General features: G+C 45.0%; 5 protein-coding genes across 13 annotated transcripts; 1 reads left to right on the top strand and 4 right to left on the bottom strand.

Moving 5' to 3' along the window:
* Nucleotides 1-5,296: 5,296 nt before the first annotated feature.
* LOC115129928 (beta-crystallin B1-like) lies at nt 5,297-7,282 on the bottom strand. The gene is made up of 6 exons (XM_029660727.2): nt 7,247-7,282; nt 6,879-6,973; nt 6,624-6,742; nt 6,326-6,458; nt 5,976-6,118; nt 5,297-5,819 (listed from the first exon to the last, which is right to left on the bottom strand). Exons 2-6 carry the CDS (start codon nt 6,966-6,968, stop codon nt 5,648-5,650), a joined length of 657 nt encoding a protein of 218 aa, XP_029516587.1. The 5' UTR covers nt 6,969-6,973; nt 7,247-7,282; the 3' UTR covers nt 5,297-5,647.
* A 1,255-nt stretch (nt 7,283-8,537) lies between these two features.
* LOC115129481 (beta-crystallin A1-2-like) lies at nt 8,538-12,065 on the top strand. Its single transcript, XM_029659871.2, has 6 exons — nt 8,538-8,638; nt 9,283-9,365; nt 9,498-9,616; nt 10,610-10,751; nt 10,923-11,065; nt 11,441-12,065. Exons 2-6 carry the CDS (start codon nt 9,291-9,293, stop codon nt 11,586-11,588), a joined length of 627 nt encoding a protein of 208 aa, XP_029515731.1. The 5' UTR covers nt 8,538-8,638; nt 9,283-9,290; the 3' UTR covers nt 11,589-12,065.
* A 13,695-nt stretch (nt 12,066-25,760) lies between these two features.
* LOC115129479 (catenin delta-1-like) lies at nt 25,761-57,894 on the bottom strand. 7 transcript variants are annotated; one of them, XM_065018646.1, is made up of 23 exons: nt 57,768-57,894; nt 53,839-53,917; nt 36,903-37,054; nt 36,393-36,544; nt 34,926-34,994; nt 34,709-34,831; nt 34,322-34,587; nt 33,900-34,196; nt 33,040-33,280; nt 32,677-32,899; nt 31,192-31,384; nt 30,949-31,066; nt 30,662-30,818; nt 30,303-30,320; nt 29,955-30,023; nt 29,749-29,876; nt 29,420-29,570; nt 29,067-29,259; nt 28,734-28,933; nt 28,548-28,589; nt 28,361-28,437; nt 28,100-28,194; nt 25,761-27,716 (listed from the first exon to the last, which is right to left on the bottom strand). In XM_065018646.1, the coding sequence occupies exons 4-22, from the start codon at nt 36,537-36,539 to the stop codon at nt 28,135-28,137; spliced, it is 2,772 nt and encodes a 923-aa protein (XP_064874718.1). In that variant the 5' UTR covers nt 36,540-36,544; nt 36,903-37,054; nt 53,839-53,917; nt 57,768-57,894; the 3' UTR covers nt 25,761-27,716; nt 28,100-28,134. The 7 variants fall into 7 exon arrangements, with proteins under 7 accessions (XP_064874718.1, XP_064874719.1, XP_029515728.1 ...); XM_065018647.1 differs by having other exon boundaries at nt 36,393-37,054; nt 53,839-53,938; XM_029659868.2 differs by having other exon boundaries at nt 36,393-37,054.
* Nucleotides 57,895-58,848: 954 nt separating this feature from the next.
* LOC115129927 (zinc finger protein 316-like) lies at nt 58,849-61,170 on the bottom strand. The gene is made up of 4 exons (XM_029660726.2): nt 60,784-61,170; nt 60,589-60,683; nt 60,411-60,498; nt 58,849-60,315 (listed from the first exon to the last, which is right to left on the bottom strand). The coding sequence occupies exons 1-4, from the start codon at nt 61,070-61,072 to the stop codon at nt 59,477-59,479; spliced, it is 1,311 nt and encodes a 436-aa protein (XP_029516586.1). The 5' UTR covers nt 61,073-61,170; the 3' UTR covers nt 58,849-59,476.
* A 2,064-nt stretch (nt 61,171-63,234) lies between these two features.
* On the bottom strand, nt 63,235-67,815 carry LOC115129926 (smoothelin-like protein 1). Of its 3 annotated transcripts, none has more exons than XM_065018644.1 (6): nt 67,722-67,815; nt 66,590-66,709; nt 64,727-65,766; nt 64,516-64,630; nt 64,276-64,427; nt 63,235-64,087 (listed from the first exon to the last, which is right to left on the bottom strand). In XM_065018644.1, exons 2-6 carry the CDS (start codon nt 66,668-66,670, stop codon nt 63,724-63,726), a joined length of 1,752 nt encoding a protein of 583 aa, XP_064874716.1. In that variant the 5' UTR covers nt 66,671-66,709; nt 67,722-67,815; the 3' UTR covers nt 63,235-63,723. The 3 variants fall into 3 exon arrangements, with proteins under 3 accessions (XP_064874716.1, XP_064874717.1, XP_029516585.2); XM_065018645.1 differs by lacking the exon at nt 67,722-67,815 and adding an exon at nt 66,868-66,974; XM_029660725.2 differs by lacking the exon at nt 67,722-67,815 and having other exon boundaries at nt 66,590-66,944.
* Between the last annotated feature and the right edge of the window lie 2,154 nt (nt 67,816-69,969).

Raw genomic sequence — 69,969 nt, 5'->3', positions numbered from 1 at the left:
TAATGCTATGTCTGATTTATTATGAGTGGTCTTTTTAATTAGCCTTTATTGGGTTTTTCACATGTTTGAGGATATGTATTTTAAAGGGGCACACACGTGGAATTTTCTGACGTTTTTCTTTTCTGAGTTTTAATTGAACACGTGAATTATTTTGATAAGAAATGTACTGAAGAAGCTTACTGTAACCTTTGGATATGGAATGTATGAAATGTTTCACTGTTTTTAAATACTTCGTCAAATAGAGAAAGAAACTGTCACACCCTGATCTGTTTCACCTGTCCTTGTGCTTGTCTCCACCCCCCTCCAGGTGTTGCCCATCTTCCCCACTTATCCCCTGGGTATTTATACCTGGGGTTTCTGTCTGTGCCAGTTTGTCTTGTTTGCCAAGTCAACCAGCGTTTTTCTCTCAGCTCCTGTTTTCCCCAGTCTCTCTTTTTCTCGTCCTCCTGGTTGAAACCCTTGCCTGTCCTGACTCTGAGCCCGCCTGCCTGACCACTCTGCTCACCCCTGACCTCGAGCCTGCCTGCCTGACCCCTCTGCCTGCCCCTGACCTCAAGCCTGCCTACCGCTCTGTACCGTTTTGGACAATGCCCTGGCTATGAACTCTTGCCTGTCCCCGACCTGCCTTTTGTCTATCCCTTTGACTATAATAAATATCAGAGCTCAAACCATCTGCCTCGTGTCTGCATCTGAGTCTCGCCATAAGTCGTGATAGAAACACTTATTTCAAAGGGTTGAATCGCCTTGTCCTGACTTTCTAGTGTGGTTTGATCGCCCTCACTAGAAAGCTGTGTGGTAATTGGATGATTTTAAAGGTGATATTTAATACTGATTTTAAGGTAATTTGTAATACTCATAATTACAGAGAAGTTTATAATTAATAGTCATATGTGTGATTCACACCACGAGAAGGATAGACTCGTCTCTAGTCTATTTTTACTAAGAAAGTTGTTTTTTCTTTAATGGCGTTATTAAGGGTAGTAATTCTAATTTGATTCAGTGTTTTTTTTTACACTACTCAGGTGGTGAGTCCTGTCAAAATGGGGGAATTACCAGTCCTCTGAGGCTTTTGGATTAAAGTTTACACACCTTGAGTGATGTGTATTGAATGGTGTATCGTTGGTTGTTTTGTTTCTATACAAATCTCACCAGATCGGGTCTGCTGGATCGTTGGGATTTCTCCCGGTGGGTTAGAGGTCTAACTTCCTGACCTTGTTAGTCTGCGATGAGGTTGACAGTATGATGTGCGAGTATTAACCAAGTTGGAAAATTGTTTCAACGGAATGTGTTATTCTCTTTGACATATGTGTTAGAGATTTGCATTGAGAATATTGGTAGTAGTAGTCATTTGTCATAGAGTAAATAATTTGTTTGGATTTCTTGAATTGCTTGTCTGGATTTCCTGAATCAGAAATGAACTGAACTATACTGTTGTTCTGATCTGTACTTTTTCGAGATTATGGCAAAGATGGTAGAGTATCTAGATGCACGAAAGGGACAATTTGACCAAACAGTGTGGACCTCAAAACCCCTCTAACCAGCTGAAGAAGAGCGGCAAAGGAGTTCGATACGGCCCTGTCCTGCACCACCTCTACCGAGAGACCTGAGTCCGAGCCAGCAACCTGTAGCACGTGGGGTGAGCATGAAGAGAGAGCCGTTCCAAAACATTTCTTATGTTGCCGGGAGTCACTACCTGGATTTGTCCAACAAGATATGCTCATTTTAGTTTCTACCATGCTGACCAATGGCAGTATGCTCAGTATCAACATGATGATTTGTTTCGTACTGATGGAAAATACACTCTGACTTAGATTGCTGAGAAATTCTGAGCGATAAACGTAATGTCTTTTTAAACCTTGTAATGGAGCAATGTGATAAAACAATTTACGTATTTACCTGATTTATTTGATAATAATGGTTAGCAATTAATATTTAACTAATGGTAAGACATTTCTGTTCTACTAATGCTGTGTCTTTATGGTCTCCACTCCCTGCAGCTAATCTGGGTTTATGGGTCACTAGAGATGGCTTGAGCTGACAAATTAATTGAAGACTGAATTCCATAGACAATATGTGGTGAGTGCAACACAGATAGAGATAGCCTGGAAGAGTTTAGAACAATCCTTCATTGTCTCTAAATCCACCTGGCATCTGGGAAGCTAAGCCAGGGTGGGGTTAAGACAACAACCCCCTTGCCCCGTGGTCTGCATGGGAGGGGAGGAACCAGCCATAAATAAGCATTCTTAGTGTCGGCTATATAAAAAACTCTGCATTTCTGTAAAGGTTAGGCTGCTCGGCCCAACAGTCAAGAGTGTTGGGTTGACTAGTCTCATTATTGCAATAATGAATCGATATTAAATAAAGATGTTGGTTTGAAGATGGTTGTCCAAGTCTCTCTGAATTTCCATGACACTAGACGGCCGACAATGTGCATGTATAGCAAACGCTGTGCATGTCGCCTCAAGGGTAAACTACCCTTAAAAGTAGCGTTATGCGCTATGATGTGCCTTGCATTGAATCCAGGCCTTAAGATGTATGGAACACAACCACACACTATTTTGACCCATGATTGTTTACTTTAACAGTGAAGTACAGATCCCCACATTCATAAAGCATTTCTCTCTGTCTCAACTCAGAAAGGCACTCACGGCGAAAGCTCTCTCTTCGGGAGGACAAACATTAACATACATTCAGTCCTTCACGTCCAGTTGTCATCAAGTAAAGTCTTGAGAAAATAAAATGCCTGAAAATATTTTTCAAAAGCATGAAAAAGTATTGATACGAGGTACTGTATAATAAAATATAGGCTGGATATAATCTCGTCATCTATCATATAGATTTTTTAAACAAATTTTCTCTGTTCACATGTACTGTTTTTCATAATCAATGTCATTATGTTCTCTCGATTCATGAAACTTCCCATCCCTCAATCCTCCCACCCCGTTATGCTGCAAGAAATACCTTGCCATAAGGAATCACCGAACTCTCCCAGCGAGCTCTCTAGTCACCGGCCGGCAGATAAGTTGCTGAATGTCTCCTCCCCCCCATTAGAAATGACTGATCTTCAATAGTTTGATCGCTAGAGGTAGTACCTGGTGAAACTTGGCCGTAATTGTAGACCCCTAGAATTACTGGGCCAGCCCAGAGCAGGCTATATAGGTCTTCCCACAGTCCTCACATTGGGACTTGGGCATAAGTCGCTCTGGATAAGAGCGTCTGTTAAATGACTTAAATGTAAATGTATACTACCATGGATGTGGGCCCTGTACCTGCTGAGATTCCCCCTCTCTGAGATCCCAGTGCCGCATTCTAACCAGAGGTGGTGGATCAGCATTGTGTTTAAGCATGTTCCTACTGTCGTTGAAGCGTCTGTCGCAGCAGGGGCAGGGGAACGGCTTCTCCATGCTATGAGTGTGAATGCCTTTCCCAGTCGTGCTGGGATTGAAGGCCTTCCCGCACTCCTGGCAGGCACAGTCTTTGGGTTTCTTTTTGGGTTCCAGAGACAAGGAGTAGGACACCACCACCACCTCTACCTCTTCCTCTTTAACCTCGACATTATGATGTTTTTTTCCTGTGCTGCAGCTGGGACATCCTCGAAGAGCAAGGATGTCGGCGTCTGGGTCATCCTGGAGGGTCTGGGGGTCGAAAGGCACCCAGGTGGGGTCCTCTTCCCTCTCCTTGTCATCTGACTCAGAGTCTGAGCCCAGCATGTCAGAACGGGAGCGGCTGGCGTACTCAAAGCCCTGTCGATGCTGGGACTCACCCAGGGCCTCGTCATCCTCAATGGGGGGGCTAGCCAGTCCTCAATGCCCTGGTTCCCCTATACCTCTGATTCGGTCTCAAACTCCTCCCTACTCACAGGATTGGAGCCTGGAGCCTGGAGCCTGGAGCCTGCAGCCTGTGAGGGCTGAGAAGAAGCCTGAGGCTTAGGGAGAGTGGAATACTTTGGATGTGGCACTCCTCCAGACTTCCTCCTCTGTCTTTGCATGATTGGCTGGATGTATGGGCATTATCACTTTTATACAACGGGTTACAAACATTTTCAAATAATGATTGACATTATTTTGATTAATTTATTCATACTATTTCATCCTTCCACAAGACATAGTCCCGACACAAATCTAAGGTTGCTCCCCAAACCGGCTGGTTGGGTTCAATTGCCAGAGACACAACCAGTCGTTCAGTCTTTTTGTTCTGTATCTATGGACGCGACCCAGTCGTTCGTTCTACATGTTCTATTGCCACACTGGCAGGCAGCGTTCTTATCCCTTGCTTGCAAGCTAGCCAACTACGGCTAACTTACAGTCACGTCAAACAGTGCAGCCAGAACAACAACAGTAGCTGCATTTACGTTTGTTTAAGCTGTTTTCTAGTGACATTTATTTGAATACATCCAGGACAATGAGCTAAAGAGGCGTGATTTCGCCTGGCATAGAAAATGTGCTCACTCGTCAAGACACTGTTGTTCAGAGGAGCTAGCCAACAACACAGCTAACCCAATCACTTCAAACTGAAGCTGGAAAGACTACAAACTAGCTGCACTTCGTTTCATTTGACATTTTTTTCAACTAATATTTCTTTGTATATACTGTATCCATAACAATTATGCCAGGTGATTCATGATTTCGACTGGCTGAGAAACGCTGCCTGCCTGCCTGTCTTGTCCTAATTCCCAACACGTTCATTACTATGGGACAGCTGGAGATCGAATTTGAATATTGAAACAATTTCTCAAACGTCAGAGACAGACAGCAAGGTTTATACAAATCTCCACTGTTGGAAACTAAATGTTAGTCTAAAAGAAATGTGAGATAATGTCTTGATGATTTTTATAGTGGAGACCAAGTTTATAAATTGCCTGGCTGGGCTGATGAGACAGTAGATTGCGCAGTCAGATGGAACAGAGTTTTAAACCGCATTCCAGACGGTGTCTATTCCACAAGTTTCCACCGGGAAAAATCTATGACATTAAAATGCCTATACTGTTTCGTTGGTGGACAGTTGATTTATGAGCACCACCTAATGCACAGGAGTGGAGAGGACTGAGGAGTTGAAAATGACCTGCAGTGCTCAGCTCTGACTTCATCTCAAATCGTCTCATTTGTATAGATTTTTAATGTTTTTTTGTTGTTGTTGTTGCATATTCTCTTATCGGTATGTGTATTTTGATTACCTTTGACCTCAACATTGATGAATCTGTACTGATATGATTTTCATGTTATGACCTGTTAGCACTTCTATTCACACGGTGTCACCTTGGTCACGAGAGTCATCGGTCACAATACAAAAGACAACGTTTTGAAATCAAGATTTTCCATTTTATTGAAAAGTTGGCCAGGATTCTGTACAACAGAGAGGGTGTGCGATGCACAGGGTCAGGAAGTGGGGGGAGGATATAGAAGATCCTTTTCCCATGGTACAAGGTCGGACCACAGGAGAGAAAGAGAGGAGTAGAGATAGAGAGTGATGAAGGGGTTGTCTGATTTTCAGGTGTTCTCTTGCCAGGCGGTCCCTCTTCCTTGCTGTTTCAGATGGTTGGCTTCAGCCAGGGGTTCGGCAAGGCCTCAGACATCTCTCCCCCTCTCTCTCTCTTCCTCCGCCCCTCTCCCTCTCTTCTGCTCTTTCTCTTTCTCTCCTTCCCTGAGCCTCACTTGCTGGCCATAGTGTAGCATCCCTGCTGGTGCCACTGCATGTCGCGGATACGCCTCACGGACTGGAACTGGGGGTGGCGGGCGCCGTACTCGTTGAAGTGTTTGAACTCGCCCTTCTCCAGCAGGTACTGGGAGCCACGGTATCCAGGGAACTGGTAGCCCACCCAGCTGGGGGTGTGGGTGGAGAAAAACCAATGATGTCACTACGTAGGTCACTGATATAACAGCCGTTCTCCCACAGTCTTTTCTTTCTAGTTCTATGTGTTCTTAATTGTGAAATTAAACTGATTGCTTTCGCTGAATTGTTGAACTGGCAACACTTACGTTCCGCAGCTGACCATGATGCTGCCGACCCTGTCGGTGAAGCCGTAGGAGAACAGAGAGGGAACGTCATCGTCCATGATTTCCATCTTACGACCCTTGAACTCTCCAACCTCGTACAGGCAGATCTTGTGCTTCTCTGGGTCCTGGGAGAGAGGGGAAAGGATAGAGGTGTGTGATTATGAGGGAGGTCTTCCAAAGGAGAGACATTTTACAGGAGAGAGACAAAAATGGAGAGAGAGTTATAGAGCAGAGAGAGAGAGAGAGAAAAGTCAGAGAGAAAAATTAGAGAACAGAATTGACAGATGACAAAGAGAGAGAGGAATGGTGGAAGGCGAGAGGAGTGTACCCACCATGCGGACGGGCCTGAAGGACAGCAGGTAGTCGTTCTTCTGGCAGTTGCTCCAAGAGTCCCAACGGGGGTACTCTCCCTTCTCTAGGATGTAGTGCTCACCACATAAGTTCATCTGCTCGAAGCCCACGAAGCTACACAGACGAGAAAGGCAGTGTCACATGACTGCACAGCCGCGTTGACATATCTAATTATGATGCCACTTCTACCATTATCCCACAAAGCTACAGAGATAGCAGGACAATATTTCATTACTAGCAACTAACATATAGTTAAAGCATTTGGAGCGGTTGACTTACGGTCCACACTCAACGCGGAGGGAGCGGACGCGGTCCATGCCCATCTCACACACGTTCATGCACTCGTTGCTGATCTCAACCATGCGACCCTGGAAGTTCTCCTGGTCGAACACAAACATCTGAGGGGGAGGGGGGGGGGGGAGACAGACAGATGAGTACAACGTAAACGCTGATGATGTCTGACTGTATCAGTGATCCACTGGTATTCCATTAGATTGGATCCAGGAGAAGTCCTGTCAGTTGGGGGCTACTTGCCTTGTAGGACATCATGCCCATCTCGGACTTCTTGCTCTGGGTAGCCTTCCCATCGGTCTGGGAGGCAGCCTTGGACTTATCACTGGACATGATGACTGGAGGGAGAGAGAGAGGGGATGAGCATGGAGTGAATGGAATGGATGGTATCATGGGAATAGAGGGATATTTGGGGAAAGGATGGGGTTGGGGACACAGTCTATGTGTTTTAATATAGTGATGTGTACTGTCAATGTGACATGTATTATTATAACTAGCTACTTGTAATTACTGATTTGAAAATGAAACACTTCTGTCTCCCACCCTCCTCCCTTTACCTGTGTATGCAGCGACCAGCATGTGTATGATGTATGTTTGTCTGCTGCTCTTACCTGTGTGTGTGTATGTGATCTGCCTCACTCGGAGAGTGTGTGTGGCTCGGAGCGTGCCCCGCCCTTTTATACGCTGGCGCCCAGAGGAGGGGGATTAGACACAGAGAAACAAACCTGCTGAGGTCAGAACCACGGGACAATAGAACCACCGCATCATCAGAGAGGGACAGCCAGAGGAGAGGGGGCCAGCCACAGGGACCAATGAGATCCATAGTTCATTGAGAAGGATTGGAGAGGGGTTGATAGTGGAACACTGGTGATAGGGTCAACCACAAACAGATCAAGTATCTGAGAGATAGAGACAGAACACAGTAAAAGTATATGTTATAAGCAAGCACACAAAATGAAGTTTTTATAACCAGTTACAAAGACCTGTATGTACATTGCTATTGTGTGGGATATTGGTTTAATTAATTGTGTCCATGATATTTACTGAATAGGCTCCCTATTTACACTAGGAGAGGACATGTGCATTGTGCTATATCATCTGATCATGATTGTAATCAGTCCCCAGTTTACGTTAGAAAAGGAACATTTCTGGTCGTCTAGTCTCATCTCATCGCAATTCGTTTTGAGACAGTTGAATCGGAGCTCAGGCCTGAAGCCGTCATTAATAAATACGGTTTAATTGATGCATTATTGGAACTCACATTATCAGACTACAGGGTTTTGATTAAGATAGTATAATGTCTATAAGGTGTCAGTATGATTTAGGTGAAGTATGAGGAGTGACGTTGAGTGGTGCGGTGTTTATGAATTATTTTATTTTTGCCTTGATAAGTTTCTGTGTTTGGAGAGCCCAGGATATTATGGACAGTATATAACTCAAGGATGGATGTGTGGCATGATTCAGGCATGTGTTTGTTTGTGTGTGTGTTTGGAGACTGAAGTAATACTATTGAAGATATGTCAAAAACGTTCTCATACTCAAACTTTTCCATCCTGTCCATTTTATATTTTATGCATATGTGTATACTGACCCTTTTTTCCGCCATTAATCCCCACTTCTATCCCGGTCTTTGTGACCGCCACACGCCAGACTGCTGACCAGCACGAATTGACCGGGTTACTATTGTTCTTTTCCTATTCTGGGCAAACTCCGATGGACGTGCACAGAAAGGACTGGCGTTCCATAACATGTGCTGAGCTGGCGTGTCGCGCGGTTTCGATGGAACGACCAACAAGAACAGGAGCACGCTGTGGTCCAGTGTTCCGTGCGGGGAAAAAGTTACTGTGCGCGCCCCAAAGCCCTGCACCATGGACGCGCTCCAAGAGGCGCGCTTCTCGTCAGTCCATATAAAACTGAAGCGCCAGGATCTCTCAAAAGCTCTTCGCGAGATAGCGTTAAGCGCGTGCCACTCCCGAGCTCATCACGAATAAGTGCCAAACTAGGTAAGGTGCCAACTCCGTTACGAATTTAATGAAAATTATAGGGACAGTAAGATATATTATAATGGGTTTATTCAAGACGCTTTTTCACATTCATTTAAAACTCACCAAAAAGCACTAACCATGTAACAACACGTTAACCTGCATTGCACATTGCATAGATTGGCTACATAATGTATGAACTCGTTTAACTGATCCTGGTTTCCATATTGCGCTGTTGTATGCGGGTGTAGCCTACTAACTTGAATGGACAATAAACGATGTGCTGTCTTATCGCTAGTCTTATACGACTGGCTATACTAGGGAGCAAGCTTGTTAGATAAAACAAAGTAATGTTGCTTAATCATAGATTCATTGATCGGGATTATTAGTATACAATTTAGTTTAGGGGACAGGTCGTTCATCCAAGACTGTTTAGTGACATTTGTGACGTGTTAAAGTGTTAAAGGAATAGGTTTTGGTGTGACATTTATACTTATTCGTGTACACTTGAATACCAGTGTGAAGCTTTGATTCTATGTTATTCCGTAATATAATAAAAAATATATATATGTTTACTCCATATGTGTGTACTGTTGGTGTTGAGGTGACCGAGTGTTAGAGAGTTGGGGAGATTGTGTATCTGAAAGTTTGCCCCTGTCTTTTAGGTGTAAAGATGCACAGAACAACTAGATCCCCAATGATGCAAACCCTGGTCAACTCGGGAATGGGCATAGCTCCTTTCTTCAAGGTAACACACCTTTAAATTGAAACACATGCAGGGGCACACACCTTTGCATACGTGGAATGGGCCCTGTCACCTTAAATGTCCCTTTCTCTACCTCATCTTCCATTTCTTCCCCCTCTCCCTCTCTCTCTGTAGGTGACTGTGTTCGAGCAGGAGCACTTCCAGGGCAAGTGCCAGGAGTTCACCTCTGAGTGCTGTAACATCCACGAGTGTGGTCTGGACATCATCCGCTCCATCAGAGTGGAGAGTGGAGCGTGAGTCTCACGCTGTTCCGTCTGTTTAGTGTGTATGATTGATTAGGGATAGAGGAATACAGGTGTGTACTCTGTGTGTGTGTGTGTGTGTGTGTGTGTGTGTGTGTGTGTGTGTGTGTGTGTGTGTGTGTGTGTGTGTGTGTGTGTGTGTGTGTGTAATAGACTTTACTGTGAATTGCTTACTTACGAGTCCTTTCCCAACAATGTTAAAAAGTAAGAACATTTGCAAATAAAAATGAAAAATAGTAACACTATAAATAACAATAACGGGGCTCTAGAATGTGAACGTGTGTGTATGTCATCAATATGCATGTGTGTGTTTTGTGTGTATGTGTGTGTTGGACTGTCAGTGTAAGCATGTGTGAGTGTGCGGAGTCATTGTAAGAGGGCCAGTGTAAAACAGGGACAATGCAGTAGCCATTTGATTCAATTGTTCAGCAGTCTTATGACCTGGGGGTAGAAGCTGTTAAGGAGTCTTTTGGTCCCAGACATGGCGCTCCAGTACCGCTTGCCGTGCGGAAGCAGAGAGAACAGTCTGTGGCTTGGGTGACTGGGGTCTTTGACAATTTCCCCGGGCCTTCCTCTGACACCGCCTGTTATAGAGGTCCTGGATGGCAGGGAGCTCGGCCGCAGTGATGTAGTAGGCCATCCGCACCACCCTCTGTAGCGCTTGCGATCGAGGGCGATGCAACCAGGCAAGATGATCTCAATGGTGCAGCTTTAGAAGTTTTGGAGGATCTGTGGGGCCATGACAAATCTTTTCAACCTCCTGAGTGGGAAGAGGCGCTGTCGCACCTTCTTTGCGACTGTGCTGGTGTGATAGGACCACATTAAGTCCTTGGTGATGTGGACACAGATGATCTTGAAGCTCTTGACCTGATGAATGAGTGAATGTGTAGACTGTGGGTGTTTTGGTTTATAGTATAGTGGCTGGTTCAATGTGTGTGTTTAAGATGCTAGTACAATGTGTTTAACTCTCTCTCTCCCCTCTAGCTGGGTGGGCTTTGAGCACCATGATTTCCAGGGCCAGCAGTTCATCCTGGAGAGAGGAGAGTACCCCCACTGGGACGCCTACAGCGGCTCCCTGTCCTACCATGTGGAGCGTCTCATGTCCCTGCGTCCCATCTATTGTGCTGTGAGTAAAGTGTGAGAGGAGAGAGAGAGAGAAAGAGAGAAAATGTGAATGTGTATCAATGCATTTTTTGGGCCAAACATATTCATTCTTCTCCTTGAGAAACTCCCCCAAAAATATTGGAATATGTTCATCTTTGTGTGTGTGTGTATGTAACAGTCCTCTCTCTCTCAGTCCCACATGAGCAGTCGTATGATGATTTTTGAGAGAGAGAACTTCATGGGCCGCAGTGTTGAGCTGTGTGACGACTACCCCTCCCTGCAGGCCATGGGCTGGTCCATGCCCGAGGTCGGCTCCATGCACGTGCAGTGTGGCGCGTATGTTAGCCTCTATTATTCACCACACACACACACACACACACACACACACACACACACGCGCGCACACGGCAGGGTAGCCTAGTGGTTAGAGCATTGGACTAGTAACCGAAAGGTTGCAAGTTCAAATCCCCAAGCTGACAAGGTACAAAATCTGTCGTTCTGCCCCTGAACAGGCAGTTAACCCTGTCTTAACTGACTTGCCTAGTTAAATAAAGGTAAAAAAATATATATATATATAAAAAAAAACACGCACGCAACGGGTGAGCAAACAGCTGTGGAAGCTGTGGTTTCATCCTTTGCGCACACCATTGATACACATGCCAGAGACACCAAAACACAGTGTTACTTAATATCCCCTATCTTTTCCCTCAGCTTTGTGTGCTACCAGTTCCCCGGCTACAGGGGCCAGCAGTACATCATGGAGTGTGAGAGACACAGTGGAGACTACCAGCACTGGAAGAACTGGGGCTCCCACTGTCAGACCCCCCAGATCCAGTCTATCCGCCGTATCCAGCATTAAGAGGGGCTAGAGGCTGAGAGGCCCACGGACAGCAACCCCATACCCCCCTGCCTTACCCTGACAGGAAGAGCAGTTGCCCCTAACTACTAATTCACCACGTACCACTGACACTCACAGCCGCGCGAGGTACGATAACAGACTATATCGCACTGTAAAAGCACAGGGACACGCACACACATACATACTGACACTCACAGACGTACCTATACTGATATAACACACACCGTGTCTTTTACCAGGTTAGAGCACCCGCACAGACACACCTGCGCTGTTCTACCTGAACCCCCCCCAACCCCTCTGTCCAGGTCACCTGGGCTGAGCGGGGAGCCAAGCCCTACACCGTGCTCGAACCAGAGGAGGGGTCAACGTATCCTCAGAAAACAGTTTCAAGATGGCTGCCTCTGTAGCGCAGCTCTGATGTGATGTGTGTAGAGGAGGTTGAACCACAGGTTACTTAATAAACTAATGTTCACTTCAGTCGTTCAGGCCTGTCCTATCATTGTGTATTGTGTGTGTGAGTGTAGGACAGGGGTCTCCAACCTTATCAAGCATGAGAGCTACTTTGAAAAAATTAAACGTGACAAGCTATTCCTTTTTTAAAAGCTTTTCAATAGGCATATTCTTCTCTTCCCCGGGTCCTTGGTGTACAAGAGAAAGTAGTGCACTGTTTTGTCAACATACCTGGTAACATAATGGTTCATAAACAACGTTGAGGGGGGCCCTATAAAATCTGTGATTTAAAAAACAAACAAATTCAGTTATATATTTTACCAAATTATGTTCTCTGTTGTATTTTTCCTGGTTTTAAAATTTTGTTCACGACAACAAAATTGGATGTTTAGAGTCCATGCTTAAATCACATCTGGAAGAAAACTAACAAATGTAGATGTTTTTGTGTAATTCCCCTTTAATTGTGTATCTGTCACTATAATTGCGAATTTAGCAAGTGAAGAATGTGCCATCTAATGTGCTGGTATATCGATGGTTCTGTACCGCTGCTGCTCATTTTATGGCAAAGTTTGCAAATAACAAATAATAGATACAAATGATATACTTACATATGAAATACTTTTGCCAGGTTAGCCTACTTTGCAGTTAACATTTAATTGAGAATATTTCGGGGAAAGTACTGAGTGATAGACAAACGCGCGCACCACACAGACAGGGGCAATATTGCTGGAAATTAATTGGCATATAGTGTGTTAGGTTTGGCGTTTTAACCCAATAGCGGCTAACCAGGGCTGGATTAATGTCAATGCTATGTTGATTAGATAGCAGCTGGGAGCTTGCGGTGTCTGATACTTGTTCGATTTGTTTATGACAGTTTGCGGTGGAACACATGAAAATTGCATGTAGTTTCAGGTGGGCTGCGAGCTACTGGTAACTCGCGATCGACCTGTTGGGGACCTCTGGTGTAGGAAATCTATAACACATGCCATAGGGGAGGCAACTTTGTAATGATCAGCATAATAAGCATCTTAAGATGTGATATTTGGTTATAACATAATAAGTCAAGGGCTTGCATACTGCATGTCAAACCCTCTAATAAAAATGGGAATAACTGAAAAACGACTCCACAAATGAACCTGTTGCGTTTCACAAAAAATGAATACCCTTGTGTCAGTCATAGAGATCACCGTCACCACCTGCTGACCACTTAAACACACTGCAACGCCGTGACAGACATTCAAGCTATTTAGGCTGCACTTAAAATAGATTCACACAAGGACACACAGGTATTAAGAACATCTTTAATCTCGTAATCTGGTTATAAAACTGAAAACAGTCAAACTGCTGGGGAGAACAGTAATAATGAGAAGCAACAGCAAGAACAATGATGACAACAAGACCCATGAGGCGAAGTGATTTCATTCTAGAACAGTCAGAAGCAGAATCGGATGATGGTAGGCCTGTGATGATTGACACTCAACCAACCAGAGCCCTCAATTCCTGCCAAACTAAACTAACAGCCGTGTAAAACCTGATTTGGTGGCAACTCACCAAAAAAAAAACATTTGCTATATGAACCCAAACTCCTCTCTACAAGAGGCTAGTAAAAGCTTGTGTTTTTCTACACGGGTCATTGAAAGCCTAAACACCAGGATGTGTTAAAAGGTCTGGGCAGTGAGATGTAGACAAAGAAACAGAACAACTGACACACACATTCAAAACGGACAATCTATGTGCTGAAAACTAGAACTCATGCACAGAGCTGGGTGAGGTAGAAATAGGTACAGCAACGTATCAAATACTTCCTCTTGTTTTTTTACCTCCATTCGTCCTCTTCTGTTTAACAATTGGTAACTTGGATGAACTCAATCACCCAACTTTCACAAACACCCAAATCCTCTTTTACGTAAACATTCCTGCTTCTCCATCAAGCAGAAACCTGTACATTCCTCGTTGGATGGCTGTCTATGTGGTAGCCCTCTGAGTTTGTACTTGGAGATTTGTCCATACCTCCTGTCACCCAATCAAATCAAATCAAATGTTATTTGTCACATACACATGGTTAGCAGATGTTAATGTGAGTGTAGCGAAATGCTTGTGCTTCTAGTTCCGACAATGCAGTAATAACCAACAAGTAATCTAACTAACAATTCCAAAACTACTGTCTTATACACAGTGTAAGGGGATAAAGAATATGTACATAAGGATATATGAATGAGTGATGGTACAGAGCAGCATAGGCAAGATACAGTAGATGGTATCGAGTACAGTATATACATATGAGATGAGTATGTAAACAAAGTGGCATAGTTAAAGTGGCTAGTGATACATGTATTACATAAGGATGCAGTCGATGATATAGGGTACAGTATATACGTATGCATATGAGATGAATAATGTAGGGTAAGTAACATTATATAAGGTAGCATTGTTTAAGGTGGCTAGTGATATATTTACATAATTTCCCATCAATTCCCATTATTAAAGTGGCTGGAGTTGAGTCAGTGTCAGTGTCAGTGTGTTGGCAGCAGCCACTCAATGTTAGTGGTGGCTGTTTAACAGTCTGATGGCCTTGAGATAGAAGCTGTTTTTCAGTCTCTCGGTACCAGCTTTGATGCACCTGTACTGACCTCGCCTTCTGGATGATAGCGGGGTGAACAGGCAGTGGCTCGGGTGGTTGATGTCCTTGATGATCTTTATGGCCTTCCTGTAACATCGGGTGGTGTAGGTGTCCTGGAGGGCAGGTAGTTTGCCCCCGGTGATGCGTTGTGCAGACCTCACTACCCTCTGGAGAGCCTTACGGTTGAGGGTGGAGCAGTTGCCGTACCAGGCGGTGATACAGCCCGCCAGGATGCTCTCGATTGTGCATCTGTAGAAGTTTGTGAGTGCTTTTGGTGACAAGCCGAATTTCTTCAGCCTCCTGAGGTTGAAGAGGCGCTGCTGCGCCTTCTTCACGATGCTGTCTGTGTGAGTGGACCAGTTCAGTTTGTCTGTGATGTGTATGCCGAGGAACTTAAAACTTGCTACCCTCTCCACTACTGTTCCATCGATGTGGATAGGGGGGTGTTCCCTCTGCTGTTTCCTGAAGTCCACAATCATCTCCTTAGTTTTGTTGACGTTGAGTGTGAGGTTATTTTCCTGACACCACACTCCGAGGGCCCTCACCTCCTCCCTGTAGGCCGTCTCGTCGTTGTTGGTAATCAAGCCTACCACTGTTGTGTCGTCCGCAAACTTGATGATTGAGTTGGAGGCGTGCGTGGCCACGCAGTCGTGGATGAACAGGGAGTACAGGAGAGGGCTCAGAACGCACCCTTGTGGGGCCCCAGTGTTGAGGATCAGCGGGGAGGAGATGTTGTTGCCTACCCTCATCACCTGGGGGCGGCCCGTCAGGAAGTCCAGTACCCAGTTGCACAGGGCGGGGTCGAGACCCAGGGTCTCGAGCTTGATGACGAGCTTGGAGGGTACTATGGTGTTGAATGCCGAGCTGTAGTCGAGTCAGTGGCACTGTATTGTCCTCAAAGCGGGCAAAAAAGTTATTTAGTCTGCCTGGGAGCAAGACATCCTGGTCCGTGACTGGGCTGGATTTCTTCTTGTAGTCCGTGATTGACTGTAGACCCTGCCACATGCCTCTTGTGTCTGAGCCGTTGAATTGAGATTCTACTTTGTCTCTGTACTGACGCTTAGCTTGTTTGATAGCCTTGCGGAGGGAATAGCTGCACTGTTTGTATTCGGTCATGTTACCAGACACCTTGCCCTGATTAAAAGCAGTGGTTCGCGCTTTCAGTTTCACGCGAATGCTGCCATCAATCCACGGTTTCTGGTTAGGGAATGTTTTAATCGTTGCTATGGGAACGACATCTTCAACGCACGTTCTAATGAACTCGCACACCGAATCAGCGTATTCGGCAATATTGTTATCTGACGCAATACGAAACATATCCCAGTCCACGTGATGGAAGCAGTCTTGGAGTGTGGAGTCAGCTTGGTCAGACCAGCGTTGGACAGACCTCAGCGTGGGAGCCTCTTGTTTTAGTTTCTGTCTGTAGGCAGGGATCAACAAAATGGAGCAGGGAGGAGGAAGCAGGTTGGTCACTCTGTAGGGAAGCAGGGATAGGACGGGCATGTTAATACTGTAGAAGTAAAAATAAAAAAAATAAAAACTCTGATTAGAGTTGAGTGTGATAATCTGACTGCTCAGTCTTGATCATGTAGGCTACCGTGTGTCTGCAGTCCCCTCAGTCAGAGCAGAGATGACAGATCCGATAGAAGGTGATATCTCCTCCAATGACATTGATATCTTCCTCTGAACCAAGCCCCGCTAAAGCCCCCAAACACATCCACTTCCTCTTGCTCCCAGCTTCCTGTTGACCCTTTGATGTCCACCTGTTGTGGACATCAAAGGTTGGGAGACTGGAGGCTTTTACTATCCCAGAATGCATCTGAACTGGGACCTTCCACTCTGCTATTTGGATTGCTGGGTTGTGGAGTTCTGTTGTCTGTCATCCATTCTTCTAGATGCTCTTCAATCACTCCGATGTCCTCCACATCCATTTCTTCTTCCCTTTTCTCCATCTCTTCATCCATACATACGTTTCTCCCTCTCTTCTGTATGATCGGTCCTTCGTGGTTTGAGCTCGGTCCATCCTGTTTCCTCTCCTTGTCCCTCTCGTTCCCCCTCTCCATCTCTCACTCAGCTCTGTGTCTGCAGGACCACCCTGTTTTTCTGGAAGGTTGAGGAGGTAGTTACCTGAGTGACATCGACATCCTCCTCCTCTGTGGTCACTTCCTTCCCAGACTCCTCTCTGTCCTTGGGGTGTACCTACTCAACAGGCTGGGGGTTCTGGACCTGTGAGCGTATGGGCTGGCGGGACTAGCTCTGCTTCTGGACTTGTCCTCGCTGGCTCTCTCTCTTCCCCTCCCTTCGTCATCTCCTCCTCCACTCTCCTCCTTGCTGGCTCCGTTTCTCGCTTGTCCTCGCTGGCTCTGTTTCTCGCTTGTCCTCGCTGGCTCTGTTTCTCGCTTGTCCTCGCCGGCTCTGTTTCTCGCTTGTCCTCGCCGGCTCTGTTTCTCGCTTGTCCTCGCCGGCTCTGTTTCTCGCTTGTTCTCGCTGGCTCTGTTTCTCGCTGGCTCTGTTTCTCGCTTGTCCTCGCTGGCTCTGTTTCTCGCTTGTCCTCGCTGGCTCTGTTTCTCGCTTGTCCTCGCTGGCTCTGTTTCTCGCTTGTCCTCGCTGGCTCTGTTTCTCGCTTGTCCTCGCTGGCTCTGTTTCTCGCTTGCCCTCGCTGGCTCTGTTTCTCGCTTGCCCTCGCTGGCTCTGTTTCTCGCTTGTCCTCGCTGGCTCTGTTTCTCGCTTGTCCTCGCTGGCTCTGTTTCTCGCTTGTCCTCGCTGGCTCTGTTTCTCGCTTGTCCTCGCTGGCTCTGTTTCTCGCTTGTCCTCGCTGGCTCTGTTTCTTGCTAGCTCTGTCTCTCTTGTCCTCCCTGGCTCCGGTCCTTTCTCCCACCCCAGCTGAGGCTTCTACTCTCCTCTTTTTCTTCCTCCTCCTTGTTTCTCCCTCTAGGCTGATCTGTTCTACAAGGAGGCTGGTCTGTTCAGGTAGAGCTGGAGGGCTAGTAACCTTCGGTCTACCTCTCCCTCTCTTCACGACAGCCACTGCCCCAGACAGTCCCCTCACATTCTTCTCGCTCTGTCTGATTGGCTGAGCACTCTCACGTCTGAGCTTCTCGGGGGTTCTGATTGGGGGATTGGGTAGGGGTGGGGATTTCTGGGTATTGTCAGACTCTGCTGCTGGCCGGGCTTTGGTCTAAGAGAGATGACTATAATTAGACCACTCAGCCATAACACATCTATACAAATTCTCCACTGCTAACAATTTACTGAAGAATACATGAAGTACCCCGAGTAAATAGTAATAGATGTTTCATAACAGAAAATGAGCTTTGATCTTTTCAGCCGACCTGATTGGGCCGTTGCCCTTCGAGACTCCACCCCTGGTAACACCTTAGTCTTTCTTCTCCAGTCTAAGGGTTAGAGGTGTGTTGCTGTGTTCTGGTTGACTCTGTGTGTTACTCTGCCCAGGGTTAGAGGTGTGTAGCTGTGTTCTGGTTGAGGCGTGTATACCTGGGCCAGGTGTGTGTTACTCTGCCCAGGGTTAGAGGTGTGTAGCTGTGTTCTGGTTGAGGCGTGTATACCTGGGCCAGGTGTGTTACTCTGCCCAGGGTTAGAGGTGTGTAGCTGTGTTCTGGTTGAGGCGTGTATACCTGGGCCAGGTGTGTGTTACTCTGCCCAGGGTTAGAGGTGTGTAGCTGTGTTCTGGTTGAGGCGTGTATACCTGGGCCAGGTGTGTGTTACTCTGCCCAGGGTTATAGGTGTGTTGCTGTGTTCTGGTTGAGGCGTGTATACCTGGGCCAGGTATGTGTTACTCTGCCCAGGGTTAGAGGTGTGTAGCTGTGTTCTGGTTGAGGTGTGTATACCTGGGCCAGGTGTGTGTTACTCTGCCCAGGGTTAGAGGTGTGTTGTTGTGTTCTGGTTGAGGCGTCACCACAGGGGAGGGGGCAGTGTGTAGGAAGGCCTGGGTGGGGGCCAGGAAAGGGGCCGTGACGGGAGGAAAGGGGGGTCGAGGTGGGGATGGAGGTGGGGGGTTGAATGGTGATGGTTTGTAGGTCAGAGCCTGGTAGAATTACATGGGTAGGACATGGAAGGGGATGGGGGTAGAATGGGGGTACATGGGTAGGACATGGAAGGAGATGGGGGTAGAATTACATGGGTAGGACATGGAAGGGGATGGGGGTAGAATTACATGGGTAGGACATGGAAGTGGATGGGGGTAGAATTACATGGGTGGGGGTAGGACATGGAAGGAAGGGGATGGGGGTAGAATTACATGGGTAGGACATGGAAGGGGATGGGGGTAGAATTACATGGGTAGGACATGGAAGGGGATGGGGGTAGAATTACATGGGTAGGACATGGAAGGGGATGGGGGGTAGAATTACATGGGTAGGACATGGAAGGGGATGGGGGTAGAATTACATGGGTAGGACATGGAAGGAGATGGGAGGTAGAATTACATGGGTAGGACATGGAAGGGGATGGGGGGTAGAATTACATGGGTAGGACATGGAAGGGGATGGGTTTGACCCGACCTCTCTGCCACTTTATCACTGGGAAACCATCCTGAGGCAGAGGACTTCACCAAACACATAATACACCTATTAGAATTTACAGCATTGGCAAGTGAAGAATGCACAAACACATAGTTCTAAAACCAAATAGATACAGTTGAAGTCAGAAGTTTACATACACACAAATTTCTTTTTAACAAACTATAGTTTTGGCAAACTATAGTTTTGGCAAATCTCCTTTGTGCATGAAACGTAATTTTTCCAACATGGAAAATTCCAGAAAATTATGTAATGGCTTTAGAAGCTTCTGATAGGGTAATTGACATCATTGGAGTCAATTGGAGGTGTACCTGTGGATGTATTTCAAGGTCTACCTTCGAACTCAGTGCCTCTTTGCTTGACATCATGGGAAAATCAAAAGAAATCAGCCAAACCCTCAGAAAACAATTATAGACCTCCACAAGTCTGGTTCATCCTTGGGAGCAGTTTCCAAATTCCTGAAGGTACCACGTTCATCTATACAAAAAATAGTACGCAAGTATAAACACCATGGGACCACGCAGCCGTCATACCGCTCAGGAAGGAGACGCGTTCTGTCTCCTAGAGATGAACGTACTTTGGTGCGAAAAGTGCAAATCAATCCCAGAAAAACAGCAAAGGACCTTGTGAAGATGCTAGAGGAAACAGGTACAAAGTATCTATATCCACAGTAAAACCGGTCCAATATCGACATAACCTGAAAGGCCACTCAGCAAGGAAGAAGCCACTGCTCCAAAACCACCATTAAAAAAAGCCAGACTACATTTTCAAACTGCACATGGGGACAAAGATCATACTATTTGGAGAAATGTCCTCTGGTCTGATGAAACAAAAATAGAACTGTTTGGCCATAATAACCATCGTTATGTTTGGAGGAAAAAGGGGGAGGCTTGCAAGCCAAAGAACACCATCCCAACTGTGAAGCTTGGGGGTGGCAGCATCATGTTGTGGGGGTGCTTTGCTGCAGGAGGGACTGGTGTACTTCACAAAATATATGGCATCATGAAGGAGGAAAATTATGTGAATATATTGAAGCAACATCTCAAGACATCAGTCAGGAAGTTAAAGCTTGGTCGCAAATGGGTCTTCCAAATTAACAATGACCCCAAGCATACTTTCAAAGTTGTGGCAAAATGGCTTAAGGACAACAAAGTCAAGGTATTGGAGTGGCCATCACAAAGCCCTGACCTCAATCCCATAGAAAATGTGTGGGTAGAACTAAAAAAGCGTGTGCGAGCAAGGAGGCCTACAAACCTGACTCAGTTCAACCAGCTCTGTCAGGAGGAATGGGCCAAAATTCACCCAACTTATTGTGGGAAGCTTGTGGAAGGCTATCCGGAATGTTTGACCCAAGTTAAACAATTTAGAAGGCAATGCTACCAAATACTAATTGAGTGTATGTAAACTTCTGACCCTCTGGGAATGTGATGAAAGAAATCAAAGCTGAAATAAATCACTCTACTATTATTCTGACATTTCACATTCTTAAAATAAAGTGGTGATCCTAACTGTCCTAAAACAGGGATTTTTTAATAGGATTAAATGTCAGGAATTGTGAAAAACTGAGTTTAAATGTACTTGGCTAAGGTGTATGTAAACTTCTGACTTCAACTGTATGTAATAACTGAGGTGTGTGTGACTGTGTGTCAGAGAGATGTCACTTACCGGGGTAAGCTGCTACCATGCATTCTGTTGGCCCCTCCCTCCTCTTCTGCCCTGCAGCGAGGCTTCACCCCTCTCCCCACACCAGTGATATCCTACCCCTCGCTCTGCCCTCGCTTCTTTCCACGGATCTTGATTGGCTGCATCAGCTCCCGGGGCTTCAGGTAGTTTCCTGCCGACCACGCCTGCGACCCTCCCCGTCCTGCAGGCTCAGACTCCCCACCTCCAGTCTTCCTCTCTGGGACACCTCCACCATCGCCTGCTCAACTTCAGACCCTTTCATCCTCGCTGCTTCCCTTCCCCCTCCCTTCACCACCACCTCCTCCTCCTCTCGGCTCTGTTCCTCCTCTCCTGCCCCCCCCTGCCCCCTCCCTCTCAGGTTCTCCTCCTGTGGTTGGGTGAGATCTGATGAATCCAGCGATGTTTCTCTCAATAGAACCATTCTGCCTCTCCCTCCCACTTGTCCATGTCCCCCTCCTGGTAGCCCCGTCCTCCCATGTCTGGGGGGGGGGGGGGGTTTGAGGTGAAGGGAGCCCCTCGTTGACATGCTCATGGCAGACAGGAACACAGGGGGGGTTGGATGGAGGGATGAGAGGAATGGGGGGAGGATGTAAACAGGTGCAGATTCACCAGAAGGCATGAGGATGGTAGAATTGGGATTGTTAGGGGTTTGATACTCAGCTAGAGGGTAGTTTAGCAGGTGAGACAGGGGGGTGTAAGGAATATTAGGAGGGAGGGAGCGGTACGGAGAGGGGAACAGGGACAATAGAACCAGAGGCCTCCATTCCCTGGATGTCCAGAACGGACAGATGGGCCCAGGGGAGAAGACACCATTGAAGTCCCCTGTATCGGTCACACTCCCCTTTAACTCACAGGTCTGAGTCCCGGAGTCTTTTTCATACCGAGTTGGTTTCACTTTCTCTCTGAGCTTCCTGGTGAGAGCTTCTGCTCTTCACTTCTCCCATCTTTCTCACGGCCTGAGCTTCACTGCTCTGCAGGGGGTCTGTCTGCACCCCCATGTCCCTCTGTGAAAGCCCCTCCCTCTGTCTATCCTCCTCCACCAAGCTTTGACCCACTCTTCCTTGACTGCTGGACCAAATCTCCCACCTCCCTTGTCATCTCTCGTTCCGACCTTCACCAGTCCTTGGATACCCAGCCTGGCAACAGCAGCAGCAGCGGTCACTTCCTGCCTCTCCACCTCCCCCACCATCTTCCCAGAGTACAGCAGGCCCACCAACCTCAGCAGGGTGCAGGCCACCAAAGCCTGGAGCTCCAGTAAGTGGTTCTGCCCAGAGGGAGATGGACAGAGCACAAGACAGCTGGGGGCTCTGGGCGGATAGGATTCAACTGTGGGCTTGAATTTGCTATTTTGGCTACATCAGATGACACATTGGCTAATCAGCCCATCTGTTAAAAGCATTTAGTTATGAGTTTAGACTAGAGGCAAGGCTAAATGACTTCATGAGAGTTTAAAATTTAGGGCATAATCACATCATCCTTTATGTCATCTAAATTGCAATCCGGGCATTGCAGACTTTGGTGACAGGGGCGGTAAATTGACAGACAGCTACATAATCACAGCCAAATTAGCACGTCAGCTAGCTAGCTGTGGTGATGTGCACCAGCTACAAACACTTGACTCAACCAATGAGTATACGGATAATATTTGAAGTGGCGGACGATGCAAATAGTTTGTTGAAGCACACTCTGTATTAGCATTCTAGAAATAACTCATTTGTTTAACCATGTAATTAGATAGCTAGCCAGTAAAAGTACATTCACAGACATCTTGCACCAACAGCTGCTAACGTTTGCTAGGCTAGCTAGTTGACAGAACAAAATCAAGGATCGCTTTACTCACCTTTATCCAAATCCCTTGATATGTCCCTTTCTCAAAATAAAAACCGAAACTCCAAAAGCATCGAAAATGCTAAGTGCATAAAAGTTGAAATCATTATTGTCATTTGTAAACAGACTGTGTTTTTCCGTATTATTATAACTCTGAATTGACTGAAAGCTAGCCTGCTTGTCACGCTCAATTTGGTGCGGTGATTGACTGGTCACGGAACACTAAATGGGTTGCCATGTGTGTGCGCACCTGTAATAAATCTGTCTATGTGAAAATCCTGCAACAACAAAAAAGCTGGCTATGTGTGTAGTATGGACTGTAAAATGTACAGACAAGTAAATTTGTTCAAACCCAAACTTTATTCACCATCAATTTGCATTTCTCTCCCAAAATAAAAACAATTATTCCCCTCTTTCATGAATTGTATTCATCTGAAACAGTTAAAAAGGCCTAACGGAATTTAAATCGTCACACAGACAGTTATACAGGGCTAATAAATCTAGTTTAAGACAGCATTGCAGTCTAATTATTGCTTAGTTATGGTCCAGACTCCTAATCTGCACGTTATACATAGCCCAAGGGGCTGTTGAACAGACGTAGGGACACAATTGAGGCAATCAAAGACAGAAAGAACCCTCAGGGAGTCGGCGTGCTGATCTAATCATGATCTGATTAGGAATTCCATCGTAAATTCCACAGGGAGATTCTAAAAACCTTTGATCCGCCTTCAAATAGAATCTAATGGCACGGGTAGAAGCATCCGAATTCCACGCCTCCAGTTCAACGGGTTCCATTTCCTGTGTGTTCAAAAGGATCAGGGTAAAGGACCGGATTTGAGGGTGCCGTATCCTTGTGCGGTTTGGGTCTTGGCCAACGTTCCTCGAATTTCTCAAAGAATAGTGGATCGGTGAATGGCCCGGAGTAGATTATGTGCTGGATCAGGTACATGATTGCCACGACCATTGCACTGATCAGAAAGAATGGTATGAGCGGTCGCAGGTAAGCCCACACGACCCCCACCTCATATGACAACGATCCAAAACCACCTTGGTTACCAGTGTGAGAAGTGTGGCGAGACGAGCCTGGGAACAGGGTGGGAGACCCATCCCGCGCACCCCGCGTGTTGGAAGGCGGGGGAGAGAGGTAATCCATACTGGAGTAGTAGAATGAACAGTATTGCAAAACTGTCTGAATAGTTCAGTTATTTTACAGCCGGATGTCTTCAATTAGGCTAATAATCCATGGGGGAAATATGCAAGGAACATTCTCTAATTCTGTAGTTCCAGTGTCTTGGCACTCTAATCGCGTGGTCCAGACAATTCCTGTGCGCAATAACCTGGGTACGATGTTGCTCTCGCTCACAGTCACACACAAACACTAGTTTACCCCCAGGGCTTGTGAATGGTCCATGGCTCTTAATGGTCAGAGTTTGACCTGAAGAGTTGAATCATCACGGGTCAACGTGATTAAATCCTCACTAAAATGCCATTGTCTCGGTCTCAATCGGTTCTTTAAAATTGTCCTTCTCCTGCCCGGCTGTGTTGATTCTGGAGGAACATGACACTGCGCATGATTGAGAGAGCAAATGAAGGAGAGTGGATTCTTTAAATAGATGTAGTACCAGTAACAAGGGAGCCAGGAGAAATAATCTGCTGGGGAGAGGGACACATGCATACCGTACACACGCTTGCATGCATTCTATTAAAACACCTTTTCTCTCTTACAGACACACACTATTCGCTCTCACACCCCCAAGAGTCGTAGTGATCCATCCAACAGCTGTAGTTTAATTGCATAGGCCAGTGTTTCCCCAACTCCAGTCCTCAAGTACCCCCAACACAGTGCATATTTTTGTTGTGGCCCCGGACCAGCACATTCGATGAGTCTCTAATCATCAAGCCCTTGACAAGTTGAATCACAACATTGAAAATGTGTGCTGTTGGGGGTACTGGAGGACTGGAGTTAGGAAACACTGACCGAGGCTATAAGATGAAGAGATGCCTCAAAGGGTTTTACAAGCAGACATCGAGGCACTTTAATAAGGTTCAATGCAGCAATTCTTTCCCCTCAAAATCAAAACAATTTCTGGTTAACAATTAAAGTACCTTAGTGATTTTGTTTCTAATTTTTAAAAATAGCTTCTTAGCAAAGAACAATTTCTCAAGCAAGAATTTTGCTAGGATTGTCTGGGAGTGGGCAGGGGGAAACTGAAAATTAGCTGTTATTGGCTGAGAGGTTTGGAAACCTTTCTTATTACCAGGCAGGCAAAAACTCCATCCTGCCAAAAGCTTTTCAAACAGCTTTTACACTAAAGGCATTATCATTCACAATATTTTTCCAACCTCACATTTTTGACTATAGTGGGCCTTTAAAGCCCTTATATTCATCCAAATCACCAACACACAATACTTTATGTACCCCACCCTGGTAATCTTCTCACAGCGTGAGACATGAGACAAAAGGCGACTGAGCACATCAACACTAAACATTAATCTGTGGTCAAATGTTCCCCAGGGTCATGTTAGCCTTTTAGAAAGCTTATCCTGGCTTTAGAGACAGCGCAATAGCAATGGCTTGGGTTCGGGCTATAATATTGGCCAAGGTATAGACTCAAAAGCAAATTCGGAGGACTAAAGAAACTATTTTAGGCATCTCAAATGTCATAGAAGCATACTTTGGGGAGGCACAAGACTGAGCAGACCACACAAAGCTTAAAAGCCTTCATGAATATTAAGGTGTGAATGTGTGTTTGAAGAGAGGGAGTCTGGTTACCCAGACAGACTAAGCTGTACCCCTTTAATTAGATGCGTTTATCCCCAAGAGCACATCTCCAGCTGTCACACGCACGCAAAACATGCTACTTGATACCGATAGACCTCGTCAGTGTGCTAACGCTAGTTAGCATTGGCTCACGAAACTACCTCAAAACTTCCTTCATACTGGACACAGATACATAAAAACGGTACCCACAAGTTCCTCCGACTCTGAGGAAGTAGATTAAGGGCCATATTGCCAAAACTCCAGAAGTAGCCCTTTAAAAACATCAAATCTGGTCTGAGAAAAGATCTTTATTTTATAAAAACAGCATTGCCAGTTACATACTCTTACTGAAGAAAATGAAACTTTTCAGAGCCAAGGTAAGTTCATCATATTTGTACATGAATAGGCAATGCTACAGAGAAACGACGCATGTGGCAACAATATAAAAAAATAAAATAAAAAGTTGAGTAGTCTCCTTTGCCATTAAAGAAAAGTTACAAAAGCAGAATAAAATAAAAAGTAGAATAGAGATTGCATAATGCTTCACCCACCACTCCCAACAACCATTCCCAAATCAGAAAACAATATTAAAAACACAAAACACGGACACAAAATGAAAAGTCAAAGTATATATAAAGAAATAATACAAAAAAATGCTCCCAAAATGTGCTTTTCACCCCCCCCCCCCCTAGTCTATGCTCAAGTCTGGTCCTACCGTCTGTTTATACTTGAGTTACCTCTGAGGAATCCAATTCTCCCGAAACATAAGTGTAATTTCTACAGAAAACCAACCCCTCTTTTTCAACCAATGCCTTTTGGGTACATACGTACAGCACATTGCTCTGGCTAGTGTAACAGCAAGTACTGACTGAACTAGTGTTATTGTTAGTGGTATAGGAGGTTCAGAGCATTGCTGATAGAACAGACGATTAATGTTTAACATGCGGAACCAAGAATCTGCCAGCTCTATGCAAAAGATTGATCACGGAAGTGTTCCAAAACAATCCACCCTAGGGAACAGGCCCCGGGTCTGTAGTGGGGAATGCGTCCCTAGTGTCATAGTTTAGTGTTGGAATGTTATCGAGCGTATGAGCAAATGTAGGACTAAGAGCTGTGGTGCTTGTTAACCGTGCGTGAACAGTAGTATTCCTGCTACCGGCACATCAGCAGCAAAACCCACACTCCAATAGGTGTATGAGATCGCACTCTCACAGCCATCGTTAACCACAGACTCAGGAGGGTTCCAAAAAAAATAGCAATGTAAAAATAATTAAATAAGGTATCACAACAAAAGAAATAGAGGCAGTTGGTACATCTGTAAAAGCCACAATTGAAAAGAACCAAGACAACAACAAAAATGATATTTGCAAAAGGAGTAAAAAAAACAAAAAAAAACATGAAAGCACACAATATGAAGTCCTTCAAAATAAAAACAGGCTCATATGGGTTGTTTGTTTGTTAAATAAAACCACTCATGCACACACACAGGTCTCCTGTATGGCCCTCACTTACACACCGGCCTCACACGCTCCTCCCAACTACCCCAAAACCAACCAGCATGTAATATACCTAGAAAAGGTGAAAATAACTCCTATACAAACATTCTGAACCTATGAGGACCGAGCCCCATTGGTCCAGCAGCCACGCATGACCTTTCCGCTCACCAATCCCAATCTGGGTACCACTTAAATTAAAATCAACCCTAAAAAAAGGTATAGACACCTTCCTCCCCAATCAAAACATTTCCTCTTTTTATATACAAACACATACCCTACAGATATTAAAAATAAATTCATCTCAGGATGCAGATGGCAGTAATCCGATTCACGACGATGAAAATAACAAAACACTTGGATGAGTATGAGGATTCTAACAAACGACAGAAAACACTCATTGAGCCAAATGTTGGATGTAAGTAACCAGAAAACAGAAATAAACAATGATTGTCAAACAAAGACGATTGCCTTGAGAAAAGGGAATATCAATATAATTTAAATAACAGGGAATATATTTCTGACGCTACTATGGTGTGTGTGTGTGTGTGTGTGTGTGGTGTTCAGTTTGAGTGTTTAATATCACTCTGATTGCAACACAACCACTTTCTTTGGATGCCAACCCCCATAGCCTTGCGATGGAAGGAGAGAAAGAGGGGGATGAGAGAGAGCATGTCCATGGGTCTCTCGTGTTCTCTGCTCAGCAGTGGCAGGGTTGGGGCAGCTCACCCTGGGTAATGCACACCATCAGTTCTTCTGGAGGAAGAAGATGATAAATACTATGTTATCAGTGCATGTGGTAATATTAAAAAAAAAAAAAAAGAGTAAAACAAACCGCACACAAGCCGATTTTGTGGTACGAGTATGTCAGTCTATACACAATATGACAAAATGCAAGTGCCTAGGGAATACTGTTAGTTTTAGGGTTTATGATACACCGCAGTGCACAAGTACAAGTCCACACAGCATACTATACCGGTGTGAAAGCCTTCAATCAGTTTTCACTGCGCATTATACTGGGTACAAAAGCAAGGTACTGGAATAATACAATACAGACAGAGTTACAAGAGAAAAGGTCATAAGTTATAAGAGAACGGATGGCGATTTAGAGTCCATGCAGGACAAGAGGTGAAACGTACCATGCTGTTACATGCAGGGAGGGAGAGGGGGGGGGCTAACCATCGTAGGAGTCCAACAGAGGCAGGGAACCCTTTCTGCCCCCGTACACCCCACGCTGAGACGGCATGAGAGAGAGAGAGAGAGAGAAGAGAGAAAGAGGTGGTGGAAGATATACCGTGAGTAGAGGTGACGGTCGTCAACCCGAAAAAGGTGTGAAGGAGAAGGTTAATAAAGGGAAGTGTGTTTAAGTTAAAGAAACCATGTGTACGGGGGGGTGTTACCTGTAAAGTGTCTGTGGTGTCGAGGGAGTTGTCCAGAGAGCGTCTCCTCTCCCGCTGGTCCAGTGTAGAGTAGGCTTCTAAAGTGGAAGAGCATGAAATCAACATTGATAGTTTTTTTTTTTTTATATTTTTTTACAAAAATCTAATCTTCGGGCTCAGCTTTGCCAGTGTTTCCATGGATACTCACCAGGGCCTAAGTCATTCAGTGGAATCATGTCTCTCTTCGCCCCTGTGGAAATAACAAAAGCCATTACATCCCGCTTGCTTCCCTACAACTCCTACATACTGTATATTTTATGTCTAACTTCAACTTTCTGTCAAAGAAGCAAGTCTGATGCAGAAAAAAATGAAATAAAACTATTCCCAGTCTCACCTTTGTCTAGCATTGGCATGGTCGTTTCCTCGTAGGTCCCGTTGGTGCGTGCGGAGGGGCCGTTGGCGGATGTGTTGAGGTTCACCGTGAAGTCAGTCTTCTTCCAGCCGTCCTTCTCCAGGGGGCGCCGCAGATCCTTATGCCCCCACACCAGCTGCAACACCTGGCCTGCCCCGCGCACCTCCCGCTCGGACCGCTTACTGCAGGACCAATAGACATGCGCTCGGTTAGACGCGCTGTATGGACACACTTTGACCTATCCGTCTCAAACAAACGTGCACACACACAGAACATGCTTGTTAATGAGCTTCAGTTCAACACACACACTCTTACCCGTCCTTATTGATGAGCACCAGTCTCTCGATGCCTTGGGAGGCCCTGAGGGTCTTGGCGGCCTCCAGGCTGTTGCCCAGCACCTCAGTGAGCGTGCTCAGCACAGACACCACCGTCTCCTCAGACAGAGGTCGTGCAGACTGGCTCTGGCCACCCGGCAGGTCTGCCACCAGGTGGGGCACGGCGTGCTTACCTGAGGGAGGACAGGACGGCTCAGATGAGCAACAACACAGACGAAAGAGTGGCTCTGAAGCAATCCGGGAAGGAAAGACCTTTCTATATGCTAATGAAGCAGTCTTTCCTCATGTGAAGTTGTGATAACTAACAGGCGACTGATGCACACGCCAACTTACCGAGCAGCTCGCGGTTGCGGTTGTCGATGGCCAGGTTCCTCAGGGCCCCGGACATGGCTCTGACCACACGGTCGTTCCCATGAGCCAGCAGCTCTGCCATCATAGGTAGGCCCTTCTCCAGACGTACCGTGGCCCGGATATACCGGCCATACTGATTGAGAGAGCGAGAGAGATATGGTTAGAACCATTACCATTCTGAACAGAGAAGTTATCCTGAGGAGAAAGCAGCAACCAACACCATTGGGGTAATGCTATGAAATCAGACAATGAGACGCGAGACGTGGTGGAGATCTCAGTGAAAGGTGAGAGATCAGAGGCTGTCCACTCACAGTCCAGCGTCCGGCACACAGGTTCTGTATGGCTCCGGCTGCTGCCTCGAGCACTGAGGGGTTCTTGCTCTCTCTCAGCAGGGAAGTATAGACACGCACCACCTCAGGCTGGAACAGCAGCTCATAGCCTGGTAGGAAGAGGGATTTTAGGAACGGATTGTGTGTGTCGCATGTACGCTGTGCTTTCATATGGCGTTTTGACTCACCTTTGGCAGGCGTCGTCCTCTTTGGGATATCGACCTGGTCCGCACTCCCGTCATCCGCATCTTTCTGACCTGGAGAGAAACCCAACCATCTAGAGATCATTCTGATTTTTAAAAAAAATACATTTGAATCGGTTCCACCTCAGCCATTTTTAATAAATGCAAATTCCCCTCAATGACATTATGGTATCATGCAAACGTGGCCCACTAGTTGAACAGCATGCACTCAGTATGACAAGTCCCACCTACAAAACCTACGGACTAAAGGAAAGGCAATGTTAAGGCCAGCCAGCATTAGGAAAAGCCCTTGTTCAGCCATAGCGCAATAGGACACTAAGAAGAGAATCTTACCTGTGGAAAACCACTCATCTAAAACAGGACGGGAACAAAAGGAGGAGGACAGAGGGAGAGGGAGGGACGGAGTGTGAAAAACATGAATCCCAGCCACCAACAAGCAAAAACAAAACCAGTCAGATCCACAAAAGCAAAACATTTTTAAAAACTCAGCCCCGGGCATCAAAAAAAAAAAAAAAAAGCACACACTGAGTAGGATTACGTTTCCACTAACCACAGATTCATCCCCTGTTAATGAGTCAGGACTGGGGCGAGGGTAATCTGATTCTAGATCTGGGGTTAAGGGAAACGTTCTACCTCTAGCCACAGAACACACAGGGTGTATACTATGACCTTAAAACAGGCGGGTTACTGACCTTTGCCCTTCCGTGAGCCGAAGCAGCTGGCCTTGTTGGATCCGGGGACAGGGCCCTGGTTTAGGGGCGCGGCCTCCAGGTAGCGCTCGCAGCCAGGAACCTCCCGGTGAACCTGATAGGACAGATTTCTCAGCAGACACACACTGTTCTCCACCAACTACACACAGAGAGAGATGGAGTGGAGGTTTAAAAGCATCTTTATTCAATCATGTATATTGCAAAATACATATTATTTTTTTTATGTACCACCCCAAAAATTACGTAATCAGATCTAAGCAATAAATTACCTTGTTGTCCACATCTTTGCGGTTGATCTGTGATTGGACAATGTACATGAGCGAGTCCACCAATCCCGTGCACTCTCTCAGCTTCCGCCTGGCCTCGCTACGTTCTGAGCTCACGTTCCTGAACAAGAAAAGAAAATATGACAGTAAAATGGTTTATATTACCCCTCAGATCCAACAGCTATTCCCGTTGCCTTCATCTCCTCCGCTGATCGCCAGCCCTCCATTTCCTCTCCATCCACGTGCCTCAGACAGCCAGCCGTGTTGGTGAGGGCCGTCTCCCACTCCAGGTGGCGTGGTTTGAGGCTCTCTTCTCCTCCATCACGCCCTCTCTCCCAGCCAGAGTGCGGCACCATCACCTCGTCAGAGAGGGCGTGTAGCGCGTGGTCCACGATCTCCATCTTCACCGAGTCGTGAGACGAAAGGTTCCACAGTGTGCCTGAGGAAGAAGAGAACGCATTCTTCAGCGTTTTTCATGACTCTCTGTTCTCGGAGTCCAATCACAAAGTACAGGTAACTGCCAAAACAATGTCAACAAAGACAGCATGTATAAAAATGGGTCATGGTCATGTATAAAAATGATGGGCAGGCCATTATTTTGGCCACCGTGGCTATGCTCCCATCGGATGATAATGCTCCCATCGGATGATAATGCTCCCATCCACAGGGCACGAGTGGTCACAATGGTTTGAGGAGCATGAAAATGATGTAAACCATATGCCACAGTCATCTCAGGTCACTAGATCTCAAACCAATTCTGGAACGGCGTCTGAAACCTTTCCACCATCAGCAAAACACCAAATGATGGAATTTCTTGTGGCAAAATGGTGCAATACTCCAATAGAGTCTCCAGACATGGCTCGTGGTGTTGCCATTATTTTGGCAGTTACTTATGTATAGAAAACATTAAAAACACCAGCTCTTTTCATGACAGACTGACCAGGTGAATCCATGTGAACGCTATGATCCCTTATTGAGGTCACTTGTTAAATCCACTACAATCAGTGTAGATGAAGGGGAGGAGACAGGGGGTAAAAGAAGGATTTTTAAGCCTCGAGACAATTGAGACATGGATTGTGCACGTGTGCCATTCAGAGGGTGAATGGGCAAGAAAAAAAGATTGAAGTGACTTTGAATGGGGTAGCAGGTGCCAGGTACACCGGTTTGAAGGTGTCAAGAACTGCAACGCTGCTGCGTTTAAACTCAACCGTTTCCCGTGTGTATCAAGAACGGTCCACCACCCAAAGGACATCCAGCCAACTTGACAACTGTGAGAAGCATCGAGTCAACATGGCATCCCTGTGGAACGCTTTCGACACCTGGTGGAGTCCATGCCCTGATGAATTGAGGCTCAATATTTGGAAGGTGTTCTTAATGTTTGGTATACTCAGTGTAGGTTCTAGAGTTGAAGTAGACTAGGAATGCTACATGATCGTACTGGTGTCTCTGTCCCACAAGTAGTAATAGAAATGCAGGGTTCTCCCCGAAACGTAAACTGGGTGCTGCGCCACCGTGTGGACAGGCTGTGCCACTACGTAAAAATACATTTTAAAAACACTATTTGTTATCATTTAAGGCTCTAGATTGCAGGAAATGGCAGTTACACATGTTCAAAAACACAAGTCCGTCTGGGCCTTCCCCCTGCCTTACTCATAAGCACCACCTCGTTAGAGAAAAGAAACCTGTGGAGAAACCTGTAGAGCAAATGATAAGACATAACGGTAGTACTACCTGTAATGGTGTCTGTGAGGTCCTGCTCTCTGGCCTTCCTCAGTAGCCTGACTAAGGCTGGGATGCCGTCACAGTTCTTGATGGCGATCTTGTTGTCGTGGTCTCGTCCGTATGAGATGTTCTTGAGCGCCCCGCAGGCCGAGTGGTGCACGTCCTTCTTGGGGTTGTCCAGCAACGAGACCAGAGAGGGGATCCCCTTTAAACGACGCACCTCCGACTTCACCTACAGACACACGCCACCAGCATGGTCACACACCAAACCCATTTTAAAAACACACGCTGACAGCAGTGCTGTAACACTCGCAATATTCATCATTTCAAAACAAATCGGTGTTTGCAGGTATATAAAGCATTGCGTTTTACCTTGTCGTTCTTGAAGGTGAGGTGCTGGAGGAAGGCAGCGGCATTAGTTTTGACCGGGTCCAGTCGGTAGTTCAACATGGCGATGACCTCCGGAAGCTCCGGTTGTCTCCAGGAAGTGGGCGGGCCCTTCCTCAGGGTGCTGTCCAATGACGCCATGCTTCCCCTCTCCATCGCCATGTTGACGCCCCAGGTGTAGGGGTCGACTCCTCCCATGTCTCCGTCCAAAGTGTCCTCGCAACTCCTAAGGGACCAATGGAAATTCAGACGGGAGTGTGTGGTGTGTAGTGGTTTAGTGGGAGTGTGTAGTGGTTTAGTGGGAGTGTGTTGTGTGTAGTGGGAGTGTGTTGTGTGTAGTGGGAGTGTGTTGTGTGTAGTGGGAGTGTGTTGTGTGTAGTGGGAGTGTGTTGTGTGTAGTGGTTTAGTGGGAGTGTGTTGTGTGTAGTGGTTTGTGTGTAGTGGTTTGTGTGTGTGTTTGTGTAGTGGGAGTGTGTTGTGTGTAGTGGGAGTGTGTTGTGTGTAGTGGGAGTGTGTTGTGTGTAGTGGGAGTGTGTTGTGTGTAGTGGGAGTGTGTTGTGTGTAGTGGTGTTTGTGTGTAGTGGTTTAGTGGGAGTGTGTTGTGTGTAGTGGTTTAGTGGGAGTGTGTTGTGTGTAGTGGTTTAGTGGGAGTGTGTTGTGTGTAGTGGGAGTGTGTTGTGTGTAGTGGTTTAGTGGGAGTGTGTTGTGTGTAGTGGTTTAGTGGGAGTGTGTTGTGTCGGTACCCGAGTATTGCGTACATGCACACTGATGGGGTGATTTGGGTGTGTGCTGTTACCCAGGGATCATGAGTGTGTCTCTGTCTGTGTGTGTGTTTGTGTTTGTACCGGAGCCTGCGTCTGTCCAGTCCTCCAGGGCCTGGTCCTAGTCGTGGCATGGTGCCGTACCCTGGGTGCATGGGAGGAGGAGCCATACTATACTCCATATCATCATATCCCAGACTCCTCTGGTCATCCTCCACACCAAAGTGGGCCTGGTGGGCGTAGCGCATGCCCCCCAGCTCCAGGGCACTGCCCACACCCCTCACCCCTCGCCCCACCTGGGGCTGGGCTGCGTAGGGGTCCAGCTGCTGTCTGCTGGGGGCGCGGTACCCAGAGTCCAGTGTCCTGTACCCATCCGCAGGTCTGGAGAAGAGGGGGAGAAGATCAATTTATCCCAAAGATAAGGTCATCTTCACAAAGGAATCCTTATCGAGAAGCCTTTGTTTAGTGCTCTTTAGCACGTCTACAAACTGTACAGTCTGTCTGACCTGTAGTGGTCGTCCATGCGTGTGCCTCTGCTCAGGCTGGCGTAGGCCTCGGAGGGCGGGGCGCTCCTGTAGTCGTCGTACCCCCCCGCGGGGCCGTAGTGGTAGTTCCTGGGGACCGTGGCTGTGGGGTAGTCCCCCCCTCCAGCCTGCCTGTAGGTACGGTCCAGAGTGGCACTGTAACCGCCCATACCTGAGACGGACAGTCCTCCGTCGATGGACATCGAATCAGAGGGAAGGACGGTACGCGAGGTGATCACCTTCTTCATCTGAAGAAGAGGAAGTACATCACGATGAGACAGGAAGTTGTAGATAATATTTTGTTCACCATGGAGGAAGTTATTTTCAGTTACATATTACAGTAGAAAGTGTGTGTGTGTGTGTCCATACCGCGTTCCCTGCCCTCCGTCCATTTGTTCCATCGTCTGAGAAGACAGACTGTACGTCCAGTGAATCATCTTCTGGTGTGCAGCTCTCGTCTAGAACGCCATGCACTGGGTCCACCATCCTGTACTGTAATAAACACACACAACGTTACACACACACACACACACACACACACACACAGAGAACATCTCACACCCAACCAGCACACACATACACTCACCTGTGTCCCGTTGATGTATCCCTCACTCAGTTTCAGTCGTTCTATGTCTGCCTCCCCCAGGCGCCCGTTCTGAGTAGGAGAGAGCAACAGTCAACAGAGAGAACACAATCAAATTCACAGGCGTCTTCAGAGACAGAGGATCTCACTGGGCTGTCGCCTTACAACCACCCCAACACTGCTGACATCATGACACATTAACCAAACTGACCCCATTCTCTCAGTACCTCACCGTCATGGGCCATATCTGAAAATGTTGATAATGCATCCTTCTGCCTTCTTTGAGGTAATCAATGACCCCACCATTGCCTTTCACCACTAATTTTATGTTAGATCACTTTAATGAAGGGAGGAGGATACAGGCAAAAATGCTGGGCATGTGCTGCACACTTTAGATGTGTGGCTGGGTGTAATGCCTGCTCTGTCCACAAGGGGTCAGGCCAGTTCCACCACAATATAGGAGCCGGGAAGAAAAGGAATATTTCCCTTCAAATTCTAAAGCCGTTACGGTAACAAGTTAACAACAGCAAATGTCTTAAGTGTCGAGATCGCTGTGTATGCGTGTTTTGGCGTCTAACCTTGGAATGATACATTGTTATAAACAAGGGACACTTACACCGAGAGAGGCAACACACACCCAATGGTAGTCATGAGACATTGCTTAGCACGCTGCGAGACTAAAAATGGGAGAGGAGACTGACAACCTAAAACATTGCCTATTAGCCCTGCTAGGATTATAAAAGCAAAATGGCAACCCCATTCATCTTCCCTGATGTGTACTCAGTAAAAACACTTCTCCATGGATAGGATAGGATAGGATAAAGTAATCCTTCTCACTCCCCTTAAAAGATTTAGATGCACTATTGTAAAGTGGCTGCTCCACTGGATGTCATAAGGTGAATGCACCAATTTGTAAGTCGCTCTGGATAAGAGCGTCTGCTAAATGACTTAAATGTAAATGTCTTCAGGGCTCTAATAGCATGGTAAAGCATACGAGCATATGATCAACATGGTCACCTATGAGAATCACATTAGGAGGCACTGGAGCGAAGATGACGATAGCTTGAATTCCATGGTATGCAAGCGTGGTATGAAGGCTTTGGGTTGCGGGTACGGCAAGTGATGGAGTTATGCAGAGGTGCGAGATGTATAACGCGCGGTCATGTTAAAGCTGTAGCTATATCTAAACAGTGTGTTAAAGGACAAAGGCTGAATTGCAACACACACAGTTAAACCAAACACAATCCAGAGTGCTGGTTGAGGTGGAGGAGCGGAGCGGTGGATTAGGGGGTTGGATGTGATGGGTGGAGGAGGGTGATAACGGTAATCACTGGATGATGGAGGGATGTGAACAGATGGACGACTGGTCTTTCGCCTGAATCTAGAAAGAGGCTTAGGAAAGGCGCAGGCCACTAACAAAGTGTATTTGGGGGTTGGGAGGAAATTTCCCCTGGGGAAATGGGGTGTTACCTGTGTGTGTGGGAGGGTGTGGGACGGGGGGCTGGTGAGGCGTACCCTCCTCCTCTCCTCTTCCAGTGCTCTGGTCAGCTGCTCAAACTGCACCTCCTGCTCCCTCACCGACTCCAGCAGAGCCGCGGCACTCTCACACTGCTCCATACACTCTAGAGAGAACGGCGTTACACACACGGACGCGCCCACTACAGTGAGACGTTGCACATGGACACGCCCACTACAGTGAGACGTTGCACATGGACACGCCCACTACAGTGAGACGTTGCACATGGACACGCCCACTACAGTGAGACGTTGCACATGGACGCGCCCACTACAGTGAGACGTTGCACATGGACACGCCCACTACAGTGAGACGTTGCACATGGACACGCCATAAACTAGAGAGAAAACGACAGGCTCCTCCATAGCATACAGCTCTAAAGCAAAGAGCAGGACGCCTCAAATCTCATGAAATCCCTGAGAGGTTTGACCAGCTGTCAAAGACAGAAGAGCAGAGATACAGACCTTCACCAGGGGGGCGTGGCTTTGGAGAAGAGGTGAGAGGTCAGGCCAAGGTCAAACTGTTGAGCCCTAGTTGCAGGGGCTCATGGGTAGAGTAGATGTAGGTCACCAAACCACAAGGCCCAGAAAGAAGAGGATGTACAGGGATAAATAAACTGCAGAGGGACAGAGACGGAGAGAAAGAGAAGTAAAGAGTGAAAATCTTATATTTACAGTTGAATATTGCAGTAAGAGGGTCGCTATAAACAACACTCGAGTATGACGTTACACGCTGCTGTGAAAAGAAAACGCACTCCTAAAAAAAAACAGTTACGCGAATACTACCTATGGTGTGCATTGGCTATCCCTCCAGACACAAAGCAACGGACACACCTATATTGCACAGTAGCTGTGGCTCAGCTGAGGCTGCAGCGCTTTTCTGGGCCAGACGAAATACACCGTCAGCAGAGAGACGAGAACACCAACTCCCAGGAGCCTCCTCTCCTCTCCTTTGTTTGATGCCCTCCAGTACTGCTCGCCCGTCTCTCCCCCAGCCTATTCCTCACTCACTCTCCTAACCTCCCCATCAGCCCTTTTCTCTCCAATCCCCCCCCACCCCCTCTGCAAATGTCCCCTCTCCATCTCTGTCAGTGTCATTCTATTGCCAGCCTCTGTTCAGAGCATACAATCGAATGGACTAGATGTCATGAAGTGTAATCAGAGGCAGACAGGCACAGGCTCAGACGGGCAATAGTAATTCCTCTCATCTGCTGACAGAACATCTCAAGCACCACCTGGTTCGTGGTTTAAAAAGTTACTATGGGGGTAAATCCATTTGAATTCAGGCACTTTTTGACAGCACCCCATTTGATTTGAACAAAACCTTCCATTCAGAATTCCTTTCAGTTGTCAGAAAGTGACTATTAGCCAAAACACGACACCCACCCTGCATTCAAGAGAATCTGGTCTCAACCGATGGAGGGAAAAACAAATACAATCTCAGATGATGTCAAATACGGCTTTAGATCAGCGGTTACAAAACGTCATTTAAAAATACGTTTGACAACCCTGCTTGTAAACTTTGAAATGATAGCAAACTCTGTTTCTTTTCCAGTGATGAAGACATGGTAAGTTGGGGTGTGCAAAATGGCGTTTTGACTTAAGAGCACCTTTATCTCGCAAATGTTTTAGCATTCAGTTCCAAAAAGCCCCTTACTTTTGGACAACTTCTTCCATTGGCAAACATGTATGGAAAAGTTGTGTTTAAATCAAAAGGGATGCCGTCAAAAAATGATTGTGTGTGGTGCCTTTGAATTCAAACAAGCACAGACAAACACCTGTCAAACTGGTTTGGGTAAGGAGGGACACATTTCACCATCTTGACACAGACAACTCTTGCTACATCACTGCTAGAGCTGGGAATTGCCAGGGACCTCACAATATTATCACGATCCTTAAGTGCGAATACGATATGTATTGCGATTTGATGTTCCAAACATATTGCTCACTATAAGTCTGCTAGCTAATGCTACTTAGCAACAATATATATATATTTTTTTTACAAAACGTTACTTGCAGTCGAAGTGATATTTAACTAGGGTTGTAACGGTACACATACCGAACCGTTGTTTGTACCGAACCGTTCGGTATGGGGACCTTTGTTCGGTCCACACTATCAAGGCAAATGAATACCTAAAAATAACAACTAAAATAGGCTATGCCTTAAATGTTCATCTTAACTGCGCATTATAATACAAATAAACCAGGAGGATCCTCAATCATCGTTAAATCTCCAGTTTGGGAACATTTTGGCTTCCCAGTAGATTGCAATGGCGATGGCCAGTGTGTTGTGGATAGAACGTTAAAACAGTACGTCGCCATTACTCAACTAGAGTAGCCTAGGTGTTTAAACACAATAGGTGTTTATTGGGGATATGCAGTGGTTGAGTGGGGGGGGGGGGGGGGGGGTCAGGCAGTACCTCGTGAAAGTGCTCGAGCCACGTTGCGAACTTCTCTCGCACCCATTCCAGCAAATAGGTAGTGCCTTCTCTATACAAGCAACAAGCAAGCCAAAGCTGAAGTTATCAATGAGTTGGCCAATACACCCTGTGTTGCGCTCACTACATGGACCTCCAGCGCTTCAGAGAGCTACTTAATAGACCATCACATTACCCCGGAGTGGGAGATGAGAAGCATCGCGCTAGACCTGCCCCGTTTATGAGTCACACTTATGCATATTTTTCTCTTTGTAAGAAAAACATTATAGTATAGACCTAAACAATGTCTGCGCCGTGATTATATATCGATTTCACACGCATAATGCACTTTATTTTCGTGTTTTTAATGAGTAAATCGTGTTTTCACAATGAGGAACATCTAAACAAAAATTAACTACAGTTACGGTTGGCATTTTATTTTCCAGCTGTACTGAAACCGAACCGAACAGTCACCCCAAAACCGCAAATAGTAACTTGGGTTTAGTCAACTGTTACACCCCTATACATGTAACTATCCCCAACCCCATCACCTCCCTCAAGAGCAGTGGTTCAGGCAACAAGGACCCGCATATACACTTTGTGCAGCAGGTGTGTGAAAAAGATAAGATCTACACCGCGATGGGGACGTGTCGACAAGGGGTAATAAGGAGGAACAGAGGTGTATTGTGACATGGGAAGTGGGGGAAGGGGCTGACTCACAGTTTCACCTGTGGAGGACAGTGAGTGTGTGAATGAGTGAGAGAAAGAAAAAGACAGAGAGGCAGAGATGAGGACAGACTGGAACTTGATGAGTAGGACTGCCCTTTAAACAGTTGAAATAGGACCTCTAGCTGCCTCATCTGGTGACTCACGCACCTCCAACCACGTTCTGTCGTCTAGTACAAGCCGGTTCCCCCCCCTTCCGCTCAGCGATGTATGTGGGTGTGAGAAGAAAAAGAAAAGGAGGTAGGGAGGATGACTGGCGGAGGAATATTTCTCAAGCGGGTTGCTTTATTTTGGAGTAGAAGTGGACAGGAAACAGAGATGAACGTGAAGGGAATTGATGAGGACTGATGACATTTCAAAACACACACACACACACACACACACACACACAGAGAGCCAAAAGCCACTGCCCACCTGCACAAACACCTGTCCAGTAACACATGCCCTTATATGGGCAGACAGGACAGCAGCACAGAACTGTTAACTACCTTACGGTTGGAATGAGAAGGAGGGTTAATGAGGGTGAGGAGTAAGAGAGAAAGATGACTAAAAGCATAGCTCACATTGACCCCAACCCAATTGAATACACCCTACACCAGCGGTATTCAACTCTAACCCTATGAGGTCTGGAGCCTGCTGGTTTTCTGAGCTAACTGATAAATTGCAAAAACCTGGTCAGGGTCTACAGACAATCACAGATTACAAAGGGAAAACCAGCCACGTCGCGGACAACGACGTCTTGCTCCTAGACAAGCTAAACACCTTCGCCTGCTTTGAGGATAACAGTGCCACCGACGCGGCCCACTCCCGAGGACTGTGGGCCCTCATTCACCATGGCCGATGTAAGTAAAACTCTCGCAAGGCTGCAGGCCCAGACAGCATCCCTAGCCACATCCTCAGAGCATGTGCAGAACAGCTGGCTGGATGTTTACGCAGAAATTTAATCTCTCCCTATCCCAGTCTGTTGTCCCCACTTGCTTCAAGATGGCCACCATGATTCCTGTACCCAAGAAAGCAAAAGGTAACTGAACTAAAGTAATATTGCCCCTTAGCACTCACTTCTGTCATCATGAAGTGCTTTGAGAGGCTAGTTAAGGATCATATCACCTCTACCCTACACCCTAGACCCACAGACAATGCAGTCGCCATTGCACTGCCCTATCCAACTGGTCAATAGGAACACCTACGTCAGAATGCTGGTCATTGGCTCAGCATTCAACACCATAGAGCCTTCCAAGGTCGGGGGCCTGGGTATGAACCTCGCCTTGTGCAACTGGGTCCTGGACTTCCCGACGGGCCGCCCCCAGGTGGTGAAGGTAAGAAACACCTTCACTTCACCGATCCTCACCACAGGGACCCCACAAGGGTGCGTGCTCAGCCCACTCCTGTACTCCCATGACTGCATAGCCATGCACACCTCCAACTCAATCAAGTTTGCAGACAACAGTAGTAGGCCTGATTAACAACAATGACAAGACAGCCTACAGGGAGGTGGTGAAGGGTGTGTCTCACTCACTCTCTCTGAGGGAGCATGCCCCCAATCCACATGGACGGGAACGCATTGGAGAAGGTGGAAAGCATCAACTGGAAATGGTTCACACAGACAGCGCAGTGAAGGCGCAACAGCGCCTCTTCAACCTCAGGATGCTGAAGAAATTTGGCTTGTTACCTAAAACACTCAAACTTTTACAGATGCACAATTCAGAGCATCCTGTAGGGCTATATCACCGCCTGGTTCGGCAACTGCACCGCCTGCAACTGCAGGGCTCTCCAGACGGTGGTACGGTCAACCCAACGCATCACCGGGGGCACACTGCCTGCCCCCCTGGACACCTACAGCACCTGATATCCAAGGAAGGCCAAAAAGATCAACATCAACCTCGTGAGCCACGGCCTGTTCAACCTGCCATCATCCAGAAGGAGAGGTCAGTACAGGTGCATCAACACTGGGACCAAGAGACAGAAAAACAACTTCAAGGGACATCAGACAAATAGCCATCACTAGCCGGCTACCACCCGGCTACTCACCCCTGAATCTTAGAGGCTGCTGCCCTATATACAGTGGGGCAAAAAAGTATTTAGTCAACCACCAATTGTGCAAGTTCTCCCACTTAAAAAGATGAGGCCTATAATTTATCATAGGTACACTTCAACTATGACAGACAAAATGAGAAAGAAAATCCAGAAAATCACATTGTAGGATTTTTCATGAATTTATTTGCAAATTATGGTGGAAAATAAGTATTTGGTCACCTACAAACAAGCAAGATTTCTGGCTCTCACAGACCTGTAACTTCTTCTTTAAGAGGCTCCTGTTTGAACTTATCAGTATAAAAGACACCTGTCCACAACCTCAAACCGTCACACTCCAAACTCCACTATGGCCAAGACCAAAGAGCTGTCATAGGACACCAGAAACAAAATTGTAGACCTGCACCAGGCTGGGAAGACTGAATCTGCATTAGGTAAGCAGCTTGGTTTGAAGAAATCAACTGTGGGAGCAATTATTAGGAAATGGAAGACATACAAGACCACTGATAATCTCCCTCGATCTGGGGCTCCACGCAAGTCTCACAAAATGATCACAAGAACGGTGAGCAAAAATCCCAGAACCACACGGGGGGGGACCAAAGTCCACCATCAGTAACACACTACGCTGCCAGGGACTCAACCCCTGCTTAAGACAGTACATATCCAGGCCCGTCTGAAGTTTGCTAGAGAGCATTTGGATGATCCAGAAGAAGATTGGGAGAATGTCATATGGTCAGATGAAACCAAAATAGAACTTTTTGGTAAAAACTCAACTCGTCGTGTTTGGAGGACAAAGAATGCTGAGTTGCATCCAAAGAACACCATACCTACTGTGAAGCATGGGGGTGGAAACATTATGCTTTGGGGCTGTTTTTCTGCAAAGGGACCAGGACGACTGATCCGTGTAAAGGAAAGAATGAATGTGGCCATGTATCGTGAGATTGAGTGAAAACCTCCTTCCATCAGCAAGGGCATTGAAGATGAAACGTGGCTGGGTCTTTCAGCATGACAATGATCCCAAACACACCGCCCGGGCAACGAAGGAGTGGCTTCGTAAGAAGCATTTCAAGGTCCTGGAGTGGCCTAGCCAGTCTCCAGATCTCAACCCCATAGAAAATCTTTGGAGGGAGTTGAAAGTCTGTGTTGCCCAGCAACAGCCCCAAAACATCACTGCTCTAGAGGAGATCTGCATGGAGGAATGGGCCAAAATACCAGCAACAGTGTGTGAAAACCTTGTGAAGACTTACAGAAAACGTTTGACCTCTGTCATTGCCAACAAAGGGTATATAACAAAGTATTGAGATCAACTTTTGTTATAGACCAAATACTTATTTTCCACCATAATTTGCAAATAAATTCATTTAAAATCCTACAATGTGATTTTCTGGATTTTTTTTCCTCATTTTGTCTGTCATAGTTGAAGTGTACCTATGATAAAAATATGAGGCCTGTAATTTTCAAGTGGGAGAACTTGCACAATTGGTGGCTGACTAAATACTTTTTTGCCCCACTGTACATAGAATCACTGGCAATTTTAATAAAATGTTTACATACTGCTTTACTCATTTCATATGTATATACACTGTATTCTATTTAGTCAATGCCACGCCGACATTGCTTGTCCAAATATTTATATATTACTTAATTCCATTCTTTTAGATTTGTGTATTGTTAGATACTACTGCACTGTCGCTACACCCGCAATAAACATCCGCTAAGTGTGTGTACGTGACCGAGTTTAGAAATCCCTGGCCAAGGCCAAAACGTTCTCTCACAGACTCATGGAGAGAACATTTGGAAAGTAACCAGTCCATCCAGTATGCATAACAATACAGCCCTAGGCTAGACCAATTATGTACCATTACGGATAATCAACCGTGAATGACGTCTGAGAAAGTTAGACGCACATATAACAACCCGGTCCCCAACAGGTAACCTTCCCTGTTATTGTAACGGTGAGCAGTTTGCATGTCTTGAGGGTATGAAATGTGTGCGTCTCCAACAATAGACACAAGACATGATAATTACATCAACTTTTCAAAGCGCTGGTAATGGTGTTCAGGTTTCTATCGGCTGAAGGATGTGCAGAACCATGTAAACACGAACTCAGCAAGTATACATGAGTCTCCTGCATGCATTTGTATCTTGTGCACATGCATCAGCTGCTAGAAATCTGAACGCACTACCAGCGCTTTGAAAAGTTTGTAATTATCCTTTCCTGTGGATAGACTGTCTCACATTCTTAACGCCAAGAGGACCAACTGCACAGACAACTGGTAAAGTACATTAAAATATCTTTATTCAACATTGTATTCTAAAAGGTCGTGAGAGGAAACTCCTACCCGGTGTAGAATTCAATGCAATGTCGGGCTTTCAGACAAGTTGCCAGTCATTGATCTACAAGTCACTTTGCATGCAGAACAACTCCAGGCGATATCAGTAGCGGAGTCAAACTGCGCGCTGCTTCACGCGCTGACCAGCGAGAGGTAGGCCTATTCCTGATCTGGCACATCTGGGCGTCACCTTCAGCATTCAAATGTTCGAAAATTGGAGTTTAACTACCGCCAGAGACAACTCTCGTCTGGCTATAGGTAGGTTACATGCTGATCGGGGCTTACATTCGATTTTTATTTTGCTTGAAACAATTACTAATATATATATATATATATATATATAATATATATTGATATGAATATGAAATGATCAACTTTACCCTGTATAACAGGACAGCAACCACTTTCGTATGGTTGAAGCAGAGAAGCTCACTTAGAGTCCGTCAAAACGATCTAAACCATTTGTTTACGAGACATGGTGAAATCCAAAAGTGGTGCTATACAGTCATTGGCCATGTCATAGTTACATTTACTAGCGCCAACACGTTCTGCAAAACTACAAATGAGTTAGTGGGTTTTTCATTTTGAACAGGGTCTCATTCTCAAGGGTGCCCTGATTGCAGTAATACAACAATCAAATCAATGTGAAACAAAAACAGCAAATCAATATAAAGAAAATACAACACAAATTAAGAGGTTCCTCAGCTACTAGGTTCTCACTTTTTTTTAAATGCCAGAGCATCACCAAAACATCCAATTGTAAGGAGTTTAGTAAATTGTTCCAGCAGTGAGGTGCATTAAAAAGTAAAAGCAGATTTACCTAATTTGGTGGAGACCTGAGGAACCTCAGAGTTAACCAACACTGAACAGGTTTGGAAACTCAGGTATTTATACTTCAGCAATGAAGTTAAGTAAATTAGAAGCATGTGTTGTAGAGCTTTGCAAACAACAGTGAAGTGATCTCGGGACTTTAATGATGACCAGCCAACCTTTTGATACAGAATGCAGTGATGAGTATTAAAACAGTCACCTGTGATAAAGCCAAAGGTGCCAAGGTAGACGGCACCAAGGTAAACGGCATCCAAAGGTTCAAGAGTAGTGGCTACTGCATTCTGGTGTCACCAGTCGAAAACTGGAAGTAAAGTTGACTTTACAATTGGTTTCCTGCTGTTTAGGGAGAGGCAGGATTTCTTTCTAAAAATAGAAGCCCACTTTAAAATCTTAGCATTTAAACTAGCTCATCAGTATTAAAAAAAAACATTAAATCCATGTCAATCCAAATGCCCTGGTATTTATAGGCGGGAACCCGATCGATGGGAGAACCATTCAATGGTAATATGTTGTCCATCTGAATTTTTTTTGTGAGAATTAGAGATCATATTTAATCTTGCCCACATTAATTACAAGTTTCAAACCAACCAGATCTGTTTAATAAAAGGCACAAAGTCAGATTGCAGCTCAAACAATGCCTGCTCTACAGTTGGGGTAATGGCATATGTAACCGTATCTGCATACAGATGATTATACATTTTAATAGTCCAATATTATTCATATAATATTATAAGAGAACAGGTCCCAATACCGACCTTGCGGCACACCTTTCGTAATATCCAGGAAACTAGACTTCACACCATCAGACATCACCATTGCAAGACAGAACATCCCTCTTCCCTCTCAGTGCCCAATCTGAGTTGCAAAGTAGGGATGGGTGGTCTCTAGACTTTCATTCCATTCTTCACAAATCCCGGGATTTACAATATTGCTGGCTTTGTGTACTAAGGGGCACCAAAGAAACTCGGGAAAAAAAACACCCATTAACAGAATGCTAACTAGATTAGCACAAGTAATAGTGAATTTCCATAGAGGCTGCTAGCTAAATATGCTAACTAGGGCAAACAAAGAAAACGAATTGCTAAAACAGGCAATCCAGCTCAATGTTATACATACAGGACCAGTCATAAGTTTGGACACACCTACTCATTCAAGGGTTTTTTCTTTATTTTTACTATTTTCTACATTGTAGAATAATAGTTAAGACATCGCAACTATGAAATAACACATATGGAATCATGTAGTGACCAAAAAAAAGTGTTAAACAAATCAAAATATATTTTATATTTGAGATTCTTCAAGCTGTCACCAGCCTTTGCTTTTATAACAGCCTAGCACACTCTTGGCATTCTCTCAACCAGCTTCCTGAGGTAGTCACCTGGAATGCATTTAAATTAACAGGTATTCCTTGTTAAAAGTTCATTTGTGGAATTGCTTTCCTTCTTAATGCGTTTGAGCCAAGTCCATATTATGTCAAGAACAGCTCAAATAAGCAAAGAGAAACGACAGTCCATCATTACTTTAAGGACATGAAGGGCAGTCAATCTGGAACACTTCACGAACTTTGAATGTTTCTTCAAGTGCAGATGCATAAACCATCAAGTGCTATGAAGAAACTGGCTCTCATGAGGATCGCCACAGGAAAGGAGGACGGACAGTTACCTCTACTGCAGAGGATAAGTTCATTAGAATTAACTGCACCTCCGATAGCAGTCCAAATAAATGCTTCAGTTCAAGTAACAATCTAGAAGAAAGAAACGCACACCTAGGCGAGGCTATCAAAGTAGAAAACCTGAAAATAAAAGGAGAGCCACACACTAGGAGCTCAGATGCAAAAACGTAATATCCAATGTTGACAGCCTAATGAAGACAGCTTGGCTGTCGAAACGTTGGATATTACAATTTTGCATCTGAGCTCCTAGAGTGTACGACTCTCCTTTATTTTCAGTAGTAACAGACATCAACTGTTCAGAGGAGACTGCGTGAATTTGGCCTTCATGGTCAAATTGCTGCAGAGACCACTACTAAAGGACACCAATAAGAAGAGACTTGCCTGGGCCAAGAAACACAAGCAATGGACTTTGTGGGACTATCTTTGTTTTTCAACAGGACAATGACCCAAAACACACCTCCAGGCTGTGTAAGGACTATTTGACCAAGGAGGAGTGATGGAGTGCTGTATCAGATGACCTGGCCTCCACAGTCACCCAACCTCAACCTAATTCATGAAGCTAGTTAAGATAATGCCAAGAGTGTGCCAAGCTGTCTTGGCAAAAGGTGACTACTTTGAAGAATCTCAAATCTACTTAGAACACTTTTTTTGGTTACCACATGATTCCATGTGTTATTTCATAGTTTTGCTGTCTTCACTATTTTTCTACAATGTAGAAAAAGCCAAAATAAAGAAAAACCCTTGAACCAGTAGGCGTACCCAAACTTTTTACTGGTACTGTATATAGGTAAAAAAAAAAATAATGAAAGCAATTTTTTGGTGAGTTTAGACATTTACAAGTGAATGTGAACTAAAGACATTGTGCAAATGAACAAAGGTTTTGAACCATGCTTGTCTGAAGGAAGAACTGTACTGGGTCTGGAGCATCATGTGTATACACTGTGTCGAGTCGATTAGGACAACTGCCATGCTCAGAGAAGACGGAGGAGCTGACTGCTGTAAACGGAGAGGAGAAAAAGAATGCAAGGAAATCACGAAGGCAGTGGCAGCTGTATAGATAACTCATCCAAAAGGGGTTTGACTTCTCAAACGCATCAGGAAGCTAAAACAATGATGCCCCGTCACCTTATTTATTCAGCTACTTAGACAACTAGCAAGTTAAACTTCTCACGTTAACACATAATTCTTCATTTTTCACACAGGAAAAGATAAAACGCATAATAAATATCTTGCTGCGTTTTGCAAACAAAGATCTAAAATGCTTCTTATTGTAATTTCTGCTCGACAGCAGACATGTTGTGCTTCGGTGTCACTACTCCACTTGGATTAAAATTTGACTAAAAAGGCATTCTATCAGCAGACAACTCTGATGTAGCTACTCCCCCCCCCCCCCCCCTACCTAATTTTCTCTAGTAAAATGCAAGAATAAACATTAGGGAATGTAGCTGCCTACATTTTTTCTATGATAAACAGAAACAAAAATACCTTGCTTTGTCATTGTAAACTCCCTTGTGTGGCTGCCAGCCAAACAGCGTTGCACCTCTTTTGTCATTGATGACAATAAAGCTATTTTCTGCCAAAATGTGTTGCACTAATGTATTTTATGTGAAAGAAAACTATAGTTGCACGTTCCTGATCACTATTGAAGCCCCAAAATGTTCTCTTACCCCTGCTCCCGCTTTCTCCCGTTGTGCTATTTACTTTACTACACGTGACTGGCTCAACTGTTCTGGGGAACTACTGTAAGCTTCATAATGTAAAATAATGTGACAGGTGAAATTAAGAACGCAATCGGTTTTACCTCCTAACGTATTGCACAAGTTGACTGGAGGTGTTTACTTAAAAAGTAGATGAAGTTTCACACAAAAAGTGTAAAACATTTTGTTCCAATGGAACTGACAGCATAGAAAAACAATTGTAGTTATCAAGCCAAAAAATAAATAAATATTCGTGTTTTAGCTCGACCGCCCCCTGCCTCAAATGTCCTCCCGGACCACACGAAGGAACCACAGACTCTGGGCTCCTTTAAAAACAGGCCCAAAGACCTCTCTTTAGGAAGGATTTATGTTGATAGCTGTGTGCTCCTGGGTGTCCTACCGTGTTGCGTCAGCTGGGTTCTTTGTCAGTTACCCTGTCTAGTTGTGCCCATTTTTACAATTTGGTTATTATTTTATGCACCGTGATCATTCGCTATAAATTAAAAGTACTTTACAAAAGTAAATCATCTTCAATAGAACTCACTGTATCCGGTCTGACAGATAATTCTCAAACCACATGCAAGAAGCCTACTTAATTGCTAACCAATTTTACCCACCCAAAAAGGCTGCATTGAGCCTGTAAATTACAGTTTTTAAAATCGCTGTGCCGAGTTAGAGTAACTGGCCCTAAAAAACAACTAATCCCTATAAAACGGCCCGTGGCATTGATGAGTCAGAAACGCCAATTATAGTGTCAAAATTGTGTAAATAGGATAGTTTTGGTCATCAAGTCAGTCTGATCTAAAACTGAGTCACGAGTAAATAAAAAAAGATTGGTTTAGATTACAATTATGTCAACAACTCAAGCCTCCTTTTGCCAAGATCCACATTCAAATCGCCCCCTCCCACTTCGCTTCCCTTCATTCAAATGGGGCTCCATTGTTTTGTCGCCCCCAACGCGTTCAAAGGATCACGGCCATTTGAGACTGAAAAGCCCTATACGGATTGACCACGCCTATGCACGCTTCCGGAAAAATGCCTTCCCAACAACGGACCCTAACATGCAGAATAGGTGGTCGGAGTTCGTTGGTCCCCAGTGGTGGAGAGAATGCTGGTAGCTAGACCATAGACCGTTGGTTACGTGTATTTTAATCATCATCATCATCATCAATAGCATAGCTGACGTTATCCGAGTTGTATCGAGGTAGGCTTTGACTTGGAAACACGGTAACGTTTCAAAAGGCGGCAAATAATTTGTAGGAAAACCTTTAGTCATGATTGTGATGTTGCCAGATTGACTTTAGATGCAGTATAACTTCAGCCAGCTAACTACGATTTATGAGACCTCCATATTTTAGCTAGCCAACATTAGCATTGCTACCCATGTTTGACAAACTTTGCTAGGAAACTAATGGCAATATTGCCATCTCTAAAGTAAATTTTAACGACATAGTAAAATTGTTTCCTACTTATTATTTGCCTACTTTGGCAATGTCAACGTATTTCCATGCCACTAACTTAGTGTAATTTAGACGAAACGGTCACATTAGCCTTCGAGGTGCGACTCATGTCTAGGGCACAAATAAATATTGGATGCAGCTATGGTGGTCCAAGCAAACTCATGTCTGACTACAACTGTGTACTAACTAGCAGCAACTAACTCAAACCAACCCAGGGCCATAGCAAAACATGTCACAGCTGGTTGCATAGTGCAACCGCGGGCACCAAACAGAATCTAATCCAATCTGGAGCCAGTCTGTCTACATCTGTAACGGATAGAGTTAGCTTCCAAACGACATTACGCTATTGCTCGAGCTGTGTTTATAATTGAGGGATGATGACCATCATTGACCCTATTTCTCGGCATTCCCGCACAGTTGGGTGCCAGACTGATCCCCTGTTATGAACGGATGCCGGAACCTTCCAGAAGGAGCATAACATGCCCAGCAATGTGATCGCAATGGTTTAGCGACCTCCAAAAATCATTTATCCACTTGCCATTTTCCACAGCTCGTCAGCAAGACTTCAGAATAAGTGTCATGAGACAAGTACACTTGTGACACCTCCTCCGTTGATACCTCCTCCGTTGATGCCTTCATGAGGCCTCTGATATTGACCCGAGTAACTGCAATGATTACACAGACGGCTACAGCTACAACAAGTAGTGTGTGTTAAATGTGAAAATGGAATATTCAATTCCTATGAATGGAACAGTCAGCCACATGTATCCAGCCAGAAACAAATGACCTGTACAGCGGGAACAGCTTTTACAGGGTCATCCTTTGTACAAATACAGAAGGTAACCCACTTCATTACTTTGATACATTTGATTACCAATTGTAAAACAATATGTAAACTGACATTTTGTTGGTTATTTTCTATTTCTTCGATACATATGTCCAGCGGTCATCATTTCACTTCACATTTGAGGATTTCTGAAGTGAAATTGAAAGCTGTACACAGCGATCAGGTTGGTTGCACCAGGCTAATCATTACCGCCATTGATAATGTAATCAGTGCGCTCTCTGTGTGTGTGACCGACCAGTATATTTGATGAGGGGCCAGGAGCTGATCTATGCTGCTATTCCCAATCATCACTATCTCTTGCCTGCTCACCAACGGTCATCGATGGAGGAGAAACAGGCTAAGTCTGACTTGTTCAAACTTCAACATAGTATAGGTTTGTCAGATATCACCTATCCTGGCATTGATAATAGAACAGTGACTAAGTGTTCAACAGATTCAGGAGAGACCTGGAACTCGACACATCCTCAACGAGACTATTATTAATAATACGGTACGGCACAAATGTCCAGTAATCACAACGCCCTTTTCATTCCATGTGTCACTGACGAACTCCGGCTAAAGCATCTCCAGTCCATCTGTAGAAGTGGGCAGACGGCAGCCTCAGTCGTTTGACCATAACTGGGGAGGTTTTATCTGACCTGTTTAAACGTCAAAGACAGCTGCAGGGGCAACACAGCTGCAGGGGCAACACAGCTGCAGGGGCAACACAGCTGCAGGCAAGGTTCTGACAGACGGGTGTGTCTTGGTGGCAACAACAGACAAAAAACACCCACATCAAAACCCCCCCAAGCCAACTCACATTTGGCTTCTGTCATGGCCACCACCAGCATTTCCTTAAGAGCAAGCCAAAAAAAAGGAGGCAAAATCAGTTCTCCTTTAATGTGAGTTAATGTCTAGTGGTTAATTGTATATCCAATGGGCTATGAGTTTGTAGATCGACTGAGGTGACTGAAGCTACAGGAACCAATGTGATCATGTCGGTTTATGCGGTTCTCCAAGTAGCATTTTACAGTTTTTAAATTGTATAGAAGTGCAGTAAATGAGCTTAAATCCTAACATTCCTTGGTTGGGTGGGGGGACCCCACTAAAACTCAGACCATGGCTACCACTGCATTCAACTCTCCAAGTAAAGAGTCAGATATTTTAGCCTTGAAGCCTATCGGAAGTCAGCTGCGAGTTTCGGTGAACAATGAAAACATGTCTGACCCCCCTTTTCCCTTCAAAGGCCCTTCCTGAAAAACAGGATGTTATGGATACTCCATTAGGGATGAGTGAGGAGGACAAGGCTACAGCACCACACTGTATGGTAAACCACAAGAACCCATTTTGTTTTGTTCTATGAGGTATAGTTTTTCCCTTGCTCGCTCACTGCCACATCTTCCAGTCACTGTTCTTTCACTTCCATTTATGCTTTTGAGGCTTCCACCTTCAACCCCTAACCTGCCTCGCACAAGTGTTGAGGAAGTTAACTAAATCTATAAAACCCACAAGACGAAGGAAAATATAATGCGACCGCAACAGCCAACCATTACTCTGACCGCGTTATGATGTCATCATCTCCAGGTCAGCAGACACTAAAGCCGAGTGCATTGTGCCAGGTTCAAAACAACGGGGAACTCAGAAAAATATGAGGTCAAATCATGACAAGTGATCTTCAGGTCGGAGCTCAAGAAAGAAGCCAGAATCGCCCCCCCCCCCCAAGTTCCCAGTTGTTTGAACGCAGTGTTAGGGTCAATGACACAGAATATCTGTGCGCTCGTACACCACGAGTCATATCGTCCTGTCTGATTCTGCAGCAGTCAGTCAGTGTGACTCACCCTAGTCTGGAGAAAAGAGCTTCCCTTTCAAGCATCAGCACGCTGTACCACAGGAGGTTGGTGGCACCATAATTGGGGAGAACAGGCTCGTGGTAAAGGCTGGAGCGGAATCACTGACAGCAGTTTTTCCATGCGTTTGATGTTTGATTCCAGCCATTACTATGAGCCATTGTCCCCTCATCAGCCTCCACTGGGCTGTACACACCATCTAAAACAATATAGCCCTATGTGACGTTTGAAACAGTCTTCTCTACTGTACCATTTCAGCAAGTGACCAGGAACAAAGAGTGATTGAGCGGTGGGACATTATAAGAAAACAATACACGTCTGTGCCCGTCTGTCATTTGCACCTGTGTTTGCCAATAAGTCAGGGTAAGATCATTTGCGTTGGTTTAATTGAGCATGGCTGGTAATGAGATCGGGGACTGCTAATCCACTTACCTCCCAAAAACACTGCAGTGTACATACACAAACTGAACCTCCCAAAAACTCTGCAGTGTACATACACAAACTGAACCTCCCAAAAACTCTGCAGTGTACATACACAAACTGAACCTCCCAAAAACACTGTGCAGTGTACATACACAAACTGAACCTCCCAAAAACACTGTGCAGTGTACATACACAAACTGAACCTCCCAAAAACACTGTGCAGTGTACATACACAAACTGAACCTCCCAAAATCACTGTGCAGTGTACATACACAAACTGAACCTCCCAAAAACACTGTGCAGTGTACATACACAAACTGAACCTCCCAAAATCACTGTGCAGTGTACATACACAAACTGAACCTCCCAAAAATCACTGTGCAGTGTACATACACAAACTTATCCTGAGGCACAGCTTAACTACCCACCTCATCTAGACAGACAAATGCAACATGTAGCAGATCAACAATCCCAGTACCTTCACATCAACTAAAACAGTTTGTTAGTGTACACACAGCCACTGAGGTAAACTCCAGACACACACACAAAAACACAGAAGCCCTGTTTATCACACGGTTAGAGGCAGCACCTGTTTCACCTGCACTGCATCACAGTGAAGCTCTCAAGGAGATCCCTTGTTGACTGACTGTACAGGCCAAGGAACACCTGCACCCCACACACAGGCGACAGATACCCAAATTACAGCCAACCTCCCACCACGTGAACAATCAACAAACAGTGACTTAACTGGCTTCCTCGGCTAGATATTAAATACAAATGCCAATATTTACAGTCCAGTAGCAGATTGAATCCTTCTTATTCAAGCCACATGTCGACATTTAACCCCACCCAACCTTTTCCCTAACAAAACAAGTTCACTCAGGACCCACCCAACAGGTTAGTTGACAGGGAAAAAGCTTCAACATTGCAGATTGATGGAAGTCACAATCTGTAATTCTCCGCATCACTTCCAATCCCCCATACATATACAAACATATATAAACTCTGTCTAACTGGTTATTGCAACTAAAAAAAGGTCATTGCCAACACTTCGAACTAAAAATGATAGAGGGAGAACTTGTTCTTATCTTTCACACGGGGAGAAAACTTGGGACAACTCAACCAGCAATACCCTTACCTGTGTCAGGTGTGGTCAGCACTGTATGCTTGTTGGTCCCCTCGCTTGAAATAGACCCGTTGTCACCACCCTTCAGGTACTAAAGACACAAACACAGAAGCTACCAGTTAATGAGCAAAAGTGTCAATGAAGCATGTAATTAGCTGGCTGAGTGAAACAGTTCAGTCTTGCAGAGTGGCTCGTCAAACGAATGAGTTGCCCTGGAAGCACAAAAAAAACCTGTACCAAGAAGAGAAAAAAAAACACTTAGTTCGCTATTAAAATCTGGTGTTCGGTCACGTGACAAAATCTGGACACTGAGTGAGAATTCTACTGTTTGACAATGGCGCTTTCTTTATAAATCATGATATTTTGATGAAGTTAATTAAATTGAAATACGTTTGCATAAATATTAGGGATTTTTCTGCCATTGTAATCCTTAGGCGGCACGCCCAAGTGTTTTTTGGGTTCGCTTAAGCCCAAAACCGCCTAGGTTTTTTCTTTTTTGGGAGAGTTTAAGTCCAAACAGTGGGAAAAAAAATACACATTTGAAGGCTGCGCCAATGTCTGCCCGCCTCATTGACACACCCCCTGCCACACCCACCACCTAAGCCCCTTTTTGATCCAGAAATAAAAACATCAATATGTTCCTTAAAAATGTTCTGAATAACGTATCAGTATGGCCAGAACAGAAGACGACAACCACTTTCAGCGCTCTCCTGAAAATACTGCTTTCACATTCTACCTTTTTGGAATGTCGTCTTCTCCAATCATAAACGAGGCGACTATCAACTCGAGAGGTATACAAGTTGATTGACGTCCGGAAAGAGTTTGTGGGGCAAGCACAAAAATCGCCTGAGTGAGAAGGTAAGCATGCTTTCACCCATTGTTTGAACATGTACACTAGAACCGGGATGATACCAGAATCGCGATACTCAGTATCGTGGCAAGTTTAAAAAAACAAAAAACAGATTTAACTGTTTTTAGCAAGTATTCTAGGTAGCCATGTAGTTGAGGGGGAAGAGAGAGGAATGTTGCTCGGCACCTGTCCCTCATGTGTATGTCTCTCACACACACGTGCAAGAGAAAGTAAAGAGAGTAGGGGGAGAGAGGTAAACTAGTAGGCAGGGAGGGATGAGGAGAAAGGGAGAAATGAGACTACTGGCTGATAAATGCCCTCAGCAAGCACTGCCAGGCTGCAGTGCACATAAACTAAATTACAGAGGCTCATTCTGTTTTTGGTTGTTCGATATTAACAGGCCTTTATGCTCCCCATGTTTACAGATATCTTGTTCATCTGGGTGGCCTCGTCCCACCCCCTCTTTTGACCAATTCATCTGTTATACTGTAAGTACACACACGCAGTTGTCCAAGTCTAGGTGAGGTAGGGGTAAAAAGTGGGACAGATATCAAGGTAATGTGAGCCCATGTTCATTATGTTCAGAGGTTAAACTCATCTACATTGGAACCATCAAATGTCATCTCTCACACACTTTATTGGTTGTGTGACATTAGATGCTCATTCTGTTTAGTTTAATCTTCTCCCCTGTTTAAAGGGACATTTCAAAACAAGGTCAGCTTCATATTCATCTCTAGCACCAGCCTAACATCAACACGTGAAAAGTGAGAGTTACTATGTTTTGTAGTAAAAACAAAAAAGAGGCACATAAGTGTACAATGACTTCAGTGTGCATTGTGTGATTTTAACCAATTATGAGTAGGCATTGCCTACTTTATGTCATTGGAAACACTCATCTTCCTCTGTCTTTTACTACAAAACATAGAAACTTGCCATTTTCACATGTTTATGTTCTACTGGAGATGATGAATATGAAGTTGAAAACGTTTTTTAAACTTTATTTCCCTTTAACACGTACGAAGCTTGTCTGGATGGCCTCGTCTACCTTTTCTGACCAATCAATCTGGATATAAAGTTACACACAGTTTATTTGGTTGTATGAAAAGTACAGATGCTCATTCTGTTTTTGTTTAACATTAATAGGCCTGTATTATTTGCATGTTCACTATGGAACTTAAGATATGCACCTACTGTAATGACATCTGCCGTTGCTGCTAATAAATGACAAAAGACCCACCAAGAATCTGAATGGAAAGTGGTTTGTTGTGCACACATTTATGAACACTTGTAATCTCACCTTTACCAGAGGAGCTCAGGATGGCTAGCTGCCACCAAACACACTGTAGTCTAAGGGGGGGGGGGGGGGGTAAAAGTCTGTTGAGTCTAGCATATATTTTTTACATTTATTTTACCAGGCAAGTCAGTTAAGAACAAATTATTGTTTTAAATGACAGCCAACCCCGGCTAAACCCTAACCCGTACAATCATGGCCGGTTGTGATACAGCCTGGATTCGAACCAGGGTGTCTGGAGTGACGCCTCGAGCACTGAGACTGCTATGCCACCCGGGAGCCCTATAAATTGTGGGAGAAGTTGCAAATAGATCTGTCCCTATTAAAAGTATTTCGCCATTGGAATGCATTGAATTGTATTGCTATGGTGTATGTAGAAAGTGTCAAAAGGATTCTCCGGTAATCTAGTCTGAAGCTGTCTAATGTTCGTTTGGTGTCTTTAGCTCATAGGTTTTAGGAGTGGGCAGTAGAAAAATAACAATGAGTATCTCAAGTAGAACATACATAAGTGTTGATGTTACAAGCACACTAATACCCTAGCGTTTAGGGCCTAAACGTATTACCACCATGTCAGAAACTCGGGACCTCAGAGTTAAAATGAATGCAGGTGGGAAACTCAGGATCCGACTCTTCCGCATAGGTTAGCAAGTCGGAAATGTCCGATTTTCCGACATGACCACAGATAGTTGCATTAGTACGTCAAATATTAATTGTTCAATAATGTATTGCGTACAACATGAAATATGCACATACATTCAAATCCAATTTGCATATTACATACACACAATTATATTTCATTTTAACATCCATTATTGTATAACCCCTGGAAAATGTCATGTTTATAAGACATTGCTATCTTGAGATATTTGAGTTTCTGGTTATTCATGAGTCCACCTGTCATTTTGGTTACATTTTTGGAAAAGGCTTTGCCATCGTGACCTGTGAATTATCTCCCGCGACCTTTTGACCCAGAAATCAGACACACAAATTGTAATGTCAGCAATGGTAAGGCCTACTACAGATATTAAACAAAGTGCTTCTGGGAGTATGTTGTATTATTGGGTAGTCCTAAAAGTAATGTTAATTTTACCCTCCCTAACATTAACCAGAAAGCATATTCTTACATATTCTTCATGCTAAAATACTAGCTAAACATGTTATCTTGCTAAAATTGTAAGTGGACTGAGGTCGATTGAGGCCAGAATAATTAAAAATTCGAACAACAGATCAATCGGTGCATGGCATATTCATCAAACGATGGCTACCTAGCTAATTTAGCTGAAATGTTCAGCAAGCTAACAAAACAATGGAAACGTTAGCTAGATAGTTAGCCAATTATGAGTTGCAAGGGTGCAGCATGTTCCTAAAACTCTCGAGATAGTTTTGGTTGCTTGACCAGTTAGCTAGCTTGTATGGCTAACCATGTCTTTGCGCGTAGACGCGCTAACAGTTAGCTTGACGTGGCTAGATTAGCACAAACTAGCTAATGGTAGTTGCTAACACAGCGACGAGTCTTGTGTTTCCATTTAAACAAACCTTCTGCGCTTGTTAAAATATTTGGTCGCTAGATAACAGGTCGTCCATCTCCACTTGTGGAGACACTGGCCTACTAGACAGGCTTAAAACTGGCTATCCGTGCTGTGCGACATTTGGGCGTTTTAACCCCACTCACTCACGGGCAGTGGAAAAGTCGTGATCTGTGCCCCAGTTGACCACTCCTTGCCGACGCTGCGGTTTGCGAAATAAAGTAAAACTGTCAAATGATCTCATCAATCCGCTTGTATCTTTACTTTTACTTACCTATATGTCTCGTATTCCCTGTCCCTTCCCAACGTATTTATTTTCTTCGCTTTATCCACCTTTTCTCCTCCTTGTTCTTTCTGGTTTCTCGGTCAAGCTCGGTGGGAGCAAAGATGAATAGATATGCGGGGGGGTAGAGGGCGGGCATAACGGATGGATTTTACCGTAATTACGGATAAGCATTAGCCGAACAAAATTCCCGTAATGGTGTGTCTTCAGTTGCAGAATGAACATTCCGCATCACACAGCACAATATAAATTAACTTCTCCACAAATATCCAACTGAATTAACATAAAAATAAAAAAATGGTATATATATATATATATATATATATATATATATATATATATAAATATATTCAATTGGGTTGGTTCAAGGGGTATCACATCCGGCCGTGATTGTGAGTCCCATAGGGCAGCGTACAATTGATCCAGCGTCTTCCGAGTTTGTCCGTCATTGTAAATAATAGTTTGTTCTTAACTGATTTGCCTCGTCAAATAAAGGTTAAACAAAATAAAATAAATGTTGAAGGTTATGTCCCTGGTTTCTCCCCACATACCTCTGATGTCATCCCATTGATTGTCTTAGAAAACTAAATAGAAGTTGAACAGTATCCCCCAAGAACGCATTAGCACATGCAAACAGAAAACCATAAAACTGGAGTTTAATCAAATGCTGCCAATACAGTATTTGTCTAAGTCTCCCTGTATAAGTGGATGACTGCATCAGTAAGCTGTCTGGTGCTGGCACTGTCTGCCTCCTAGTAGGATAATCAGCAGCAATTATGTGGTCCAAATTATACTTTATATCCTTCTGATGCTTTAGACAAGCGTTTAGATCAAACAGCTGGCAAAGTCTGCTTCATGCTCTGCTATTTGCCTTAAAAGGACTCTGGAAGCTTTAAGTCGAATGGCCAATTTCCTGAAGAGACCCCTGCGATGGTGAAGAAGCTCTAGGTTTAAAACCCACACTGTACAAGATTACAAAGAGAAGGTAATGCCGCACTCGAGGGGAAAAAATGATAAATAACTATGGTGCAGCCAGTGAGTTAGAAAAAAAAAACATTTGTTCATTCATTCCTTCATATCAAAACACTGTTTATTAGTTTGGGCCAGAGTAGGAAACTTACTGAAAATATTCATACAGTAACTTTCAAGGGGATCTCTGCAGTTGCTACATACATGTTTTACTTATAAATGAATGATATGTACCCATTGATTCTTGAAGTATATAACTTACAAATGCCCCATGAGCTTAGTTCAACTGTCCACCCCATAAGACACGCAAAATACAAGCTTGTTTTACTCCAATGTTTGTAAACAAAGTAAATGTAAACTAACACTATACATCCTCAAAACATGGTCAAATTTTGATTTGATGCATGGTTAGTCATAGCTATGAATTTTAGAGTGGTTCCATTTCTCCAGCCCCATCCCTCAGCTTTTTCATGAAACAAGGGTGGGGAGTACGCTTTGTTATTGTTTCAACAGCTGATTGGCCCTTTAAGTAGTATGTGCATCTAGATCAGAGACATAAACAACAGAGAGGGGGGCAACAGTGGCCCAGAGAAAGGGAGAAGAAGATGGGAGACAGGGAGAGAAGAGTCTGGGGCTAAGTGAGACATCAAGAGGAAGACAGTCAGAGAGAGAATGAGAGAGCTGAAGAAAGAAATAACCTAAACCTCCACCGGGGAGGTAGTGTGTATGTGTCAGAGTGTCAGCGTCCCTGCCTGCTCTAGGTGTGTGACCATGTGTCTGCGCAGGTTGCTGTGGTTGTTGAACGAGGCGCCACAGTGGGAGCAGCTGTAGGGTTTCTCCCCAGAGTGGGTCCTCAGGTGGATGGTCAGACTGCCTTTCTGGGTGAAGCCCTTCCCACACAGGGAACACATGTACGGTTTCTCCCCTGTGTGGATGCGCATATGGACCCTCAGAGTTGTCTTGTTGACAAACGAGTTCCCGCACAGGTTGCATATGACAGGCGTCTCTCCTGTGTGGACCGCCCGGTGGCGGATCAAGTCAAGCCGGCGAGAGAAGCGCTTCCCACAGTCGCTACAGAGCAACGGCTTGGTACCGTGGGGTACGTGGTGGCGCTGGAACTGGTTTACAAGACCAGGGCGCCTCACAGTCGCACCCCCTGTTGCCAAGGTTGTTGTTGGGGTCTTTGGGGTGTTTTCTAGGGAAGCTACCTCGGCGATTTTCAGACTCCGTCCTCCTGCATCCCCTGTCGGCTGACCCCCTCTGTCACTTTGCACCCCCCTCATTGGAGGGCTGCCTGGCAGTGGTCCCCCAATAGAATGAGTGTTCAGCTGTATCTGATGGCTGATTGTGTGGTCCGGCAGCAGACCAGAGTGTGAGGGCAATCTCTGGGGCTGTTCTGGGGTTCTGAAGAAAGGGTAGTTCTCAGTACTGCTCACGCTGCACAGAGCTCCTTCACCTCGACTATGAGCGCTCATGCTGTAAGGCCCTTCATCGTGACCTAGTCTCTGGCTGGCATGTTCCAGCTGTGGAGTCGCCATAGTAATAGTCTCACCATCAATATTGTCTTGACCTACAGGAAACAAAATTATTAAATCATCGGTTTGTTATCTGGCTGTCAATTGTCTATATACCAGTCCATCATCTTCTCCCTCCTCCTCCACACACCTGCATCTGGCCAACATCCTCCAAAGTCATCCTCAGCTCCCTCCTCCTCCTTTATCAAGATGACATCTGGACTCTCCACAACTGCACACTGAAAACACATATTCAGTCAGATATGTACATATTTCTAGAGTAGTAGTAGCCTATGTCAGTATTGTGTGAGGAGCTATTATTGCCACACCTCTTTTTTGACTGTGGGTGGACTCTCCTCTTCCCCTATTGTAATAGAAGCGTCATCCCTGTTGTTAACAGCCGCGTGGCGCTCAGGTGTCTTATCTATGAGTAAGAGCATAGGTCAAAAACCGTTCCACTCCCAACATAATATGATCAATTGACTGGTCGCCCAGCTAGCAGCATTTCGAGAACCTGAACCAACCTGTGAGTTTTGCCCGAGGCTTGCACAAAGTTCTGCCAAAAGAAAAACGACTGCCCCGCGGTGTACTCGCCCGTTGTAGCCGCAGGGAGAAAAGCTCGCTCTTCATCCCTTTCATCTTCATCTTCAGCGCTTCGTTGTCTTTGTAGCTGCGAGAAATCTCCAAGTGTAAATCAGCCGAGCTCTCGGAAAAGAGTTGACTGATCTCGACAACAGCCGCTCTAGCAAGTGCGTCCATTATGGAAGCAAGTTGGGTCTGTAAAGACAAATGAGCCTGCATTTTTGTTGACATCGATTCCAGTGGCGAGATAAAAGACAGAGGGAGAAATTGGAAAAAATCAGATCATTGATCAGACAAGCTGTGACGCTTTTGTCAGTGTACACAAAACTACTTCCGGTGAATAAAAGCAGTGCTGACCGTAATTATAAGAAGACCTCCGCAGATGTTTTTGGGGAAGGACGAGCGCCACAGATGAATGCGTACAGTGCCTTCAGAAAGAATTCACACCCCTTGACTTTTTCCACATTTGTTTCTGTTACAGCCTGAATTTAACATAGATTAAATGTAGATTTTTTTTTCCACTGGCCTACACACAATACCCCATAATGTCAAAGTGAGCCTTGAATTTCAACAACAGATTCAACCACAAAGACCAGGGAGGTTTTCCAATGACTCACAAAGAAGGGCACCTATTGGTAGAGAAATAAACTAATTTAAAAAAGCAGACATTGAATATCTCTTTGAGCATGGAGAAGTTATTAATTACGCTTTGGATGGTGCATCAGTCACTACAAACATACAGGTGTCGTTCCTTACTCTTTTGCTGGAGAGGAAGGAAACCACTCAGGGATTTCACCATCTGGCCAATGGTGACTTTAAAACAGTTTAATGGCTGTGATAGGAGAAAACTGAGGATAGATCAACAATATTGTAGTTACTCCACAATTACTAACCTAAATTACAGAGTGAAAAGAAGGAAGCCTGTACAGAATAAAAATATTCAAAAAAAATGAATCCTGCTTGAAATGAGGAACTAAAGTAAAATTGCAAGCAATGTGGCAAAAAAAAAAGAACTGTTTTAACTACAAAGTGTTATGTTTGAGGAAATCCAAAACAACCCATCACATCACTAAGTATAACTCTTCATATACTCTCCATGGTGGTGGATGCCACAAAGTTGGAAGCACAGAATCATCTAGAATGTCATTGTATGCTCTAGCGTTAAGAGTTGCCTTCACTGGAACTAAGGGGCCTAGCCCGAACCATGAAAAACAGCACCAGACCATTATTCCTCCTCCACCAAACTTTATTGTTGGCACTATGCATTCGGAAAGGTAGCATCTCCTGGCATCCGCCAAACCCAGATTCGTCTGTCGGACTGCCAGATGAAGAAGCGTAATTCATCACTCCAGAGAACGCGTTTCCACTGCTCCAGAGTCCAATGGCGGCAAGCTTTACACCACTCAAGCTGGCGCATGGTGATCTTAGGCTTGTGTGCAGCTGCTCGGTCATGGAAACCCATTTCATGAAGCTCCCGGCGAACAGTTCTTGTGCTGATGTTGCTTCCAGAGGCAGTTTGGAACACAGTCGTGAGAGTTGCAACCGAAGACAGATGTGCTTCAGCACTTGGCAGTCCCGTTCTGTGAGTTTGTGTGGCCTACCACTTTCACAATAACAGAGCTTACAATGGAACAGGGCAGCTCTAGCAGGGCAGAAATCTGATGAACTGACTTGTTGGAAAGGTGGCATTCTATGATAGTGCCACGTTGAGTCACTGAGCTCTTCAGTAAGGCCATTCTACTTCCAATGTTTGTCTATGGAGATTGCATGGCTGTGTGCTCGATTTTATACACCTGTCAGCAACCGGTGTGCCTGAAATAACCAAATCCACACATTTTAAGGGGTGTCCACATACTTTTGTATATAAAGTGTATATTAGTATTTATTTTCTAATACATTTTTGACAAATGCTACCATTTTTCTTCCACTTTGACATTACAGAGTATTTTGTGTAAATTATTGAATCAAAAATGACGATGTAATATTTTTTTTATCCCACTTTGTAACACAACAAAATGTGGAAAAAGTCAAGGGGTGTGAATACTTTCTGAAGGCACCGTGTCTTCAGACTCATATTTGCTCGTGACTGGAAATTGGAATTCATGATCATGAACTAATTGTAACAGCAAAATGTAATCAGTCAACGAGTGCAATTTGTATGAACAGGCCCCTCTTCAATCTCTTGCTTTTTGTTGTTGCAAGCATTCTGTCATGGAAAGTTAATATCGCACTCCTCTGACAAGCAAAAGGAATATCTGATTTATGTGATGTTGGAATGTCATGCCTTGATGGCAAGTCTCATAACTCACAATAACGCTCAGTGAATGGAATAAGAGTGTAATTGTTGTATTCCAAGACTATCTGTTAATGAATATCATCACAATTGTCATAAATCATTTAAAAAATATTTTTTATTCAAGATAGATCATCGTAAACCCAAGAGCCTTTTGAATCCTTATTTGGGCTGCAGTGCAGCCGTACTTAATAACTTTACCCATAATAAAAACATACATAGGTTGTCTTTCTGAAAAATAAATCAAAAATAATTAATTATAATATACATTGACGTTTTATTTTTCTGTGCACAAACTTCCACAACAGACATGATAATGAAATTGGAAAGAACACAGCATGTGTTAAATATGGGTTTAAAAAGTCACAACCGGTTACAATTTACACACATTGTTGGAATCTGAATATAATTCCAAACCTTAACAAAGCCAGCTTTTGAATATACAGTAGTAATGTGTCACTCTTCAAGAAGTTATGCTCATACATGCTAAACACTTGTCGTGTTCCAAACTATAAAACTATACTTCATCATGTGGCTTATTTGAATCTCTTTCCCATGTCTTTAGCATTAGCTTAAGCCTGTGCTTCAATTAACCCTCTAACTTCTCTTCCCTCTTGCTCTCTCTCTCTACCGCTGAGCTCTCCTCACTCTCATTCTCTTTCCCGTCTTTTACTTCGTTCTCCCTTCCCTCATCTCCCTCCTCTTGTTGACCATCTATCTTCCCAGTTTCCTCACTCTCCTCCTCTTTCTTCTCTGCAGTGGTTTCTACCTCTTCGTCTTTCATCTTTTCACTCTTCTTCTCCTCTTCCTCTTTGTCCTTCCTCTCCTTCTCTATTTTGGAGAGGTGATGGCAGAGTGCCTGGACATAGGTGAACACACACATAGGGTCCGGGCTGTTCCCCATCAGTATCATATCACCAACCTCCAACAGGGGGCAGCAGTCAGCCATGGTCCTGAGAGAGAGAGAGAGAGAGAGAGAGAGAGAGAGAGAGAGAGAGAGAGAGAGAGAGAGAGAGAGAGAGAGAGAGAGAGAAAAGGGAAAAATAGATATGGAGGGAGAGAGAAAGGATGATGAATCATTTACAACACACACACTCAGACACAAACACATATGTATATATACACAAACACAGCCTTGTACTCTGCTGTATTGAAGGCCAGGGTGAAATTCTTCTCTCTCTCAGATGAGCTCAGGGCTGAGAAGTCGAAAGCGTCCGGGAAGAAGCGATGGATGAGTGCACAGAACGCCAGCCCATCACACCACGATGATGAGAAGTTGTCTATGGAAACACCCTGGGAAAGAGAGGGTATGGTGTCAGGTAGGGTTATGGTGCTCCAATGTCAGCACCTCTGGTGTACATGACCATCAACATCCCCTCACCTCGTACTTGCGTGTTTTGTTTTGACACCAGGAAAGCACTTTCTGTTTGATTGACCCCCCGTTTGCCACAGCCATAGATGATCTCTGAAGTTTGAAGTTGCAGACAACCGGTGTCCTGGAAATAAGTGAAAAGACAATGCAATTATTGCCATAATAAACATGAGCATGTTGCAGTTTGTCATATTGGACATGTCAGAACTCAGAATCTTACTCAGAGTCATTTTTCTGGAACTTTGCTATGATGTCCTTTTTAGTGGAAGGCCGGGCAGAGCGGGCAGAGCTCCGGGGTCGGGCCACAGAGGATGGGGTAGAGGCGGTGTGATTCACGCCACTCTTTCTTTTGGTCTTTCCTTGCTTCTCCACCTCCTTGCTTTTCTCTTTAACCTTTCCCCCTCCTGCCCCTTCCTTTTCTTTTACTGGTTTGCTCTTGTTCTCCGGTGCCTTCCCTCCCTCTCCCTTCCCTCCCTCTCTCTCTCCCTTCTCTCCCTCTCCCTTCCCTCCCTTCCCTCCCTCTCCCTTCCCTCCCTCTCTCTCTCCCTTCTCTCCCTCTCCCTCTCCCTTCCCTCCCTCTCCATTCCCTCCCTCTCCCTCTCCCTTCCTTTCCTCTCCCTTCCCTGCCTCTCCCTTCTCTCCCTCTCCCTTCCCTGCCTCTCCCTTCTCTCCCCCTCCCTTCCCTGCCTCTCCCTTCTCTCCCTCTCCCTTCTCTCCCTTCTCTCCCTCTCTCTTCTCTCCCTTCTCTCCCTCTCTCTTCTCTCCCTCTCCCTTCCCTGCCTTCACTTTTCTATCTTTCCCTTTATCTCCTTTTATCTTCTCTTCTGTTTTTCCCTCTCCTATCTTTTCCCCCTTCCCCTTTTTCCTGGCAATATTTTCTCCCCCCTTCTCTTTGTCCTCCTTCACATCCTCTTTCTCAATCTCTCCTTTCTTGACCACCTCTTGACCCTTTCTATTCTTGTCCTCCTCCTTCTCTCCCTCCCCCTTCTTCTCTCCGTTCACCACTTTGGAGTCTTCTGTTTCTCCGGTGTCTGCACCTTGAGATGTTCCCTCACCCTTACAAGCCACTTCACCATTAACCTCAATGGCGTCGGTTACTGGCTGAGACTCCTCTACATTTCCAATGCTAGCCCCTGCTGCCTGTTCCGGCGCTTTCTTCGTATTAGCCCCAGACTTAACCACATGACCTTCCACTGTGTCCTCCGCCAGGTGGTCTCTCTTAGGGGGGTCACACTCCTGCACTGAAGCCTCTCTCTCTGTCTGAGAGACAAACCAGATAAGATTACAATCGGTTATTCTGAGCAGTTGAGGTAGTTTTGGTTAGGGGTTAGGGACAAAGCTAAATGGTACAGGACTGTTGTCATAGACCTGATTCTAAATCAGTTGTTTAGGGGAGAGACGATGTAAAGTGACATTATAACTAGTTCAAAACTAAATGAGAAAATGTGTCTGCTTCACTTCACCCCACGTTACGTTGGTACTCAAAAAACATACCTCCGGCTGTAGAGTTGTTTATGGCTGTAATATTACACACGCATTTTTATCATGTTTTATGGCTTTCATTACGATTCAAACGTATGACATGTTTATGTTGTTTTTATGTTATACATTGAGATGTATAACGTTGCAGATTGCATAGTGTGTTGGAATTATGTTAGGTAAGTGAACGGTCCCAGGTGTCACATCAAGTCGTGACTCAGAGTGGTGACTCATCAGTGGAAATAAGATAGACGCACATGTGTGTGTGTGTCCGTGTGTGTATGTGTTGAGAGTGAGAAAGGGATAAACATTCCCGTGCCAGAGTTTGCCACAGGAACAGGTGTAGCCCAGCGCTTAGGTTATACGCAGGCAGCCACAACACCCATCAAGCCCTCCCACTATCTTCACTCCGTATACTACATCTGACTACAGCGCAAATACATCTAACAAGCCTGCCACCTCATTGTAAGGCTACATGACGTTGTCTCAATACCAAGAAGTGTGTATTGGTTTGTCTGTAGGTGGTTGAGGTTTGCCTCTGTATGCGTTTCGTCTACTGTATCTGTTTATGGGTCTATTTCTTTCATCATCAACACACACATACCTGATTGTTTTTGTTGTCCTCCGTCTGGTTGGCTGTTGCGTCTTTCCCAGAATCCTCCTGGCGGAGTGATACATCGTCCATGGTTCCGTGGACTTTCTGTGTTTGTCAGTCCAACTTCCTCTGAAACATAAAGTCAAATCAGACTCTTCCTCTCCAAGGTTATTGGATTGAACGCTCAATATCTAAGTTCATTAAAGGTCCAACTTTCATGCAATCAGTTTAGACTCAATGTTCTGTTCGAGGCAGATTTCTCCCTTGCACTCTCTCTCTCTGTCTACCTCTCTGTCTCTCTCTCTCTCTGAAAGTGCTGTCTGGTGTGTGTTGTTTAGTGAGTGCCCCCTGCCACCCTCCTTGTGAGGATTCCGAGCCACTTTATCTGACCTTCAGAACAACACAGGTTCCAGAAATAGAGCTAGTGACATCGGCACAGTCCAACAGCCAGGACAGCTGCATCTGCTCTGGAAACCATGGGTACACAGACATATACACACACACACACTCAAACACACATATGCATACGTACACACCTGAATACACACCTACATAGACAGACAGATAGACAGACAGGCACACACACACACACACTCAAGTCAAGCCCTAGCAAACAGATTTGCATAGTCAGGACTCAGTAGTCGAATTAAACTGAATTCTTACCCTGACGCCGATGACCCCAATGACCTACTTAATCTCTAAGTAAATACACTCATTCGGACATAAGAGTTAAAGCTTGAATCCTTAATGGTGGACCTGCAATGTCTGTTTTCGATATTACAACAGCAACGAAGTTACTGCAAACAACGAACACTGTTTTTCCCCCTCTGACATCAATGCACGCATGATAGAAAAAGAGCATATGTAAAAAATAATAATAATAATCACCACCAACAAAACAAAAAACAATAACAACAGCCGCGGAGTGGAGAGTGGCGCTGTTTCCCTTGCTGCGGATTCCATCTTTAACAGACAGATGTAACAATCAATGCACTTCACACACACCAACCGACACTCTTTCAACAAGCATATACATGGAGTCCAAGACATACAGAGACAACACTTCCATGTACTCATGCGGATACTCTTTGATGCTGCCAAAAGAGTGTAAGTTGTGTGGTAGGAGAGGTGCAGCCCTTACCTTGTGTGGTACATGTAGCCCTCTGGGTTCACTGTGGTCACCGTGTCCTGCTTTCTCTCTCTCGGTCTCTCTCTCTCTCTTTCTAAACTGAAGTGACCAGTGAGTCAGTTGGTGTGAATCTGTCTCTCTTTCCTCCGTTGGTCTCTCTTTCTTTCTCTCTCTCAATTCCATTCAAAGGGGCTTTATTGGCATGGGAAGGATGTTTACATTGCCAAAACAAGTGAAATACACAGTAAACAAAAGTGTTTACTGTGTTGCCCTAATCTATGATTTCTAAATGACTGGGCAGATGTGCAGCCATGGGTGGGCTTGGGAGGGCATAGGCCCACCCACTTTGGGGCCAGGCACACTCAACGGGGACCAAGCCCCAGCCAATCAGAATGAGTTTTGCCCCACAAAAGAGCTTAATTACATACATAAATACTCCTCAGCACCCTGCCCCCCCCTACCCTCAGACGATCCCACAGGAGAAGAAGCTGGATGTGGAGGTCCTGGGCTGGAGTGCTTACGCGTGGTCTGCGGTTGTGAGGCCAGTTGGACGTACTGCCAAATTCTCTAAAATGACTTAGGGTAGAGATATTAACATTGAATTCTCTGGCAACGGCTCTGATGGACAATCCTGCAGTCATCTTGACAATTGCATGCTTCCTCAAAACTTGAGACATCTGTGGCATTGTGTTCTGTGACAAATTGTACATTTTAGATTGGCCTTTTATTGTCCCCAGCACAAGCTGCACCTGTGTAATGATCATGTTGTTTAATCAGCTTCTTGATATGCCACACCTGTCAGGTGGATGGATTATCTTGACAAAGGCTCACTATATATAAAATGTCCACTATATATACAGTTGAAGTCGGAGGTTTACATACACTTAGGTTGGAGTCATTAAAACTTGTTTTTCGACCACTCCAAAAATGTCTTGTTAACAAACTATAGTTTTGGCAAGTCGGTTAGGACATCTACTTTGTGCATGACACAAGGAATTTTTTCAACAATTGTTTACAGACAGATTATTTCACTTATAATTCACTGCATCACAATTCCAGTGGGTCAGAAGTTTACATACACTAAGTTGACTGTGCCTTTAAATAGCTTGGAAAATTCCAGAAAATGATGTCATGGCTTTAGAAGCTTCTGATAGAGGTGTACCTGTGGATGCATTTGAAGGCCGACCTTCAAACTCACTGTCTCTTTGCTTGACATCATGGGAAAATCAAAAGAAATCAGCCAAGAACTCAGAAAAAAAATTGTAGACCTCCGCAGGTCTGGTTCATCCTTGGGAGCAATTTCCAAATTCCTAAAGGTAGCACTTTCATCTGTACAAACAATAGTACGCAAGTATAAACACCATGGAACCACACAGCCGTCATACCGCTCAGGAAGGAGACGCGTTCTATCTCTTAGAGATGAACATACTTTGGTGCAAAGTATCTGTATTCACAGTAAAACAAGTCCTATATCAAACATAACCTGAAAGGCCGCTCAGCAAGGAGAAGCCACTGCTCCAAAACCGCCATAAAAAAGCCAGACTACGGTTTGCAACTGTACATGGAGACAAAGATAATACTTTTTGGAGAAATGTCCTCTGGTCTGATGAAACAAAAATAGAACTGTTTGGCCATAATGACCATCATTATGTTTGGAGGAAAAAGGGGGAGACTTGCAAGCCGAAGAACACCATCCCAACCGTGAAGCACGGGGGTGGCAACATCATGTTGTGGGCGTGCTTGCTGCAGGAGGGACTGGTGCTCTTCACAAAATAGATGGCAACATGAGGATGGAAAATTATGTGGATATATTGGAGCAACATCTCAGGACATCAGTCAGGAAGTTAAAGTTTGGTCGCAAATGGGTCTTCCAAATGAACAATGACCCCAAGCATACTTGCAAAGTTGTGGCAAAATGGCTTAAGGACAACAAAGTCAAGGTATTGGAGTGGTCATCACATAGCCCTGACCTCAATCCCATAGAAAATTTGTGGGCAGAACTGAAAAAGCGTGTGCGAGCAAGGAGGCCTACAAACCTGACTCAGTTACACCAGCTCTGTCAGGAGGAATGGGCCAAAATTCACCCAATTTATTGTGGGAAGCTTGTGGAAGGCTACCCGAAACATTTGACTTAAGTTAAACAATTTAAAGGCAATGCTACCAAATACTAATTGAGTGTATGTAAACTTCTGACCCACTGGGTGAAAGAAATAAAAGCTGAAATAAATAATTCTCTACAATTATTCTGACATTTCCCATT

Source organism: Oncorhynchus nerka, linkage group LG5 (genome assembly GCF_034236695.1).
Source record: "Oncorhynchus nerka isolate Pitt River linkage group LG5, Oner_Uvic_2.0, whole genome shotgun sequence".
Classification (NCBI taxonomy): Eukaryota; Metazoa; Chordata; class Actinopteri; order Salmoniformes; family Salmonidae; genus Oncorhynchus; species Oncorhynchus nerka.
Note: the sequence above shows the minus strand (reverse complement) of the source record. Positions and strands in the feature narration are given on the sequence as shown.

Bases quoted from the DNA above. Each gene is read 5' to 3' on its own strand.
- LOC115129479 (XM_065018647.1), bottom strand. From the start codon at position 36,539: ATGGAGCAGTGTGAGAGTGCCGCGGCTCTGCTGGAGTCGGTGAGGGAG. The intron at 34,588-34,708 runs GTATGGACACAC...CCTCTTCTTCAG, and splicing joins GACGGAGGGCAGGGAACGCG to ATGAAGAAGGTGATCACCTC. The intron at 29,877-29,954 runs GTGAGTCAAAAC...TCTTCCTACCAG, and splicing joins GAGGACGACGCCTGCCAAAG to GCTATGAGCTGCTGTTCCAG.
- LOC115129481 (XM_029659871.2), top strand. From the start codon at position 9,291: ATGCACAGAACAACTAGATCCCCAATGATGCAAACCCTGGTCAACTCG. The intron at 9,617-10,609 runs GTGAGTCTCACG...TCTCCCCTCTAG, and splicing joins ATCAGAGTGGAGAGTGGAGC to CTGGGTGGGCTTTGAGCACC. The intron at 10,752-10,922 runs GTGAGTAAAGTG...TCTCTCTCTCAG, and splicing joins TGCGTCCCATCTATTGTGCT to TCCCACATGAGCAGTCGTAT.
- LOC115129928 (XM_029660727.2), bottom strand. From the start codon at position 6,968: ATGTCCAGTGATAAGTCCAAGGCTGCCTCCCAGACCGATGGGAAGGCT. The intron at 6,743-6,878 runs GCAAGTAGCCCC...CCTCCCCCTCAG, and splicing joins TGGGCATGATGTCCTACAAG to ATGTTTGTGTTCGACCAGGA. The intron at 6,119-6,325 runs GTGGGTACACTC...CCTCTCTCCCAG, and splicing joins CCTTCAGGCCCGTCCGCATG to GACCCAGAGAAGCACAAGAT.
- LOC115129927 (XM_029660726.2), bottom strand. From the start codon at position 61,072: ATGTCAACAAAAATGCAGGCTCATTTGTCTTTACAGACCCAACTTGCT. The intron at 60,499-60,588 runs GTGTGGCAATAA...ATGTGTTTTCAG, and splicing joins CACCCACAGTCAAAAAAGAG to TGTGCAGTTGTGGAGAGTCC. The intron at 60,316-60,410 runs GTGTGTGGAGGA...TGTTTCCTGTAG, and splicing joins AGGATGTTGGCCAGATGCAG to GTCAAGACAATATTGATGGT.
- LOC115129926 (XM_065018644.1), bottom strand. From the start codon at position 66,670: ATGGACGATGTATCACTCCGCCAGGAGGATTCTGGGAAAGACGCAACA. The intron at 64,631-64,726 runs GTAAGATTCTGA...ACTTATTTCCAG, and splicing joins TTCCAGAAAAATGACTCTGA to GACACCGGTTGTCTGCAACT. The intron at 64,428-64,515 runs GTGAGGGGATGT...TCTCTTTCCCAG, and splicing joins ACAAAACACGCAAGTACGAG to GGTGTTTCCATAGACAACTT.